General features: G+C 37.2%; 2 protein-coding genes across 11 annotated transcripts; both read left to right on the forward strand.

The window, feature by feature from the left end:
- The first annotated feature begins 25,363 nt into the window (after positions 1-25,363).
- LOC113335755 (protein PHYTOCHROME-DEPENDENT LATE-FLOWERING-like) lies at positions 25,364-31,436 on the forward strand. 10 transcript variants are annotated; one of them, XR_003353467.1, is made up of 14 exons: positions 25,364-25,716; positions 25,813-25,846; positions 25,965-26,029; positions 26,159-26,224; positions 26,328-26,408; positions 26,554-26,715; positions 26,802-26,900; positions 26,990-28,275; positions 28,367-28,593; positions 28,753-28,889; positions 29,033-29,071; positions 29,152-30,653; positions 30,750-30,848; positions 31,043-31,436. XR_003353467.1 is itself a non-coding variant. In XM_026581767.1 (13 exons), the coding sequence occupies exons 1-12, from the start codon at positions 25,573-25,575 to the stop codon at positions 30,616-30,618; spliced, it is 3,807 nt and encodes a 1,268-aa protein (XP_026437552.1). In that variant the 5' UTR covers positions 25,364-25,572; the 3' UTR covers positions 30,619-30,653; positions 30,750-31,436. The 10 variants fall into 10 exon arrangements, 6 of the variants coding, with proteins under 6 accessions (XP_026437552.1, XP_026437551.1, XP_026437553.1 ...); XR_003353465.1 differs by having other exon boundaries at positions 30,770-30,848; XR_003353464.1 differs by having other exon boundaries at positions 30,770-30,848; positions 31,083-31,436.
- A 9,452-nt stretch (positions 31,437-40,888) lies between these two features.
- On the forward strand, positions 40,889-43,327 carry LOC113335555 (exocyst complex component EXO70A1-like). Its single transcript, XM_026581590.1, has one exon. The coding sequence runs from the start codon at positions 41,167-41,169 to the stop codon at positions 43,015-43,017; it is 1,851 nt and encodes a 616-aa protein (XP_026437375.1). The 5' UTR covers positions 40,889-41,166; the 3' UTR covers positions 43,018-43,327.
- The last annotated feature ends 28,762 nt before the right edge of the window (positions 43,328-72,089 follow it).

Genomic DNA, 72,089 nt, shown 5'->3' on the forward strand with positions numbered 1-72,089 from the left:
CATCTCTCACAGAACAACAAAACTCTAGTTCGGTTATTGATCTTGGCCAACCTAGAGTTTCCTCTGCCAACTTATACAACTCATCCCAACTCATATTATAAAATGCTGCATCCACGCTTTCGCCGGTGACACTAAGGCCCGTAATCTTATTCGCGTCGTCAGGAGTGATTGTCATCTCGCCAAAGGGGAGATGAAATGTGTAAGTCTCAGGATCAAATATCTCGGCAAAGGCGGAGGATGTCACTCTATCACATTCCTGATGACCATATCTAACGGCAGGCCATAAACCAGAGGCTTGCACTATAGCAATCACCTCAGGAACCTCTTTAAACAAATCCCAATGTGCATCCCTTTGATGTCTCAAAACTCGGACCGCACGATAATGGTCAGGAGTCTCATATATCCTCTTAGCCCAAGACTCTCTGTAACCAATCAACACTTTTCCTCCGTCGACCGGAAGACCGTGTGGTAAACCATCCTCTCGTGCATCTATTACATCATCATCATCAGGAATGTGAAATCCAACAACACGAGGTGTATCATCTTGCTTCTCTGGTTGTTGTTGTTTTTCCACTTCAGGTTGATCTTCCACATCTGGTTGATCTTCCAAGTTTTTCCTTTTACCCTTTTGGTTCATATACATAGTACAAAAACATAAATAAGTATAATCCTACAGAGTACACATCATGTCATAAACAATGAAAGTTACAGAAGGAAGTTCGGCTCAAAATTATTACAAACAAAATAGTCGAACCTAACAAACTCAAAGATCGGCGATGACCAAATTACGCCGAACTGTTCTTCAATAAAAGTTCGTATTTTAATATATAACACAATATGAGCCGAACTGTTCTCTGTTTTTTCGAAAAATACCTAGGTTTTTCTAATTAAACCTAATCTAACAATACAAGAAAATGCATTTATCAACAAATTAAATGATTGGGTTTGAGAATACACCTTCTAATCCTCATTTTTGGGGTTTCTTCTTCACTTGATTGAACTTCTTTGTCAATTTCAGTTTGAACTCCTTCTAACGGTTGTTGGTCTTCAATTGACGGATTAGAAGAAGATTTTGACCCCCTACCAATTGCTTTTTGTTTTCCACGAGCCATTATATAGTTGTTTTTAATCGACGATCAAATTTTTATGAATCGAAGATTACTTTCGGCGACGAAATATGATTTTAACCGTTTTTCCCCTACTTGCTTCGGCTAGAGAAGAGGAGAGGAATCGAAGACGTCTTTTGGTGTTTCTTATGCTTTGACCCGAAATAGAATTTTTTGCTTTTATATAACCTTAAGGGAAGTTTAGTAATTTGCGCGTTTCTAGAATATTCTAATACTTTCCAAATAGTTCGGCTCTAAAAAAATTTGAAATTTAAGCCGAACATGTTTCCTTGAGAATTATCGAGTGCCAGGAGTTTGGTTCGGCTGTATACTAAATTGGAAATTTATGCCGAAATTATTACTAAGAGAATTATTGAATTTCACCAAATTAGTTCGGCTGATACGCATTAAACACTAATAAGCTGATCTTTTTACTGGGACTATTAAGGTATGTCAGCAATAAGTTCGGCTCATACGTATTACATATTCATAACCCGAACCTCTTACTGTAACTTAGATATCACATTGTACTCAAAGCATAACATTTCACTAAAACATAAAAACATAACATTGTACTTAAACATCGTAACATTGTACCGAAAACCAAACAAATAACATTGTTTTCTTCAAATAAATAACATTGTGATAAATTCAAACATTACTTGAAAACCAAACAATAAAAACCTAGTGTACTTCCATTTTAACATATTCATTCATTGAGCACGACCGCGTTTTCCACCACCACGACCTTTTTTACCTCCAATTCCACTCGCACCTTCACCTTTGTTGATTACTCCATCCCAACGGTTGTAAAAATATTCTTGATCTTCCACCGTCATATCTACTTTGCAATCAATTTTCTTCTTCATGGTATTCAACACGTCTTTACCCCCGGCCACCTAATAAAATTTAGTTACAACAAATAAGCAACAATATACAAAAATATTGAAAAAAACTATAAATGTATGCACTCAATATACCATAGTTCGGTAAGCCTTTGCAACATCTCCTACAATTCCCTTTGAGTTCTTTCTCGTCTTCGGCTCCATTTCCGTTTGTTTTTATTCTCCACTATTAGCATCTACCAAAGCTTGACTTTCCCAGTTAATGATTAAGGTATGTGAAATTTGGTTATACCAATCAAAATAAGTCGGGTCAACTTCACAAGGATCGTCACGCAACTCTTCTAAGTTAACCCAACTTAATTTGTTCTCTTCCAATTTATCCCAACAATCAATGGTAGGATCAGGATAATATTCGGCATTCCATGAACTTTTCGTACTCTTAGTTCCCTTAGAACCCTTGAACTTTGATTCCTCTAGCACCGTAATCGTTTGGATAAATCCATATTGACGGAGTACTCGACAGGGATAAAACATTGTAAATCCTTCAGGATAAAATAATGGCCCGTAGTACATCCCCAATGGCATATCTTCATCCTCAACAACTTCATCATCTTCTTCATCCTTTTTGTATGGTTGAAATACAACTTGTTCAACAGTCAAAGAGTCTAACTTTTCTCTCAATTCTATCAAGATTTCCTTTTTATTCCTCTTCTTATTTTCCTTGAAAATCCATTTGCCCGAGGTAGGGAATGTATATTCTCATATTCCTTGGAAAATTTCAATTCCGGGAAATGGTCATATATCCATACCTACATCAACAATACGTAGGAAAAAAAACCAAAACTCTTTTATTAGAATCAGTAGAAATGGATCATTGAGGATGCCAACTTTGGGAAACAGAAGCAAGTTCGGCTTATAAGGATAAAACAATAACAAGACGAGCCTAACAAGTTCGGCTCAAACAATTAAATTCGTAACAGCGAACCATATTAAAACGAAGTTCGGCGTAAAAATAAAAGCTAATTTTGAGCCGAGCTTAGTCATGAAAATAAAACTGAAGTGTGTAAACTTACCTGAAGCATGGTGAAATAACCTCCAATATTTGTACTTGTTAACCTAGAGGCAGTTCCAAGTTGCTCTAATAGGAAAGAAAGGGCCGCGGTTCCCCAAGAGTACTTATGGCAGCTTTTCAAATCCCTTAACAATTGAAGGTATTGAGCATTAACCTTGTTCCCACTGTTATCGGGAAATATAACACTTCCTAAAGTATACAACAAATACGCGATAACAGTGCGCCTAGCTGTGACCTCGTTCATAACCATCTCTCCCTTTGAAATTTTCTCTTTAGTGTCTCCAAAATACTTTTTCAAAGTGGTGAACTTGATTTTCTTCAACTTCTTTGTGCTAGAATCCAAAAATTTCACCTCTTTAGCAGCGCAGGCAAACTCCAATTCTGTATTGTCTTTTGGCCAACCTAGAGTTTCCTCAGCAAGTAAATACAACTCATCCCATGTCATTTCATAAACCGCTGAGTTCACATGTTTCCCCTTCATTCTAAGACTACTAATCTTCTGTGCATCATCGGGAGTAATTGACATCTCGCCAAAGGGGAGATGAAATGTGAAAGTATCCAGACAAAATCTCTCACAAAATGCTGAGTTTTTAACTGCATCAAATTCCTCTTGTGCATAGAAAATAGCAGGCCATAAACCAGAACCCTGTACTAAAGCCTAGAAAATATCCCAATATGCGATACCCTAGAAACACTATTTCTGTTAGAGCATTGCTCGGTCGAACTCGCATGCGTTGCTATCTCAAGCATGTTTGTCAATGTTAGTGATCAAAATTATATGTCTTGATTTCTAGTATACTTATGACTAAGTCTCGGTCTAGGATAGTTAGGAATAGTTGAGCTCCAGACTCCATGGCGATTATCTTACGAAGACGAAGAACTACTCAAGGAACCAGTGAAATTTCATCCGACCAAAAGGTATGTGGAGACTTGAACTCATCTGTCACTCAAAAGTCTATCTACTCTATCTCCTACTCTTGAGACAAAAGTCGTATAAGTATGATAGTTTTCATCCATACACATTTGCTCTTTCGAGCCGAGTTTACTCGCCTATATTTTTCTCGAAATATGTGTTGGTAAGCTTTTTATTTAACCATTTTCATCTTTACCCGTGACGAAAGTCATGATGACGTTTCAATCTTGAAAATAGCTTTGATGACGATAGTCGATTCTTTATGTTTAACGACTATTATAACATTATAGAAGAATGTTTCAATGATTGAAATGTAGAGTTGAGATTACGTAACCAACTATGGATATAAGCATATATAACGTGTTTTCACATTAGTATATAAATACATGTGCCGGAAACCAAGTGCGCGCATATGTGTGCATGCGGTATTGGTGAAGGAGACAGGTTAGGTACGCGTACTGGCGGAAGTTTTCATACCGAAAATTTATGCTGTAGTTTGTGAAGTTTGCAAACTGAAAACCAGTCACCTAGGTATGTGTACCCGTACGCGTACCCAGGGAAGTTTTCAAACCGAAAATTTCTGCTGAGTTTTCAAACTCAAGTATGGTTTCTATGGTATACGTACCCGTACCCGTACCTAAGCTGGTTATATATCTCAAATTGGTAGTTTCATGAACTTATACAATAAATCAATAAGGAATGCAACCTTTGCAAACCGTGGCTATATTGTTCATTAATTGATTCAAGTGAATCAAACCGATTTTGTTTCAATTGTTTCTATGTATAAAGATCTAAACAATTGAACAACTCTTGAACTAGTTCTTATGAGTCATTTGAACTAGTTATGAGAAAGATGTGAATACAGTTAATATGAAAGTCCTCATATGGCTAACCATTGGTTAACTATTTGTGAACCAACAAAGTGTACACGTTTAGGTACGGTTACTCAAACCTAAATGAATACATTTCATTTGTGTGTGTGACAAGCTAAGTTTCGATCTAACGGTTGAAAGATATTAGCTTGGATAAATCAGGTTTTTCATCTAACGGTGAATATTGAATACTTTGTTACCAAGGTAACTTGGATTGCAAACCATGATTTGAAAACTATATAAGGGAGGCGCCTAGCAACTGGAAAAACTAATCCCCACACCTCCTGTGTGATACTAGTTGGTTTTGCTAGAGTTGATTCTCCTTTAACCGTAGGTTTCTTCTCGAGACCCTGTCGATTAATGACTTAAAGACTTCATTGGGATTGTGAAGCCAGACGAAACTATTTCTCTTGTAGTTGAGCGATCTGATCTTGCCATTTTCTATCGTACGAGTTCAATTATAATATTGGCTTGAGATTATATCTCCGACAGAGCAAGATAAAAAGAAATCACAAACATCTTCGTCTAATCGTTTGTGATTCCGCAATATTTAGTTTCGCTACCATACGATTTAGATTATTGTGAGGTGATTGATAATTCTAGGTTGTTCTTCGGGAATATAAGTCTGGGTTATCGATTGGTTCCTGTTCACCTTGATTTTATCAAAAGACGGAACAAAACTTGTAGGTTTATCTGTGGGAGACAGATTTATCTATTATCGTAGACTTTTCTGTGTAATATAGATTTGTTTATTAAAGTCTTCGACTTTGGGTCGTAGCAACTCTTGGTTGTGGGTGAGATCAGCTAAGGGAATCAAGTGCGCAGTATCCTGCTGGGATCAGAGACGTAAGAAGCGCAATTGTACCTTGACTCAGTGTGATATTGATTAGGGTTCAACTACAGTCCAGACCGAAGTTAGTTTGTAGTAGGCTAGTGTTTGTAGCGTCTTAATACAGTATGGTGTTGAATCTGGACTAAGTCCCGAGATTTTTCTGCATTTGCGGTTTCCTCGTTAACAAAATTTCTGGTGTCTGTGTTATTTCTATTTCGCATTATATTTTGTTATATAATTGAAATATCACAGGTTGTACGTTGAGATCAATCAATTAGAATACCCAACCTTTGGTTATTGATTTACATTGATTTACACTTGGATATTAGTCTTTGGTACCATCCAAGTTTATCTCTCTAGTATTTGATAAAGACTCGCAGATTTCCATTTGCTTGAGTAAAGATCAAATCGAGAGATAGAGATATTAACTCCTTGATATACGTTTATTAAGGTTGAGTCTGTCTGTCTAGTTGATTGTCTTAAAAGTATATTAGAGTTAGTCCATACATATTGCTAATCGAAATATTGGGTATGGTTGTTAGACCCCCGCTTTTTCAATTGGTATCAGAGCAGGCAAACACGTTTAAAGACCTCAAAAGTTTGTGTTTGTAGTGATATGACTCTATGGACAAGAGAACTATCTCTGATAAACGCGTCACCAGAAATAAAAGTTATGTTTCTAATAAGTCTATCAAAGAGAAAGATCCCTCAATCTCTGTTATAGACGAACCCAGTGTTCAAACGAAATAGACTAACACTAACATATGTTTTTCTAATGAATCTGACTCTGTCATTCAAGAGGAAACACCTAGAGAGAGTAAATTAATTCTAAACCTTGTTAGAATTCAAGATGATAGATTCAAAAAGTTAAGAAAACATGTCAATGTTCTTCTTGGTGTAGTAAAAGAATGTTGCTCCAGTGAAAAAGGCTTCTTATAAAGAAAATCCTGAAGTTCGATTATCTCGTATATTACTTGAGGAAAAACTTAAAAAGGATGCTTTAGATGTTGAACATCTCTTGAGTAAACTCTCCATTTAAGAATGTTCAGAAAAGTCTACTATACCAACTACTTCTATTCAAACTGAAAGAGCACCAGTTTCAGAAGTATTTTCAGATTCTCTTCCCACTCAAACTAATGTGCAGGGGATTCACACATCAGTTGGAAGAAATAAATCTCCAAAAGATAATGTTAGGTCTACAATCTCTAATCACTCCCGTGATCAGAAAGTGTGCCTATTTTGTGATTCAAAAGGGCATATAGTGCAAAAGAGGAAACCCAATTTGAAAAACAAATCGTTGGATCAACTTCAACACACCTTAGATTTGATTCTTAAAGGTGTAGATGACATTCGTATGTCTAAACCAATTGGTTTTAGTACATGTCATGTGTTTCCTACCAGGAAAGTCAGTTCAAGGAGTTCCTCAAATGCACAAAAGCATAATAGATCTCTCGACAAATATCGTCCAAGAAGAACTCATATTCTGTCTCCTATCAGAAATGAAGATAATGATAATCCTGATGTGAATCATGTATCAAGTGAAGAATGCAGGCATGAGCAGATGGATGACAACCTAAGATTGATTGTTGAGGGATATAAGGAAATCATCAACAGATTGTGTACTCCATCTAGACAACACTCTTCAGGTAAAAATCCTTACTATGTGTCGTATTATGATGATAGTAAATTTTATGATAATTTCTCACATCATAACAGTTTTCTTCCAAAGTACAGAAGAAAGGGGTTTAACCAAAAACAGTATTCATTTGATGAGTTAAAAGCTCATACTTGTGCTACTTGATCACAAGGTTGAAATCTCTCACAAAAAAATCTTGGTTGAGAGATATGTTCAGGTATACTTGTGAGAAATAGTATTTTTAGACTCTCAAGCTATCTTTTTATCGTTTTTAGCATGAGTATCTTTGCAAAAATACTCGCACATGTATCTGTTTGAAATTTCTATTTCGGTTTTATTTTTGGTTAAATAATGTGCTACTCGTATACTCTAAAAGTTGTTTCTCTTATGAGACATAGATTTTTGGATTCATTATGATTTCCTCCTGTGCAAAGAGTTTTCTGCAAGATCGTGTGCAAACGACTCTTGCCTCTCGTTTGGGTCAAGTTTGATCTCGTACGGGCTACCCGTATGTCTAGCACGGATCAACTAAAGAAACCCTAAAAACTCCTTCCCTAAGAAACCTTTAAGTACCCAAACTATTGAGTTATGTAATTCACGTACGCATACTCTAGGTTTGGGTTATCAAGAATGTCGTCTTCTTCATCTCACTATGGTGATTTTGCAAAGGGATTTCTTGAGAAAGGTTTCAGTCTAGAATCAAAAGGGAGGAAGAAAAGAACTATTGTATAAGATGGAGCACCTGATGCCTTATGCTACTATGCCTACTCACACCAATATGTTGAGAATGAGGATATGATTTCTGCTGAAGTAGTTCATGACTTTCTTAAATACTTTGAGGAATCAAAACTGCAACTTGTTGATACAATGAAGGATCTTGATGTGGTTAAAACTGAGTTGAAAAAGGTTACTACTGACCTTGGTCTCATAAATTCACAAGCTAAAGAACTTCTCAACAAGGATATCTTCTCCGAAGACGCAGTTGATATTATGAATCACAAGCTCAAAGGCCTCGAAACCCGTGAAGCTGGCGAACGTGAACCTTGATTTAGCTTGTGATCGGTTTCTAGTAGATGCTTTTTTATCTTTGTCTAGTAAATCTTCTATTTTCGTGTTTGTCTAGAAGAATAACTAGAGTTTGGAATAGCCATTATTGTGAGTACACATGGCTATGTCCAACGTTTTCATCTTCATGTTTTTAGATTTATTTATTTAAATTCTAAAGTTGTTTTGGAAGATGATGATTGCAATTTTAATCTTTATGGTTTTATATATTGCAATATGTTACGGGATATGTGTTGTTGCGTCCGTGAACTATTATTGTCCCATACGATGTCAAAAGTTATCTCTCTTATATGTCAATATGCAAGTATTGATACAAGATCGATGAACTTTTGACAAACAAAAGTTAAGCCTATTATGTCAATTCTTTGATGGAAGATAGGTTAAAATCTTTTGTTTAGAAAGATTATGTCTATTGTATGTCGTTATGAAAATAGTGATGAAAATAGAATGAATCTTTGTATATGCCGCAGTATTGATCTTTCCCTGATCCAATATATTATGTGTATAATGCAATGCTCCATAAGGTTTTCTTTTGTTGAGCATAAAACGATTGAGTTAATCATTCTTTATGGTTAACATAGTCGTAGATCCGTAAGTTCTCTTATGTCAAGCATGTTCAATTAAATTGATCACTTTTGTGTTTAATTTGATTGAGTATTCCGATTAAATTAATCATGGGTTTACTTGTGGTTAGTTTAATTGAGAATTTTGGATATAGAAAATCATTTCATTATGGTTTTTGGTGTCCAATAAAATCCTTGTTTTCTTGTAAAAAGTAAGGTCGCTCTTGTTGTTCTCTCGGGAATGACATCAAATGAGGGAGAGTTCTTTTGAACTTGCGCTTAATTTCCATATCTTTGTGGGGAGTGTGGCTGTGGAATTATTTAGGGGTTATCTTGTATCTTTATAAACTCCTTGATGAATGCACTTAGCTTCGGCTTTATGATTGGATCCAAAATAAGTTGATATGTACTTTTCTTTGGTCTTGAAGCGTCATCGTGGAAATTTCATTAGGATCCCGTTTTCGTACCTTCGCCAATTTTATTGACAAAAAGGGGGAGAATTAATATGTAGTTCATACTACAAATACATATGATTTACGTGTTTTACGGGTCATTATGTAAGGGGGAGTGGTTTTCATGTTGAGACGAAAGTATTGACTAAGGGGGAGTGATACATATCACCATAGTATTGTTGTCGAAGTTGTGATATAAGAACTTTAATGATGTGTAATAATACTATAACAATGTATAACAATGATCGAGACCTTTTGTTTTCATTGTTATGGCTACGGAACTTCAACAACTATGATGCTGAATTGAACATCTATGGAATCATGGGAGTACTTGGAAAAGATGAATTTTTCGAGTAATGTTGAAGCACCAAGGAGATCAAGCATGTGGACGAGAAGATACAAAGTTTTATCTATTTTGTAATCCATATGTATTGATAGTTTTGTCACTAAAATTGGCAAAGGGGGAGATTGTTAGATCATTGATCGGTCGAACTCGCATGCGTTGCTATCTCAAGCATGTTTGTCAATGTTAGTGATCAAAACTATATGTCTTGATTTCTAGTATACTTATGACTAAGTCTCGGTCTAGGATAGTTAGGAATAATTGAGCTCCAGACTCCATGGCGGTTATCTTACGAAGACGAAGAACTACTCAAGGAACCAGTGGAACTTCATCCGACCGAAAGGTATGTGGAGACTTGACTCATCTGTCACTCAAAAGTCTATCTACTATATATCCTACTCTTGAGACAAAAATCGTATAAGTATGATGGTTTTCATACATACACATTTGCTATTTTGAGCCGAGTTTACTCGCCTATCTTTTTCTCGAAATATGTGTTGGTAAGCTTTTGCTTTAACCATATTCATCTTTACCCGTGATGAAAGTCATGATGACGTTTAAATCTTGAAAATAGCTTTGATGACGATAGTCGATTCTTTATGTACAACGACTATTATAACATTATGGAAGAATGTTTCAATGATTGAAATGTAGAGTTGAGATTACGTAACCAACTATGGATATAAGCATATACAGTGTGTTCGCACATTAGTGTATAAATCCATGTGCCGGAAACCAAGTACATGCATATGTGTGCATGCAGTATTGGTGAAGGAGACATGTTAGGTACGCGTACTGGCGGAAGTTTTCATACCAAAAATTTCTGATGTAGTTTGTGAAGTTTGCAAACTGAAAACCAGTCACCTAGGTAGGAGTAACCGTACACGTAGCCACGGAAGTTTTCAAACCGAAAATTTCTGCTGAGTTTTCAAACTCAAGTCTGGTTGCTATGGTACACGTACCTAAGCTGGTTATATTTCTCAAATCGATAGTTTCATGAATTTAAACAATAAATCAATAAGGAATGCAATCTTTGCAAACTGTGGCTATATTGTTCATGAATTGATTCAAGTGAATCAAACCGATTTTGTTTCATTTGTGTCTATGTATAAAGATCTAAGCAATTGAACAACTCTTGAACTAGTTCTTATGATTCATTTGAACTAGTTATGAGAAAGATGTGAACTATTTGTGAACCAACTAAGTGTACACGTTTAGGTACAGCTACTCAAATCTAAATGAATACATTTCATTTTGTGTGTGTGACAAGCTAAGTTTCGATCTAACGGTTGAAAGATATTAGCTTGGATAAATCAGGTTTTTCATATAACGGTGAATATTGAATGTGTTGTTACCAAGGCAACTTGGATTGCAAACCCTGATTTGAAAACTATATAAGGGAGACGTCTAGCAATTGGAAAAACTAATCCCCACTCCTCCTGTGTGATACTAGTTGGTTTTGCTAGAGTCGATTCTCCTTTAACCGTAGATTTCTTCTCGAGACCCTGTCGGTTAACGACTTAAAGACTTCATTGGGATTGTGAAGCCAGACAAAACTACTTCTCTTGTAGTTGAGCGATCTGATCTTGCCATTTTATATGTACGAGTTCAATTGTAAGATTGGCTTGAGATTATATTTCCGATAGGGCAAGATAAAAAGAAATCACAAACATCTTCGTCTCATCGTTTGTGATTCCATAATATCTAGTTTCGTCACCATACGATTTAGATTATTTTGAGGTGATTGATAATTCTAGGATGTTCTTCGGGAATATAAGTCCAGGTTATCGATTGGTTCCTGTTCACCTTGATTTTATCAAAAGACGGAACAAAACTTGTAGGTTTATCTGTGGGAGAAAAATTTATCTATTATCGTAGACTTTTTTGTGTGATACATATTTGTTTATTAAAGTCTTCGACTTTGGGTCGTAGCAACTCTTGGTTGTGGGTGAGATCAGCTAAGGGAATCAAGTGCATAGTATCCTGCTGGGATCAGAGACGTAAGGAGCGTAAATGTACCTTGAATCAGTGTGATATTGATTAGGGTTCAACTACAGTCCAGACCGAAGTTAGTTTGTAATAGGCTAGTGTCTGTAGCGGCTTAATACAGTGTGGTGTTCAATCTGGACTAGGTCCCAGGGTTTTTCTGCATTTGCGGTTTCCTCCTTTTTAAAAATTTTCTGGTGTCTGTGTTATTTCTATACCGCATTATATTTTGTTATATAATTGAAATATCAGAGGTTGTGCGTTTAGATCAATCAATTAGAATATCCAACCTTTGGTTGTTGATTTACATTGATTGACACTTGGATATTGGTCTTTGGTACCATCCAAGTTTATCTCTCTAGTATTTGATAAAGACTCGCAGATTTCCATTTGGTTGAGTAAAGATCAAATCGAGAGATAGAGATATTAACTCCTTGATATACTTTTTTATTAAAATTGAGTATGACTGTCTAGTTGATTCTCTTAAAAGTATATTAGAGTTAGTCCATACAGATTGCTAATCGAAATATTGGGTGTGGTTGTTAGACCCCCGCTTTTTCAATTTCCAACCCTGATTTTGTCTTATTCAATATGCCCCAAAATTTCTTGTATGTCCCAAATGATGGTTCAAACTTTATTGTAAAGAGAAAAATGCAGCTGAGCCTACCTCAGGCTCAGCCCAAATACAATTAACTTACGCCCAGAATTTGATCCCAAGACTACAATCAAAATTTAGCCCTTATGTAAGGAATTCTCGCAGTTCAATTCGGATCCCTTGGCTGGTTCCTCATGAGGCTCGCTGGAAGGCTAGCACGACAACTTGTTCAACTAATGTAGTAGTGCGTTGTTAGAGCTTAGCCTGTTAGGATTCCAACTAGTTTCTTGTAAGTTGTAATAATACCCTTTATCTAATAATAAAATTTATCAAAAAAAAAAAAAAAGTTAGTGAAGCCCATTGGTAAATTGGTCTCTTAATTTGTACGGAGTGAGGATCCATGGACAACACTATCCACACAAGATTGGACAAATTTTTCTTAGAGTCAAAATGACAATGATTTTGAACCCAATATTTTGATGATATGTTCCTCTAATTAAATTCTAGATTCTTACCAAAAATGAGCACAAATTGAGATGTATAACATCATCATCTACCACTTTGAAAATCAACCGTTGAGAATTAGTGGCCGAAATTAAAATCGGTAAATGGTGAGGTTTCGAATATCGAATTATGCTCATTTTTGGTAGGAATATAGATTCAATAAGAGAAACATATCATTAGAATATTGGGTTCAAATTCATTATCATTTGTACTTTAAAGAAAAATTGGTTCAATCTTGTATGGATGGTGTCCATATAAAATTGTGAATGGATCCTCCCTCATTTCTTGATATATGAGACTCTTCTATTTCTTTCTCCGCATAAGGCTCAATTGTTTGCAAAAGCAAGGATATACGAGATTTTTCTTAGTTAAACTTTCCAGGTATTGGTATGACAAAGTAGGAATTGATCTTTTATTTCAACCTTATGTACTCAAGCTGAGTCCACTGAGAGAATGAAATAATTCCTAATGTCTTTATAGAACTGACAGTGAAGTTGAGTGTGGCTGATATGTTATTGTACACCAATGCAGCAGGAGAAATTAGTTATTTGAATCTGAAAGCCTTTCTTATACAAGTTATCCATATTAGAGATGTATTTAAGAATAGCTAGACGCTCAAGTAGTTGTGCTTAAGTTGGAACTTTCTTCCTCTACCCTTATTTGAGATCATATCGAATATTTGACTGATGGTTTTGTATGACCCAGTTGTAATCATCTTTGGTATTGAAGTTGGAAGCGTGTTAGTAGCTGATATAAACCACATTTTCTACGAAAGAGTCTGGACTGTCCATGATGGAAGGTGGAGCACCAAGCAAATCTACGTAGTTGACAAATGCATTTCTACATCCTCGTCAAGATGTTGAAGTAGTTGAATAGTCAGGCTATTATTTTGAGAAGTCTGCTATTTGGACTCCTTCAGGGATGCAGTTTTGAATGCTTTCTTTTGCACAACGCAAAATAAAATTTGACTTTTCCAAGGATTCATCCAAAATGTTACTTCTGCCCTTCCCCAATATGGACAGATGAGTTCCAATGCAAAAATTCATTTTTATTTTCTATACCCTTCCAAAAGCCTCTATCATAGGCGGTTTTGTAGTATATGGGAGACATATTTTTTTCTAATAGATCGTGTCTGGTGTTGAATGATTTTTATCAATGTGCATCTTTCTCATAAGTATATCTCCAGCTCCATTTTTCAAATAGAGCTTTTTTGGCTTCTCTGAGATTTTTGATGCTTATACCACATATTTTTTTAGGCTTGCTTAGTCTATCCCATGCGAACCAATGGATCTTTCTCTTCCCTGTAGTATCCCCAAAAAATATTTCTCATTCACTTGCGTTGCACGGAGAGTTTCAGTTGCAAAGAGGGTTCGCAACAGTTCTCCTCTTTTATAAAAGTCGATGTTGCAATATTTCGCAACGGATAAACTATCGCTCTGAATTTTCGGTCGCAACAGTTACAAGCAGTTGGAACTTTAATAAATCGCAAACATTGGCAACAATTGCAAAATTAGATGGTTGCAACAGCTTTAATTAACAGTTAAAAACTGGAATTTTACAATATCTTATTGCAGTTGCAAAATTGTAACAACATCATAAAAATAATGGTTTTGACCGGTCAAGATCAGGTTAAAATTAAAGTTCCCCATAACAACATCAAGTTACCCCTGTTCATTCGGCCATAAAAAATATCTTTCTTATAGTTAATTCACTATGACATACCATGATGAACTCCATATACACAAAAATATTAAGCACACCAAAAAGATTGTATGAAGAATTGTCAACTGGATATAAAAGTGAAAACGCACGATATACCAAATACACCCAATTTTTTCGTTCGGAAACCTGTATAGACAAGACTTAATATAATTGCAAGTAGACCAACTTAATGATCCTTGACAATATGTGTATATATAGTTAATATCTTAAAATCTACCCAATCAGTACATATATAGACACAAGGTCCGAGAACCTGATTGTTAAGCAGAGTACTTGGACGATCTCAAAAATCAATATCCAAGATCAATCTAGTCGTACCCAAATAATTCAATCGGAATTCTGCCAAGTGATTATAATTGTTATCTATCTTTCAAGATACGAGTTCTACAAGAAACTAGTCTCATAATCGATTACAATTAAGCGGATTAACTACGTACAAACCTGTGTAAATCCAATTATAAAGATAAACAATATAATATGGAAAAGGAAAAACACAAGACACCAGAAATTTTGTTAACGAGGAAATAGCAACAGCATAAAAACCCAGGGACCTCGTCCAGGTGAAGACCATACTGTATTAAGCCGCTACAGACACTAGCCTATTATCAGACTTCGAACTGGAATGTAGTTGAGACCGAATCCACCCTCCAAGAGATTCAGTTACAGTCGGGCTTCATACGTCTCTTGAACCTCGCAAGGTTCTACGCACTTGATTCCCTTAGCTGACGTCCTTTACATTCTAAGAGTTGTTTCATTCGAAGTAAATACTTTTGATACCAATGTGTCTCTAATAGATAAGCATGCTTTATTTCCGTTTAAATCAAAGATCAAGGCGTGGAAATATGTTTGCAACAGACAAGCTAGCAAACCTCGCAAGAAAAATCGTCGAGAGATCAACTAAGATCAGTCTTTAGATATATATATATATCTTGAGAAATTACAAAGTCTGAGACGAAAATAAATTTGCTATTACTATATATTTTGCCTGAAAGATATTACGAAAACCTCGATAACAGAAACAACATCAGGATACACGAACTATCAGGGTAAAGATAACTGGACCTGGCTTCACGAATACCCAATCGAAGTCTTTTTAGTCGTAGACCTAAAAGGTCAATAGAGCCGACTCTAGATTCAACAAGGACACAAGGTGTCATGGATTGAATTTCCCAGTTGACAGAGATGATATATTTATAGTTTTCAAAGACCAGGGTTAGCTAATTAGAATTCAAGCGAAGATAACTTGAGAATCAAGCAAACAAATTAGATTTTCAAACTACAATACAATACTATACACACAAGTTCGGTTACTAAACCGTAACAATTACTGTTCGGTTTGCCAAGTTAGCCAAAGAACTAAAAGCTATTTGATGTTCATTTATACACCTAAGAAATTCATCATAGTTTACAAACATAAGTGTCTAAGTGATCAATTAAGTCTTAGAAGTATTTAAGAGAGTTCTAACAATGTTAAACATATAAACATAATTAATAAGTCTTTGAGCATCTTTTAAATATTATCGGGATAGTTGGTACAACGATTTTCCAACCATAGGGCTTGTTCACGAGTCAGGGTGCTACGGTTCGTGAACTAGGTTCGCCAACCCTACTAGACTACAGAACTCATTTGACCACGGTTGGTGAACCGGGTTCGCTAACTGATAATCAATTTATCGAACTTATGAAATCAGTTCACCACTGTTCGCCAACCGGGTTCGTGAACTGTTCCCAACTGAACTTGTGGTTTGCGAACTGGTTCACCAACCTTCATGTATTTCTGTATCTCAAATATCTATGGTTTGCAATCTGAGTTCGCCAACCTACCATGAGTAAAAATTCCAGTAAGTTCATATTTTTCTCTTATGATGTCTAAAATATTCCCAAGTGATATAATCATTTGCATAGGAAATTTTCAATTGATCTATAAATTAATTCATAGAGCTAATATTGTTAAGGACCTTTGAACATTTAATCGCTAATTAAATAATATTTCGAGATTTTTCACAAGACAAGCTTGACTCAAAACATCTTCTTCGTGAATCTATTATAAGTCATATGACATAGACTCAATAAATAAAATGATGGTATCGTGAGTAAAATAGAATGGTTCAGTGTTCACATACCTGATACAAAAGTTCTCCAAATGTTTTAGTCAATATTAAGTATTCAAATATGATCTCTGATACTCAACTACAGTTTTAACCTATCTGAAACTTGACTTAGTAGACTAGAATCAAGATATAGTTTTGATCACCTAACATTGACAATAAGCTTGAGATAACAAAACTTGTGGGTTCTACCAGGCAATGCTCTAACAAGCACCATCTAAACACTAAGCACCCTCATTTGGTTCCAACTTTAACACCTTTCTGAAACTCTCAACAACATCCACATCCTTTCATGATATGTATGCATGATAAGTCAACAAATAATTATTCTTAGGATTACAATTCAGTTAAAATATAAAGCAGGACTAAGGTGCACAGTAGCAAAAAACAAACACATCAAACAATTATAATTCTTTCATGTTTCGTATGCTCGATAGATATATGAAAAATGACGACACACTCAACGCCAGTCCACTACACCTTCAAGACATGCGAGGTATTTACAACCAAAAGATGACTACTTAAGTTAGGTGCATGATGCATACATACATAAATGAAGTTGGAGGTTACTTAACAATTAACACGTACATGCGGATTTGCAGCCGACTTCTCATGTGAGATTGACAGCAAGATAATTATATAGGTATCGAGTCACTATAAATGTAAGTTAGCAATTAGCAGCATCAAAATCAAGTTTAGACATGAGCTTATCTAGTCAAGGTATGCAAAGTAGTTAACTCATGTGCACTCATAGATAGCTTATACTCTTATGCAATTAGTAGCTTCTACCCTGTCATGTAATAAGAACTTAAGATACAAAATGCATACCTGTACACCTATGCCAACCAATAAAAATGTATCCAATTTGAATTAGATACTACATATATGAAGTAAAAGAGGACTCCATTCCTTTAACTACAATACTTACTTCTTTTTTTTGTCACAATTCTTCGATGTATCGTATAACATCTGACTGATTATTACCATATCCTTCAACTATGTACATAATGGGGTTATTCTTTGCTTTATCATCTAAACGACAACTAATCTGAGATAACAAAAAATATGCATCAGTTAAATACACTATAACTTATAACTTACGGATTTCTAGAGACCAAAACATCGAAACATACCCTGAATCTTTAAAAGCATGATAATATAAAGATCCAAAAAGATGGTCGCACTGTTAAATGAAATGAACCGTTGTTGGCTGCACTGTTAAAGCTCAGATTTGGCCTGAATCTTTAATTTAGGATGTTAATCTTGTATTGTTTCATTATCCTAGTTGTCCTAATTGTTGCAGCAATTCAACACACACGCACACGAGTCGCACGCGTACAACTCAATTCTGTTGAGAATCGTAACAAGAAATTGTGAATTTTGTAAAAAAAGGAGAATTGTCGCAAGAGTTTTGCAACTAAAATTCGCAACGGAAAAGCTTTTATGAAATCTGAAAAAGCGGGGGTCTAACAACCACGCCCAATATTTCGTTTTGCAATCTATATGGACTAAATCTCAATAATATTCCGAGAGTGAAAAATCAATCAAAGAATAATACTAAAGAGTTTATCTCTTTTTCTCAAATCAATCAGCAAATCAAACAGATAGAAATCTATGAGCCTGATTGATGTGAGAAATACTTGGACGGTACCAAAGACCAATATCCAAGATCAATCAAAATCATATCCAACAAACAAGGTCTTATCAATAATAATCGATTAACACACAACCTGTGATATTTCAATTATAAAGATAAACAATATAATGCGGAAAAGAAATAACATAGACACCATAAATTTTGTTAACGAGGAAACCGCAAATGCAGAATAAACACACACTGATTATAAGCTGTTACACCAATTCCCTACTACCTATTCAGACTATATGTAATACCTTCTTCAGTTGTATTCAAGCACTTATAGAACTCCTAACAGAACACCGATTCTCTTTAGGAATTCTTCTCATAAATCTTCTAGCAGAACGTTAGTTCTCTTTAGAAGATGCACCAACACGATTGATGCTTTTCGATATTTTGTTTTCACAAAACACTGATTTGATTTCCCTTCAGATGCGAATCAAGGTTTTGGAAATCTTGTGTTTGTTTTGAGAAAAACAATTACTAGGTAAAAGTAATATCAAAACAAACTTGTAGATTAGGGTTTATTATACTCTTCAAAGATGGAAGATAAACCTAATTATTCTACAACAAGAACAACTAGTATAAATCTTATCTTGTTTAAAACTTCTTAAGGATTTTTACGAGATACCTTAATCGAAGTTTTCTTTCTAGTTCTGATTTCGACTAACAATTGTTAGTATACGATCGAGAACTGAAATCTATAAAAACCTAGGGTTTATGATCAACAACTCTTGAATGGTCTTATATCAGAAGATAAGACCTTAGAATAGACAAGAGGTGAAAAACCTAGATTACAAGTTGTATAATCAATCACGAAGATTAAATCCAACTCGGCTTTGTGACCCCCAATACAAAGACTTTTATCTCACTCTTGTTCACGAAGAACAGAAGACATAGAAAACAACCTTATGAAGCTTACACCAATTTTCCAAAGGGAGTGAAAAACGTATAGCAGTCACGAACCCTTTATTTATAGTTAAATGTAACTTGAAATCTAAGCAAAGCTATTTTTCCTTTTCAAGACTCTCCTAATTTTGGGAGTCTTTCCTAAGTTACAACTCTCCTAATTTTTGGAGTCTCTCCTAATTTCTATCAAAAATGAACACAATTCGAGATAGCAAACCTCACCATATGCCGATCTTAATTTTAACCGTTAATTTTGAACGGTTGATATTCAAAGGGGTGGATGGTAGTTTTATACATGTCGAATTGTGCTCATTTTTTTTAGGAATGTAGAGTCTTATAAGAGGAACATATCATCAAAATTTTAGACTAAAATTCATTGTCGTTTGGATTTTGCGGAGAAAATGACGCAAATCATGTCTGACCTTGTCATCTAAGAGTGTCCATGGATCCTCCCTCTTTTTCTTTTGCCCATCTGGTTGCAAAGAATTAAATATTTTGGAGCTTTTTCTGTCAAAATGGTACTAGGTTACCCCGTATAAGTTATTGTACCCCACAAACCACTAGGTTTGTTCGAAAATATTATTGTGTCGCCAAAAGATTTCAATTTTGATGGGAGGACTTTGACTACTAATGTCACGTGTTGTGAGCAAAACTGGTGAGTGGTACCACGCATTTTTCTTGAGAGTGGAGTCTGAGGAACGGTCGGCATTTTGCTTCAAACACTGGTAAAATGAGCATCTTATATGGGCGATGCTAGACGTATCGGGATTAGATCCCGAATATTATCCCGACACAGACAAGTCCTGGTCTCAACTGGAGAAAATAGGGGGTGAATTTGGGCCCACCACAATTTGTTTCAGTCGGGATTTCAAACCGGTAAGTTTAACATTTCCGATCCTATTTAGCCTGCATAAGAGTTGATCCTTTTTTTTAAGTAGAAATTAACATTTACTCTAGGGTTGTCAATGGGTACTCATTACCCGGAACCGGAACCGGATCCGATAGACTCGGGTCCGGTTCCGGGTCCTAAAGTTGGACCCATTAGCAACTTAGGACCCGACGGATAATTACACGATTGAACCCGAATCTAAACGGGTCCAAATGGGTAATACCCGTTGGGTACCCGCGGGTATCGGGTACCCGTTTATTCATACTTTTATTCATGTTTTTGCTAGTTTTAGCTTTGATATTTTACTCATTTTAAATTTTTCTCTTACATTTAATCTTTATTTAGTACATTAATAAGAAATAATAATAAATTTTATAAAAGTTATTTAAATTCAAGCCAAAAAGAGACAAATATTAAGTTTTTGAGGTTTTTTTAATAGTTTTCTTAAGACCCAATGGGTACCCGGGTATTTAAACGGGTCCGGTTCTGGGTCCACAAGTGTAGGAACCGGACCCGGAACAGTTAGGACCCGGATCCGACCTTTATAAGTAGGGTCCGGGTCTAGTGATACCCGGGAGGACCCGGACCCGTTGACACCCCTAATTTACTCCCATTGTTACTGGGCTTTGGACGTTCTAGTCCTGTGGTCTCAAGCCTAATACTAGGAAGTCCAAATTCACCTAATTCTAAACGAGTTGATCCTTTCGCTAACGATTTAGTCCAAAACTGATTTTTTTGAAGACGAAAATTCCCATCATAGATATGACAAGTTATTCTGGAAACAGCTCTCAAATGAAGGATTTTTTTTTTCCTAAAACCTAATCTTCTCGACGTCTGAATGGAAATTTAATACCGAAATATAAATTTGAGAGTCAAATAAACAAATTATTGTTTCAATTCCACTTAAATAACTTGAATCGTCATCAACAGTAGCTTTCCTTGAAGATTAACTTGAGGGGAAAAGCTGATTTGATTCAAATTTGAACAAGTTGATTCGAATATTTTAACAATCAAAGTGATTTGAAAGATAAGTATAACCTATTCTCATTATTTAATTTAATTTAATGTAAATGTTAATTTATCGATTTCAGGAATTTTTTGTGATTTCAAAAACCTAATTACTTCGATTTTAGTTCGTATATCGTATTCAATTTATGAATCAGTATATGAATCCAAATTATTTACTTACAACATCTTATTATGAGTTTCTTTTTACTAGAAGAATAATTCATTACGTTGGTGTGGATGATACTCGTCTAATAAGATTTTATGTTCCTAGGATTAACTCCACTATTCAGATTGAGGAATACAAAGAAGCGTTTAGGACATCCAACGGTTTGGAAATTATGAGAAAGTATCCTCTGAACATTTTATGAGCAAGAATAAGAAATTTAGGTCCTACCTGCTCATTATGCTAGCTTAAGATATCAACAACTTGCTCATTTCAGCTGTTGCCTGGACATAGGATCTCATTTCACTTTTCTTGCCTCATAAATCTTCTTAACTTAAATTTTTATTTTGGAAGCCTCTTATTTCAGGTGCTGCTGTAGGATTGGAAGGACATGTAATTCTATATCAATTCTTCAAAGAGTGTACAGCAAAACGCTTGCATCTTGCGACAAAAACAAGTATTCTGGAGGAGTAAAACGCAGAAGAAGGAAGAAGTAGTTTAATCCTAATTCTAAAAGCAAAGAACCACAAAGAGGTACTATTTTTGTATTTTATGGCGATAGCGATTCAACATTTATAGGTGGTGGTGAAATCATAAGAACTAATTGCTCATATGTTCTCCGCACTTACATTGTGAAATTTGTGCATCCAAATTTTGTCTTAATTAAGCATTTTATAACCATTTTGTCATCAGAGTGTGCCAGGTAGGCCTCCACCACCAGCATCTATGGCAGTTGGTCAGTTCTTTAATCCCGAGGAAGGGAAGATGGAATTTTAAGTATGTATGGCTTATGTTTTGATCCTTTCAAACATGCTCATGTATATAAGTGTACATTGTTGTACACATGTGAGAAAAATTACATTTGGTTAACCATTAGTACACTTATAATATATAAGTGTACATTGAAGAGTTATATAAGTGTACACTTATAAAAATTATATTTGGTTAATCATTAGTACACTTATAGCCTTTTCTTCATTTGAAGAGTTTAACCATCTTTCCATACTTTTGGTTGTGACAGAAATTAGATGTCTACATATTGCTACACCTATGATATATGTGTACATTGTTGTACACATGTGATAGAAAGCAAGTTAAGAAAGCAATTCGTCATTTTATCGAAATACATGTTTTGATCTACTTAATCTATAAGTATTAGATATTTTTCAATCTGCAAGGACTTGTACTAGTTCACATCGATTTTGTCCAGTAATTGACATGAACTTCCTCAGGGTCTAGAACATTAACTTGCTTTGTAAAACTCTCCTTGGGAGCTGTAAATAAAGTCACACATGTTTCTTTACAATGTGCTTATTTATGTTCTTTCCACATATTTGGAATCTTGGATGTATTTTATAGAGTTTTTTGTTTAAATTTGAGCTAGGCTGCCCGGACTCTTTTTTTTAATCTTTTTGTATCTGCGGTGCTGAATGTATACAGAACAAGCTCTATGTCAATTGTCTCTGAAAAGTATGTAACTTTCATTGCTTTGAAGGATCGCTTCTCACTAACATAGGTGTGCACATGTTGATATTTAATGTGTACATAACAGTACACATGTTGATTCTTAGTGTTTACATAGTTGTACACATGTTTGCTCGTTAATATGCACATAGTTGTAAACTGAGTTGAAGTATAGTTCATAATTTCTAATTGAGAAGTCCGTAAATTAGTAGAAAAGCTTTTAAATGGACGACGTGCAAAATCTATTTTATGCTCGCTGCTATTTTTCTCTCGTTACCTTTGTATTTCTACTTTATTCATCTTATATTTTATTTTCATCCCATCTTGGCTTGTTGTGATTTCTTATATTTTCTTCTTGCGGGTAACAATATCGGCAGTAAGAAAATGAGTTGCATCTCAGAATAGTAAAGTTGTCAAGGTAAATCAGTTTTACTTTACTATATTAGGTGTATTTATTTGTACACCAGTTTTACGCAGTGTACTTTTCGGTGCACCAGTTTTATCATACTGGTTGTAAGTCGTGCATTTTGTTTCTACACTGATTATGTACCAGAAACTATGAATCTAGTATTTGCATTCAGACCTGTCTACTACAGTGACCTTATGACATTCAAGGGGTTTGTTATGGATTTTTTTGCTTTTGGATACTTTCTGTTGAACTGGTTTGGTATTTCTAAATTTTAACTTTTTAGTGGATTGTCTGATTTTAGCACAATTTTGTATAAATGTAGAATAGATAAGTGACTTTTGTGTTGTATTGGGCTTGCCATAATATTTTGTAAGATGGTATTGTTGTTGTGCTTTTGCACCACTCAGATGTGAGTGACAAAGGGATTGATTTTTTGTTTTGTTCGTTTGTAGGTCCTGATGATAATAAAGGGATTATTTAGGATATATGGGAGATGGAATCCAGTTCATCCAACTGCTCCATGGTTGCGGTGTTGGGATTAGTGTTGGTACAATTTCGCTGGTGTTGGCATTGGTCTTCCTGCTAATTTTCTTCTTGAATCTCCATAGCAAGGTACATTTCTCTTATTCGAGTTACAACACTTATCTTGTAATTAGTTTGCGAACTATAGCATCAAAATGTGTAGATAGTGTCGGTCTAAGCATGTCGAATCCAATGGACGAGTACAAAAATGCTTATGTTCATTGTTTCATGTAGTTAAAAGTGTAATTAAAGTATATACCGTTTGAATGAAAAGAAATAAGCCGTAAGGATGATAGCCCGTTTTTTAATTTACATTTTGTTTTCTTCCAATTTAGTCGTATTATGCATTACTATATGAGATAATTCAAATTCATATCACCTGTAGGTTCTTAATGTGTACAAGGTATTTGGTTTAGTTGTATACTCGAGTTCCCTACCTTAATGTTGGTCTCTGCTGATAACAAGATTTTGTGCATTAGGCTTGCCAGGTGAGTTTGCATGTGTCGAAATGCATTCTGTGTGTTTTCTCATGCGAGTTTGGTATCCTACGAAATACATTGTTCCCCAACTTTTAAAGCAGCATTTCTCATTCGTATTTCTTGTCGTGACCACATAAACCACTATTTAAAATTCGCTGCTCCAGTGTAATAAATATAGGAGAGACTTAAATAACTTAGGTTTGCGACGTTTTTTTTTACCATATTCATATTGATTAGTTAAACTATGCCTGCAACATTTATCATTCGACACTATGGATTTTCCTTTATCGTTTCTTTTCCATTTGTATCTCATTTGTTCGGAATCCCTCATTTTCTTTCCAATTTTTCCTTTGTCAGATCGGGTTGTGCAAAAGATGGATAGAGTCAACGACGTTTTGACACATTTTTTCGGAACCCCTCATGAATATATTGCATGTTATGTGGGGTCTGGACGTTGGATTTTCTAGATTTTTACTGCGGGACATAGTTGTACACAACAGTGTAAATTATAATTCTAAAAAAATTAAAATATATAGTCATATGGGTACTCTTTTTGTAGATCTCGGAAAGAGCTTTCCGAATATATAAAGTTTGTGAATTTTGCACGAGCGGTTCGAAAGATAAATTGTTTTTTAATTATTCATATATTATTAAAATTTTCTGACATCATCATGAGTCACTGTGGACTAAACTGCAAATATTTGGACTAAATTGTAAATAATAAGGATTATTAGTGTACTTTCCCATATTTTGGACTAATTTCTACCTAGTTGACTCGGCCTGAACTAAATCATACTTTTGGACTTATTTTTGGACTAAACCATATTTTTTCCTTTTTTTAATTTTAGAGTAGGAATAAAGTCCCCTAGGCCCTACCTACTACTGGTACATCATTAAGGTCCCATTAATCCATAAATTCATTAAGAAATAGGAAGTTACTGATTCCGTGTGAACACGAACCCGTGTATAAAATAACATAATCCTTATCACCAGATTACTTAATCGGTAAGTTTATATCACACACACAAGTCCATATATAACAACATAATCTATATCACCGGAGTACTAGATTGCTAACACCACTGAGAATTTATATCCCCTTGTACCAGCAATTCTAAAAACTAGTCTTTGTAGCCACTGAGGCAAGTCCGTTTCAAGTGATAGAACGATTCAAACTCACAAAAGAAACCCACACACAAAAAAATCCACCCCCGTTTCCATTCCAAACAAATCAACACCGTTAAAATGTTTTTAGAGATGAAAACCATCAATCACTAAAACCCCGTATTTATCTCTTTAATCTCCCTCTGATTATCATTTTCTCATAATTCCAGAATTTTCAAAATTCTAGGGTTTTCAATTTCCCTCCCTCCCTCTCATCCTCAGCAATCTACTAATCAAATCCATGGAAATCAAACCCACAAAAACCTCAACATAATCTTTTCATAATCGTGAGAAACAAAAAAAAAATAAAAAAAAATGGGCGTTTCTTTCAAGGTTTCAAAGAAAGGAACACGATTTCGCCCTCTTCTTCTTCCTCTGCAGCCTGATGATGATGATAATGAAAATGTTGATTCCAATACTAAGGCTTTCACTTCTATTCCTGCACCCAATCTTTCTAAGGTAATTTCTAGGGTTTTTTTTTTCTCTTTAGATTCAATTTAAGGAGCTATAATAATAAAACGGTTGATCTGATTTCATGAAATTTTATCAATTTAGGTTGATGTTGTTCAGACTGGTGGAGCTGTAGAAGGTATCTATTTGTCGTCATCGTCGATAAGATTACGTGTCTATAATTAGCTTAGTTGGCTTATTTTATTGATTTCAAAAGGTAATGCTATTATTAAATTAAAATGTGTGTGATTATGCAGTGAATCAAGTGTCATTTACATTGGATCTCTATGAAGATGGATTTTGTATTAGAAAGGCTTTAGAGGTGTGTCTGTTTCGTAAGACCCTCAGGCTGTAGCTCATGATCGTAGTTTGAATGCTTGTCTATAATGAAATGTTGCTCTTGTCGAATTTTGGTAATATCTGAATGTCGGAATGGACTGATTCTCTGCAGGATTCGGTTCAGGATACTCGGAAAGCCGTGTGTCCGTACGATAGGAGATCAGAGAGTTTCTTCTCTGTAAGCGTGTGGTTTCTTTGTTATCACTTTGAATAGCACAATAATGGCTTTGTTTGAGTTAACATTTTGAATTCATGTTTGTCGTGCTTATTGTTTGCTGGAGGCAATCGAGGCTGGTCGATTACCCGTTGATTTCTTGGGCGAGATGCTAGTCAAATATGTAGAGGGAACACTGCTATGCGAGGTGAGACCATAACACTTTCTCTTTGCTTTCTGAATCATTCTAAATTTTTGAACTCAATATAATTACTGTCCATGGTCCATGGATTAGATGTGCAGGGTATAATGATTTACTTTTCCTAATTCTGTGAACTTTTTACCTTATTCAGGTCCGAGATTACCGTAAGGGTGCGCTTGTACCAGGGAATGTTGTTTCCTCTATGAGTGGATTGCCAGTTATTACTGAAGTGTCTCTTAGGCTGTCGTTGGAGAATGTTGTGAAGGACATTCCATTGATCTCGGATGATTCTTGGACTTACGGTGATCTATTAGTAAGTGTAGTAAGTTTCTATATGGCTTTAAAACTAAATGCAACCTTTCTTTACTCTCATACTTGGATTCTTTGCGTGTATTCTAGGAAGTTGAGTCTCGAATATTGAAAGCCTTGCAGCCAAAACTTTGTTTAGATCCTTCACCGATGCTAGAAAGACTCTGTAGTGAACCTGCACACGAGAAGGTATTAAATTTTTTTCTTTGATTCTTCTTAACTTGTGCTTGTCAGAACTTTATTTGGATACAAATTGTTGAATGGTCCCTTCATTGCAGCTCAATTTGGGCCTGTCTGGCCGTCAGAAGAGAAGATCGAGGCATATGCCAGAAGTGACCGTCGCATCCAATATTCAAACACATGGGAAAAAAGTTCAATCTGATGCCTCAGGGGATTCTGGAACTATATCAGGTGATGCTACTCAAAGTGTTTCAAAAGGACATGTTTCCAGCAATAGTCAGTTCAGCCCTAAAAGCCTTGGTCCGGAAGCTTCGCTACCAGCATTGCCTTTGTCAGCCAACCAATGCAAGTATCAACAGGGAGTTGACCAAAGAGTTATGCAGGATCATGTATCTGGGCCTGCTGTACAAGCATCGAGAGCTTTACCCTCTAGCCGGGACTTGACGATGACCCATAATGATGGGAGTGGTGGGGTTCCTTCTCTGCATGAAAAGAGGCAACGTCAAGATGCTCAGTTGGAACCCTTGTCCAATGCAAGTAAGAGAGCTAGGCAAACATTGGTGAGTTTGGATGTTGTTCCACATAAGGGGGTTGGATCACAGTTGGAGACCATCACAGGTCCTGATTTATTCTTGAAAAATACAGTCTTTCATCAACCAGCAGAATCCAGGGATGCACAATATGTCAGTCCTGGGGCTCAAAAGTTTTCGCAGAAGGTGCTTGAAGGGGTACCTAATCGAGAGCCCTTTTGTGCAGATCAAAAGGGATTGGGAATTGGAGGGAAGGATGATCCGAGGCAAATAGATAAATTGGATAAGCCAGAGTTTGGCAGAAGTAAACGTGCATCTCATGCAATAGGGATGGAAAACAGCCAACTTGATCCACAGCAGGGGCGAATAAACCAGGGGATACCGCCGCATCCATTGATGACATCTCATTTCCCTTCTCCGATGCAGCGGAAAAATCTTGGTCAGCTTGTTGACAAAGATCTAAGAATAGAAGATCAATTGCATAAAACGAAACAAATGCAGAGCCCTAGGGCTTCTTCAGGAGCTATGGAATCTCCCAAGTCATTTAGGTCCGGAGAAATCTTAAGTGGTTGGTTAGGACCCCAACTTGGTATTGCAGCTTCTGCTTATGGAGTGACACAAAAACCAACTGGTCATTCTCTCCCAACAGTTGACGGGACCCCATCTCTGGCTTCTAATCCAGGTGATTCCATGCAAAGACCGCAACAGGCACCAACGGCCCCAAGACGGAGATCAAACTCCCTCTCTAACAATCAAGCATTTAGCGGGGTTGGTTCTGCTTCAGTCAGTACAACACCTTTGTCTGATCACAGTATTCTCGATAAGTTTTCGAAGATTGAAATGCTAACCCAGAGGTAATTTATATTTCTCTCTGATCACTCTGATTGTTTTTTTAGTGTCTCCTTTGATTTCTAATGGCAAGTCTTCAAATTGTTTCCTTTACAGACATCAACTGAATTGCAAAAAGAAAAAGGAAGATAGCATCTCTGTTACGAAGCCTGCATCATATTCTACTCATTTAATCTCAATGTGTCTCTCTGATGTCTCTAATATGGAGGAGCTCAGAGAGCCAAACTGCATTACACAACTGTCGAAATCTCTTGTAGGTGGGAGTATGAATATCTGCAAGGTTCGTGCACTAAACTTCTGCCAGAATGAGCATAAATTTCAAGGTTTGTACTTGCCGTTATTTTCTTCTTCTGAGTTTTCTATTATCTTGGAGGTTTATGCCATAAAAAAGATGAAACTATTGAAACTTGATTAACTGCTAGTTAGGTTATCTGCTCGACTGTTCAACTTTCTCATATGTTTCTTTCTCTTCGACCCTCCAGGTAATGTTGTTATCCCTAGACGTAATCGATTAATATTGGCAGAGGATGAAAGTGATGGCACTGTAGCAACCCAGTACGGCATATACAATAATGAAATTTTAGATTCCAAGGAATTATTGCCCGCCTTGCCTAACACGGTAAGTTTTCAGTCAAGTCAATGCTATGTAGAATCATTATATTTTGCTTTCGATCAAGAAGACGGAATATATTTGTCTTTCTCGGTGTGCAATACCTGTCTTTCTGTTATTAACAATCTCTATTGACCCAATTTTTGTAACAGTATCATGCGGATTTGCTTGCTGCGCAATTCTGTTCTCTGGTTTGTTTTCTAACTGTTGCCACTGAATCACAGATTTTTTGTTATTCAATTTTATTTATGCATTTTGTTCCCTTGTGTAGATGCAACGTGAAGGATTTCAACTTAAAGACGATCAAATCCAACCAATTCCAAATGTTTCTATGCATTGTGAGTCCAATGGTCCGGGAGTTGCCTCGAAGGGTGTGTCAGCTGAAATGATTACTTCTCAGCCATCCTTCGCATCTGGCGCATCAGTTGCCAATGAGAATTCATCTGTAAATTCGTTTCAGAATCTGCTTGCTGGTCCACAGATTTTGCCTCCTGGAGACAACCAGTCCTTATTTTCTAAAGGGTTGACGTCAAGTGTTGGAACACCACCATCATCACAAAATCTGAATCCGCAATCTTCAGCTCAGAGCCATCAACAAAATCCGAATCTCGTGATTCAACAGCAGCAACATCCTCAGATCCAGAGATCATCAATGATGATTCCCACAAGTCCTGTCTCTCATATGAATTCTATTGGGCAAAATTCTAATGTGCAGTTGGCTAACCAGATGATGAATAGACACTCAAAGCTCCAGCATCAGCAACGACAACAGCAGCACATGGTGCTGCAACAACAACAACAGCAACAGCAACAGCAGCAGAGGGTGTTGCAACAACAACAACAACTGCAAATGCAAAGGAATATGATGTCTGGCCTTGTGACAGGCATGGGTATGGGGAACATGAGAAATAATATGGTTGGTCTTGGTGGCCTCGGCAATGTTATGGGAACAGGTACTATTGTGAGAGGCGTTGGGGTTGCTGGGATTTCAGGACAAACAATCCCCATGCTTGGCTTAGGTGGCATGGATCAAAATCGAATGACTATATATCACGTTTTGAGCATGATAGATCAGGAAGTTCAGCTGGGAAAGATTTCTCAAGTTCAAGCTAATGCGGTGCTAGCAAGGTTCATGGCGAATCAGAACCATGGCAGCCTTTTTGGGGAGCGTCAATCTGGAATTGCGGGTATGTCAACAGGACAGATGCACGCTGGATCTAACATCAACTATATACAGAGAGCAACCATGAGCCCCCCACAAATGATCCCAGGGATTATGATTCAGCAAAAGCAAGCACAAGATCTGATGTTGCAGCAGCAGCAGCAACAACAACAACAACAACTAAGACAGCAGCAACCACAACAACAGCAGCAACAACAACAACCAAGACAGCAGCAACCACCACAACAGCAACAACAAATAGGGTCTCCATCAGAAACTGTGGTTTCATCACCTCTGGTCGGCTCCCCCCCATTAGCTATAACAATTCAACCACAACTGTCTCAGCAACTGTCTCCACAGTTGCAGCAATTAAGCCCCCATCAAATAAGCCAACAAACTGCAATGAGTCCTCAGTTAAGTTCGGGTACGATGCCACCACTCAATGCTACTGCTGCTGCCAGTACTGGGGTTGGTCCAGCCAGCCCACAGGTGATCGCATCACCGGTTGGTAGCATCACCAGTTCTCCTATGGAGGTACAAGATACGAGCAGAAGCAATTCTGCAAGCAATATTTAGCACATAGTGCTTGACTTTGCCACCTCTAATTGCAGGTATGTAAGCAACAGGGTTTAATTTTCTCATCGGAAACTTTACCTGTATACGGATTACATATATTCGGGAAATTCCTCATGTCTTATTCGTTCCAGTTTGTCATTTGCTCATACAGAAGATCACAGATTTAGATGTAAATATGCAGCTCAGTGCAGCAACTTGAAGCGGTTGCATCATACCTGTACAGACCGGAGGTACATCCTTATCCACTGATTATTGACGGACATTATATACCTTTTGATTGCATTTCATTTTATGCAAAATGTTTAAACCACTCGATGACTACCCTACCACCTTTTGCGAGCTTTAATTTGGTACATAAAACTATCTGCTGACGGTATAAGGAGCAGCGGCAAATAGGGTTAATTACTTTAAACTCTTATTTTAGGTATCAGATTTTAGTTGTATTGACATTGAACTCACTACAGCTACTGAGATTTAGCGGCTTACCCCATAGAGATTGCGGCCTTTTTGAAATCCAGGCTCATCCATCCAAGTGCAACATGTCTGTCATGAAGCGAACCATGCTACTTTTTTTGATGACTAGTGCCGTGCCCTCCAGTACATTTTGTTTGTTTCCCAAGATGGTACACTGATGAATTGAAGAAGATTACGTTTGAGCATGTGGTATTGGGAAACATTTTGTAAGTACTTTTTTCTTTTTACCAACACCTTGGTTTTTTTCCGCATTTAGCTGGTAGAACAGTATACATTCTGGTGGTAAAATCTGTTAGCCCTGTTGATATATTAGTTGCTTCTTGATATATTATTCACTTTGGCTATGTATAGTTTTATTGCAGTTGACCACTAGTCTCACACCATATTTCCGCCGTCCGTTAAAATGGTAACCACTACCATTAACCTAGGCTAGCTTGATATGCCGAATGGAAAAAGAACTTCCTTTTGGTATGGGACAACCTCGTGATAATTTGCGGTGGATTTTAACTCCACATCTGGTTTATTGATTAATTTCCCTTGCAGTCACCCAAGTTGGATTGTGAGCCAAAATTTGTGTTTCAACAGCCAAATTTTACCTTGTTTACTTTGGGACCTTATGCTTGCAGACTATCCCAACCTGCTCTCCAACATTTGCTTGATGAGCAAAATAATTGTGCTGTGGCCCAAAAACTGCCTTGTGGCCCATCTTGTCCCAAGGTTTGCATCGTGATAAGAGAAGTCACTCCTGTGGCTAAAAATTTGTCAAAGGATCCAAAATGTGTTCCAGTCATCGGAAATCTTTTTCATGACCCTTGATTTGTCTCCGGACATAAATTTTGCATCATGGCCTTAAATATGTCATCCAACCCAAAAGATTCTGGATCAAATCTGTTACTCTTAAATCTTAATTTATTTCTTACCATAAGGCTTAAAATTTTGAGCTACGTTGCGACCATAACGTTTCGTCGGTGGCCTAAACTGTGCTCCCTGATCAATGACCTAGAATGTGTTTCCCGATCTTAAATGTAATCTACTCATGACAACTTGCAAAATTGCACGTCTGCACTGCTGCATTTCGGCTCTGCAACACTGATAATAACTCAGACATGCAATCCAAGCAAATGAGGCTTTGTATCCATGGCTAAATGTGAAACCGAAATCAAGCTGTAAAACATCCTCAAAATGATTCTACATCTCTTCTCGATATCTGTTTCTCCGACCCCCACCAACCATGCACCACTCGTGCACATCTGCTGTTCTTTAAGAAATCAACTGCCATATTCTCATTTTTATTATTATTTTTAAAAAAATAAATTATTAATAACAATAAAGCTGGCCTATTTATTAGTAATGTACTTTTTGTTGGGGTTTTATACGTAAAAATTAGGTGTTTTTTCAACTCGAATCGACAATTTGGATCTCCTCAACAGATAATCTTAGATTCCCCATTGCATTAATGTTCAACATAATTCTACTTCCAGCTCTATAATGCGGTTAATGTTTTGCTGCATTTTTAACTAAAAATCAGTTTCACACCTAATATAGATATCATCTCTTTTTTTTTTGCTGCATTTTTTTTTTGGCAACGGAAATGTTCCAACCTCATCGCTGACACTTATCGGGAAAACTTGGGATTTTTTTCCTTTCGATGAACCCTTTTTGAGCCAGTGATATTAGTCTCACATGAAAACTATAGAGTATAGATCACAATTTTTAACTTTTAACTCTTGGATTTAGTTATGGGATTTTCCACGGTCAACCTGAAATTATTGTTCCAAATCATATGTCGCCACCGAAACAATGGAATCAGAACGCCTCACTTTTTCTGATAGATCTACGAGATGAAATGAGAGAATAAATCCCTCCCACTTTGGGAAATATGTAAATATGCTCCAAAAATATTATTATGCACTCAAGCGAACAATTATTTGGGAGCTCTCGTATTTGTTATTACAAAAATGTAAGCTAATGGTTATGTAAAACTTGACAGTTTGGTAGGTATTGAGGGACAAAACTACTCAAAACTCTCGAACTTGTTCTGGAATAAGAGAAGAAACAGAAAATGTTTAATATATAAATGGCACCACCAAAGATATCTCTAACAGACTTCACCCATAATATCTTTCGTAATTTGATTTGTTCAGAATATGTAGAGTTCATAATCATTTTTTCCGACAAATTAAAACTTATTAACTCCTAACTAATGTAATTTATGCTCATAATTCAAATTTAAATAAGAGATAAAAACAAATTTGTGATATACTAATGTGCAAGCGTGCGAGCACGTGAGCGTCAGCAGGTTTAGGCTGTAAAGATTAGTTGACTTGAATTATATTCCGTGATTAAAATTAATTAAATCAGCTTTGTATGTGATCGAGGAAACAGATTTAAACAAGAATTATACACGGTAATTTTCCTTAATCCAAACTTAAATTCATTTATTTTAATTTGTTAAATGATTTAAAGAATTGCCTTATGGATTTTTTTTATTTATTTTTTTTGCACTTCACATTATGGAATTTAATTGCTATGTAATGTAGTATATATGAGTCGTGTCTGTATGATATAACTTAAGTTAGGATTGAATTTTGCTCGTCCAGTGAATTCTATTTCTTTTGGAAACCTAAATTTCTTATATTGCATTAATGGTGTGGTGATCATATTTCATCAAGGATGCAAGTTTTTTATGTATTCCAGTGCGTATTAAGTTTAGTTTGTTTAGAATTATAATTTATCTAATTATAAATTTGGATTTTATGTGTGAACTGATGTGGTATGGACGATTTTTTTTTTCGGAATTAAATTTAGAAAAATTATGTATGTAAAATCAATTTTATTTATTTATAAAAAATCGTATTCATTCAAAAAACACTATGCGTGTATGTAGGCAGTGATGTCGATGTATTAGGTGTGAGAATTGAACCAGGAATTGAAACCAAAGGGGGCCAAATGATAAATTTTTTTTGTATTTCAATAATGCCCTTTTGGAATTACATTAAAATATCACAACATTAAATATACAGTGGGTATTTTTGTCTATCAAAATCCTAGAAAAGTCTCTATCTCATGTACGTAATATTGTGAGACATGTTAGATACTGACATGAACATTAGATGATCATATTGAAATTGACTTACTAAGATTATTACTCCCTCCGTTATTTTTTAATATGCCAGTTTTTATAAATAAATATTTTAAAAAATAGGTCAGTTTTCTAATTGGGAAAGTCAAATGTTACTTTAATTTTCTAAGACCACTTTTTTTTGAACTTCTTTTGATGACAAGTGTTATGTGGACCATTTCACTTATTTCTTTGGCTGACAAGTGTTATGTGGACCATTTCACTTTACTTCTTTTATTGACAAGTGTCTAGAGGACCACTTTCAACAATTAGTTCTCTTAATTTCCTTAATTTTCTCAAAAAAAAAACTTGCCTATTAAAAAGTAACAGAGGGAGTATGATTTTATCCAGATATCAATTTTCAAAATGAATAGGAAATTACAAGACTCAAAGGTACATGGATTTTTCAAATTTAGTTACAACATTTAGTACTCCTGCAATTATGCACTTGAGTAATATTAACAAACCTGATGTTTTAAAAATACATATTCATATTGCATTCGAGTGTGTAATAATTCCCGTCTTTGGTTTTTAAGCAAATGATACCTGAATCGTGCACACAGTCTATCGAGGCCGATTTTAAATGGGTGTTTAACTTTTGGTTTTTGTTTTCGAACCAAACAAGAGGATATTTGTTGGAATTTTATTGCTAATTGGGAGTCAAAGTAAAAAATGTTGGGTTTCCTGGTTTGGGTCAATTACCACGTATTGACGGGTTTCCCAAATTGATCATTGTAGACGGTTTTCTAAAGTAAGGATGCTGACAATTTGGACCCAAGTTTTGTGACTCCTATATAAGGAGATCTAGGCTATTAGTTTAGTTATGAAATCCTCAATGGAATTCTTTACAGAGATTTGAGGGTTTCATCCCACTTAGTGAGGTGGTATGTGAGAGACTTAATGGTGGAAGGAGTACATCATTGTGGTGCTTACGGAATACTTATCAATGTTGGAAAATATGTTGTTATGGAGTATTTATATGTAGATGTTCGGAAGACATCTTGTCTAAGGAGAAGATCACCTTGGTAGTGTTGGAGTAAATTATTGGTGTTAAGCAGAAAACGTCCACGATAATTTATGTCAGGGTGTGTAGAGAAGATCATCTCGTTGTGGTAGATAATGTGGTCGTATGGGAGAAGACAACACTTTGGGTTTATAGGGTGTTTGTGAGAGTTCTTGTGCTCGGTCACGTTGTGGTGAGTCGATGGATTGATTTAGTCAATCAGATGTGTAATTATCAGTTGATGATTTTATAATGAATAAAGAAGTTTGTTTGATGGATGTACACAATATACACATATTTTGTATATTGTTGAATCACGTTAAATCCGCGAGTAATTTACTTCTTGTTGCTTTTGTTTATGGCTTGCGTCTGTGTGGTTCTCTTTCACTTTTTCTTATCCTATATCATAGTGAGGTTCATGAAGCATTCCGAGAGATCAAGTGTTTTTTGTTAGCGAGTTTACTTCAGCAAGACTAATTAGCACGTAAATATCTCTAAACGTCGACAACTGGTAAGTTACTATTTAGTACCCAGAAGGGGCGATTGTCCCAACAGTGGCGACATGTCTAATTTTAATGTCTATCCGATAGTTTACCGGAAAATAAAGCATTGATGATAGAGATACAACAATAATAAGGAAATTTTTACTAGTGGAGAATCCGGATAGACTGCATAATAAATAAGATGGGTATTTTGATGAGTGATATGCAAGACGCTTGAGAAAAACTACTACCAATGCTTCTGTTGAATCTTACTTTCCTTGAAACCATTCTTACATTTCCCGTAATGATACTTTTACGCGTACTGCTACGCTTATTGTTGATGAAGTAAAGCATATGTTTTTTTGATGTGCAACCAAGTACGACACCTGAACTAGATGATTTTTCACCTAGTTTTTAAAAACAAGAAATGTGGAGCATTGTTGGTTCTGATGTCGCCTAAATAGTTCAATCCTTTTTCTATTCTAAGGTCTTGGTTAAACAACATCATAACTTTACCGCCTTCATCCCTGAAACTAATTGTCATAAAAGTGATGTATCATTTAGACCAATTAGTCTGTGTAATGTGGCCTATAATATCATCTACAAGTTGTTAGCAAGTAGACTTAAAACTGGTATAGATAAAATAATAGTCTCCTTTTAAACTAATTTCGTCCCTGGTATGTTAATCACTGATAATATACTAATTTTTAGTATGGCCATTATATTGGACATGCCCAAGGCCTTTAATAGGGCAGAGACCTTTTCCGTTAAACAATGTGTCACTACTCTCTAAATGACTCCCCAGATGATATTTACTACCTTCAAAGAGGTTTGATATAGGGATCCCCCTTGTCTCTATATATACCTTGCGGATGGAAGCTTTGTTTCGGTGTTTCTCAAAGATGAGTCAGAACGCCTTATTCATGAAGTTAAAGTAACTATCTGTGGTTCATCCATCTCTCATCTATTCTTTGCTAGCGGTTTTTTAAATTTTAAGAAAGCCATATTCAAAGATGCTAGGAATTTAGCTAACATTATCAAACAATTTAGTGTCTTTTCTGGTCAGGTTGTTAATCTTGCTACATCTGCAATCGCCTTTAGTTGTAAAGTGCGATGTGATATTAATAATAATATAGCTAACATTATTATGCATATTAGAAAAATGACTCTGCAAGAGAAATTCTTAGGAATCCCTTTTTTGCTCCAGAAAAGAAAAATAGAATCCTTGCTCTCTTGTTGGATAACTTTAGGAATCAATTAAGAACCTTGAAATCTAAGTTTCTGAATACACTAGGTTAAACAAATGCCCTAGCTTCTTTAACCACTGAACAAAAGTTTGTCTTTCATATACCTGAGAAATTGCATTCAAGATAGATGTGATCCAGATAAATTTCTGGTAGGGAAAATAGGAAAGTGATAAAGGTCTTTACTTCAAGAGATGGTGGGATATTACCTCCCTAAGAGCAACTGCAGTGGTACGATCAAAACCAAAGATCAAATACCAAAAAAAGGACCAAATTTTGGGTATAGTCCGTATTGGTAAGCTACGGTGTACGAGTAAAATTTAGTCGAGCGTACATTATACCCCCGCCTGATCCAGACACACATATAATATCCGCCCCACCATCAGGCTCACATATAATGTCCGCCCCATTTTATTCAGGATCACATATAATGTGATTCCCACCATCAGGATCACATATAATGTGATCCCCACCATCAGGCTCACATATAATGTCCGCCCCCATTTTGAAACCATCAGGCGCACTTTATACTTACACCCCACTCCAAACGGTTATTATATCAACGCCCCACGGATTTTTAATTTCCGCTCGACCAAATTTGGTTTTGGTCTTGGTCCCAGACCAAATATAGTCTGGAATTTGGGTTTAGTCTGGTTTTTGAACTTTACTCTCTTCCACTACGTCATGTATTTGGACCAAATATTTGGGTTTAGTCGTCCATTGTGGACGCTCTAAAGAACTAGGTGGCCTAAATAATATTTTCTTGATAAACTAACATGGAGAATGATTCACTAACCCTCTTCCTTGTGGGTTAAAATTCTCAAAGCAACATATTTTAAGTTTTAACCCTCTGCATGACTGTGTTAACAACAGTGGCTCCTGGATCTGGAATAGTAACTTCCTTGGGATAAATATTATCCAAAAGTTATGTTTGGGAACTTGGGGATGGCAAATCAATTTCCATCTGGAAAGATAAGTGGATTCAAAGAGAAATTCATCTCCTTATTTTGAGTATTTTTCAAGTAGCGTTCAAACTCTTGATCAACTTATTGGTTTCGACACTAAGACTTGGAAGCTAGAAACTCTCAAGTGCTTATTTGATGACGAAATTGTTAAGAACATCAGTGCTGAAGAAATTAGGTTTTCTCTCTACGGAGAAGATAAAATTAGATAGAAACCGAGCAGAAACGGTGTTTTTAGTGTTAATTTTGCTTATAAAGTTATTCTTGACTATAACCCTAGTTATTAACCCTCATAACAATAATATATACTTCAATTTTTTGGAAAGATTTTTTGTAATGCAGGCTCCCTCATTGAAATAAAATACTTCTTTATGGAAATGCTTACATAAGTGTCTGTCTACCATGGACGTAATATCTGGATTTTCTAATCATCAATATAATAACTTGTGTGTATTAGGTTCAATACATAATGGTTAACTATGAAGTAGGTAAAAGGGTTTGGCAAGCTTTTTATCCCTATTATCAACTCATGAATATGAATTTAACCTATTATGAATGGTTATCTAATTACTTTAACAAGAATAACTTGATTCATGATTTTGTTGTTTCTGAAACTATTGCATTTATGTCTTGGCATATGTGGAAAACGAGGTGTTCAAAAGTCTCTGAAAAAATTGCAGGTCAATGGAACTTCCATTGCAGGTAACATCGTTAGCTATCTGACTGATTGGCATTAACGCTTACATACTTCTCCTCCAAGCAGTCAATTGTTAATACCAATTTGATCATATTTAGAAACCTCCTCTTCCATTAGCAAAGAACAATAACTTTAAATGGTCAAACTATCATTTTTTTAGCTGATGCTATTTGAAAGTATGCTAAAAGTTTGAGTGTTGGTCAAGATTGGTAGTCTGTCTAAATGGTTAGAAATATCCATTCAGTATGATTTGAACAATTTGTATTTCTATTTATTTGTGAAGTTTTCCTAGTAGGAAGAAAAAAAATCATCTGCACTGAGAAAGTATCGAGATGCCACCATATCATAATCGTAAAGTCGTTGGCGTCAAAAGTTTTATCGATTAAAAAAATACTTCTAATAGTAAAATTTTGCTTTAACCAAATACGATGGGATGTACATTTTTGTAAAGTCAATATTTTATTTTTATAAAGTTAAAACGAGTAGCTAGCTAAGCTGGTCATTCCCGTTCCTCAAAGGTTTGATGCGCTGCAGGAGATTCTAGGTTCGAGTCCCCAATGACGCAGTATTGTGGAAATTATTATAGCGGATATGGGGATAATTATTTCGCACGGAGGCAAGCTAACTCTACCTTCCATGTCAAATTCTACAATATTACCCCATATAGATATGGGGGGTGATTATGTCGCACGGAGGCAAGCTAACTCTAGCTTCCATGTCAAATTCTATAATATTACACCATTTGGAACTCGAACCTAGGACCTCTTGGAGTGCATGAAACGTTTATGAAACGTGGATGACCAGCTAAGTTAGGTACCCGTCAATAAAATATTTAGAAAGAAAAAAGATACATGCACAAACCTCGAGGATGCTCGGATTTAGCAACACAAAGATTTATCAAACCCAATAAGAAAGAGTGACACAGTCTAGTCTAGTTTATGAAACCCAAAAATACAGCCATATTCAATACATGATCCCTTTAGCCGCACTCATTGGCTCAACCAAATCATGGATTGCATGAGATTTAGTAAAAATGTTGCACCCAAAATGATAGAAACTACAGTGCACAGGTGACCGCCACCGTTTATCCACCATCGATTTTAATTATTTAACCTAGCTCGATTCATATTCATGGAACAAGTTATCAACCTAAAAACGATCAAGTTCTTGTGCCTGTTGGACAATACATCCTAACATGACCCCTCGATTATCCAATTTACCTGCTCAGAATTGTTATACGGATATAAAAGTTACACCATAAATCTCATAAAAATAAACAAAAAGAAACATAAATATAAAAGAAATGAGCCATGCAGAATGATAATGACAGAAAATAATTTCTCTAAAGCATAAAATAGCGTTCCTTTTCCCCTCTGATTGGATTTGCACAGCAAGAACAAGCTGTCTAAAACCAATGTCCAAGAGGAGACAATTTTTTTAAGACACATTTCTCCAAGCTGTCTTCGCCCAAAAAAATAATCCAGAAACAAACTGATCACATGCAGCAACTCTTATACCATTTATTATTGTATTCTGTACTAAGCCCCATTCTCATCCCTTAGATCACTAAAACAAAAAACCAAAATACATCCGTATGATGATATCAAAACAAACAAAAACTAACCCCATAAGTTTGCAAACCATACCAAGGAAAAGTTTAAGTGATGAGACACCTAAATGCCATAAGAAATGGCAACATCATCAAAATTCTTACTTGTTGCTTAAAACATGGGAGAAATATTGAAATTTTGCTTTTCAAACCTAAAAAATTGATTCAATAAATATAGTCAAATTGCATCCTGGAATATAAAAAAAGGAGAAAAAAAAATCAACCTAAAACATTTCTGAATTATGAAGGTGTTTGTTTTTCCGTTAATCCACTGACTCATCTGAATAATTCAATCTTACTGCATTTAGTTATTTTACGGTATTCAAAGCTATCCGAATGACTCGATCGAATTCCAAGTTTATGTTATTCATATATATATATTTTTTTGATCGGTAAAGAATTTGATGTCGTCGAGTTTTAAACTCAGACCATCGATATCATCACTCTGTGACTTTATCACTATACTACGTTGACACCGGCTACAATCTTCAGAATTCAATAGATATGTAAAAAATCTTACTAGTTACCACCAAAGTAGCAGCATATACTAGAATGGTGCAAAGCCTAAAGTTAAGGGTTAATTACACCAATCAAATCTAAGGGTCCATTCCATGAGAGTACTTAATGATTGAAGGCAGGGCTCATGTGCAAGTAACATTAGCTTGGTATCAAGACATATGCACCAAGACAGTTGCAATCAATTGAATACAACTCTTAATCAACCAAAAACAAAAAACCAACATTTCAAACAAACAAAAGAATTCTCACAAAAATTTTCAGATTCAGACAAACAACAACAGCTGCCTTTACTTGCAGAAATCATAAGTTCTCTCCATTAAAATACCAGAAGAAATTATTTAGTATCTTACTCTGTCATCTGCCGCTCTCTGTTTCTTCATTGGTTTGTTAAAACTGCAAGCTATCTCTCTTTTCATTGGCTCTTCAATCTTCAATCCATGGATTCACCTGAGAAAACAGACGGCGGCACCGCGACCGGTATTCAGTTTGCAGCGGCAGAGAAACTTATCTTAAGATGGGATTCAACAGTATCAGAAGAAGCAAGAGAGCGTATGATATTCGACGGCGACCGGCAAGAAGCGGATCGGTATTTAAACGCGGTGGATGAGATCCAGAGATCAATGGAATCTACAGATGTTTCTGTTGATTCAAGTAAGATTAATGGTGCAATACAAATTGCTATGGCACGTTTGGAAGACGAGTTTCGTAACATTTTGATCACTCATACTAATCCACTTGAAATCGAATCACTTATCGATACAAATAACTCTGTTATGGTTGGTCATCATTGTAGAAGTATGAGTCAATTCAATGGCGATGTCGATTACTCTGAAGATCAAGAACATGAAAATGGTGAGCATCATAGAGGTCGAACGAGTACGAGTTATCGAACGACAAGCAGTATAAAAGAGATTGATCTAATCCCACAAGAACCCATCGCCGATCTTAGAAGTATTGCAGAAAGAATGATTACGGCGGGTTACTTGCGGGAATGCATTCAAGTTTACGGCAGTGTCAGGAAATCAGCTGTTGATGCAAGTTTCCGGAGACTCGGGGTTGAGAAACTGAGTATTGGTGATGTGCAGAGATTGGAATGGGATGAATTAGAAGCCAAAATCAAAAGATGGATTAAAGCCGCAAAAATTTGTGTAAGAATTCTTTTTGCCAGTGAGAAGAGATTATGTGAACAAATCTTTGAAGAGCTGGGTACAAATGCCGATGACGCTTGTTTCATGGAGACGGTGAAAGGTCCTGCCATTCAGTTATTCAATTTCGCAGAAGCCATTAGTATCAGCCGAAGGTCTCCGGAGAAACTTTTCAAGATTCTAGATCTTCATGATGCTTTGTCAGACCTTTTGCCGGATGTTGATGCAGTTTTCAGATCGAAATCGTCTGAATCTGTCCGAATCCAAGCGACTGAGATTCTTTCCCGGTTGGCCGAAGCTGCACGGGGAATACTATCGGAGTTTGAAAATGCAGTTCAGCGGGAAACTACCAAGATTCCGGTTCCGGGAGGTACAATTCATCCATTAACCAGATATGTTATGAATTATATAAATTTGATTTCTGATTATAAACAGACTTTGAGTGAGTTAATTGTTTCGAAACCATCGATGAATGCCCGGTTCCCAAATGGTGATTATATGGGTGATTTTGAAGACCCCGAACCCGAAAACGACACACCATTAGCTCTACATTTGATTTGGATCATTATGATATTGCAATTCAACTTAGAAGGGAAATCTAAGCTTTATAAAGATAATTCATTAGCTCATTTATTCATCATGAACAATGTTCATTACATTGTTCAAAAAATCCGAGGATCTTCGGAACTTCAAGAAATGATCGGAGACGATTTCTTGCGGAGGTTAACGCGTAAATTCCGTCAAGCTGCAACAAGTTATCAAAGGGCAACATGGGTTGGCGTTCTGCATTCATTAAGAGATGAAGGATTACATGTAAAAGGCGGGTTTTCGTCCGGGGTATCGAAATCTGCATTAAGAGATAGGTTTAAAACATTCAATGCAACATTTGAAGAGACTCATAGAGCTCAAGCAACATGGTTAGTACCGGACCCTCAATTACGCGAAGAGCTTCGTATTTCTATTGCAGAGAAGTTGTTACCGGCTTATCGGTCTTTTCTGGGACGGTATAGGAGTCATATAGAGAGTGGTAAACATCCAGAGATGTATATTAAGTTTTCAGTTGATGATCTTGAAGCTGCTGTTTTGGATTTCTTTGAAGGTTATCCTGTTTCATCACTACATATGAGGAGAAGGTCTCATTGAAAATGAAAATCAAAACATAAATTCAGATTATTAGACTGAATTTTTCTTCTTCTTCTTCTTTTATTCACAAGTTAGAATTTCTTTAGGTGATATATTCTTTAAATTTTTGAGTAAGAAGTGCATTTCTTGGATGGTTTTGGTTCTTCAAGAGGATTCGGGCGAAAAACGGTCTCTTTTGGATAGAAGATTATTGTTCGGTAATGTGCTTTGTACCCTGTAAGCAAAATTGTTTTTTGTTTTGGTTGCTGCTTTGAGCTCGCTTCGTTTTTTTCGATTAAATTTGTTCATATATCACAAGAATTCTTGTTTATTAGTATTTTCTTTTCATATATATCTAGGAGGTAGATTTCAATAACACACCATAATTCGATATCCATTGATGTTCAAATTTTTCGCCCAACAATTTCCTTTGACAGAAAGAATTCATGTTCTTATAACTTTTGTGTGAGTGGATTACAGACCCAACAATAAGACTTAGCATTTGATAAATTTGCAGCACACAGAACCAAACCATTACTTGAACCTAAACGGTATAAACAAGATTTTGGGAAATTTGGTTTTGGATTCAAGAACTCAAAAGAAAACCATTATGAATGGTGGAGAGTGCATATCAAGATATGCATTACTGAACGTAGATTTCATAGGGTTGTTTGGAAGATAATCTTCGGGTGGTATAAAACCATAGAATAAGGTCCAAGGAAGAGTATAATCATTGAGTGAAGTCCATTTTTTTTTTATAAACTAAGGATTACAAAGAAGTTGCTACCATACCTTTGAGACACATTTGAACTTGAACATAGGCTTTAAAGGAAAATGCAGAAAGATTGCAAGCCAGATATCGTCTGTTAAGCCTGCATCAATGGATGAACCCAGCATCTTTACCTCTCCTTGCAGCTAGGAACATCAATGAACTCACACATTGATATTCCAAAACCAAAACCTTACAAGTTACAACCTTTATGTTCCCTAGTTTAACACAAACACATTGATACTTGCAAATCAAGAAACTGTATCACCAAACTTTCCTATGCCATGCTGCGATCTAACCTGTCATAGGGCCGTATATAATACCCGAAAATATTAGGCCCAGACTGTTCCGCCCGCCTGTGCCTGTAAGAGCTCGAAGAGCTCGAAACCTATAACAGCCCTCCATGGGTCTTCATGGCTTGGATAGGTTAATTTATTGGGCGAGCTCCGGCTTTTTCTTTAATTTGTTATCGTCATATCTGCTTGAATGCTTGTTATTCATGCCCTGTGGCCCCTGTCCAATGTGCTCGTTTAAAATTTATTGTTTGTTATTGGGCCTTTCGCTCGTGCCGGACACGGGTGGGATTCTCAAATCCGCACTTTTAACGGTTTGGTTGCGGTTGGACTTTGAAATCCGCGATTTCACCCGCACCATTCCTCACTTAAATACCAATGTTAGAATACTAATGTTAGTATGCCTTCTTTAAATTTAATACAACAGATCACTGAATAATCTGAGATGACACTTGTCGTGAACAGATTCGACCCTAGCATCAACATCAGACAGATCTCGTAGCCAACATTAGTTATTACTAATTGCACTAGGTGGCACTAGTCACGAATAGCCTAACTGGTTCAAATTCTACCACTACTCAGTGAGTAATTTGGTATCAGTTTTATTATAAAAAATGAAAGAAAACTGGATTACTATATCGAGAAATAACTGAAAATTTAAAGAAGGGATAATAACATTAGTATTCGTGAGCACAAGATTGTAGAAATGAGGAGATGGAGATACGTACCATTGTTATTCCTCACTCAAATCAATCTTGAACGTAAAGCGAAACGATGATTGATTACTTGGTATTTTGTAGAATTATGTATTGTTTAATTTGTTTTTTATTTTATTTTGTTGACTAAATTCGTGATTAATCCGCATCCGGTCTGTATCATCCGTTGATCTGCGGATGTTAAATCCGCGGGTGATTAGGCGGTCACGGTTGGATTTTTCAAATCCGCAACTTTGATGGATTGGACGCGGGTGATCGCTAATCCGCATCCGTCCGTCCGTTGCACACCCCTAGTGGCATATCTATATGTGTCCAATAAATAGATGCTTATTCCTTTGCAATAATACATTTGATATCCAATGAACAAGGTCTCTCCCTTCTTTATATTTTCTCTTCAACACGTTGTCAGTATAATTTTATCAACTGTGCAATTTTTTTTTATTGTTAGAAATTGTTGATGGATTACCGTTGAATGTTAACGCAGTTTTAATCTTATTGTTTTCATATATAGATGCGTTACCAGATCCAACCAATAAAAGTACTCAAAAGTATGCAATCTTTCCGGTTGTGTCAACGGAAACGTAATCTGAAACAGTCTTATGACGTTGTACATTATTTTGTTTCTAGCCGTTGGATTATCTTGAAATTTTAGTATTTTTAGAATAACATTAAGATGAATTTATTCTACAAATTTCATCATAATCAGACTATGACACGACTATCTATCTATCTATCAATAAAAACTTTTGAAAGATGAAATTTTGAATTATTAGGGTTAACATTGTGTTACGGGCCTGTGTTAACAGTATCAAATTTATTATCAATGGGACTGAATACTTCATATATAACTAAACATATACGTGCATTTTTGTTGGCCATGACCTAGTCTACCCAATGGCCCTGGTCTTGACCAAAAATTTGACTGGACTTTGACTATACCAACTCGACTTAAATTTTACCTTTTTGGATCAAAAATACTTGGGCACCATTAAAGGGTCTCTGATGTGAAACTTATTTGTGTATATAATGACTATACATAGTTTTGTCATGAAACCTTATATCTATGACGATGTGAGGTTCAAAGGTGAATGCAATAAGTTGTACTTTTCTAAGGAGACGTATTGACTTCAGATTATGTAATGCTCTCAAGGAAGTTATTTGAAACATTCATAATATTATACCCCAAAATTGAATATCTAGTGGGATGGACGTCACTTATTAGACTACAAAAGAGTCAATAACTTCAACACACATATGTTTTAAATTAACACGTCTCAACTTTGTGGAAAGAAACTCACAAAAGTTGCTGGGAGTCACAAAAATCTTTCATGTTTATTTATTCTACTTCATTCGTTATACTATAAAACAAATATAGGTTGAAGTACCATGGAAAGTAATTGTAATGGCCCGTCGCTCCACCGATACTGTCCTCACTTAGTCACCGCGGTTATCCGACAGTATGGGATTTTCTGCGGATACCACTAAAATCCTGCAGCAGCTTCTCGGGAGGTCACCCATCCCTGGATTACCATCCCAAACACGCTTAACTGGAGAATTTTCTGCCAACTCTGGAGCCAACTGTGCTGAAAATACCTCGGTATGATGTAGACGTTCATCGCTTCCTGTATGACCAATATATGGTTTAACTCCCCAGCATACTCACCTACCAAAGCACAAGTGAACTGTTTCTAGTTGTATCCCAACTCACACCGATATTGTTCCCACTTACCCATGCGGTTATCCAGCAGTGTAGGATTTTTTGCGGCACTACTGCGGTCATCCAGCAACAGCTTTCCAAGAGGTTACCCATCTTGTGAGTACTCCAGACCGAGAACGCTTAACAGAAAAGTTTTTTGTCACAACTAATATACAGGCCTCGATATTAGGAAAGGGCAAACTATTACTCATATTCTATTCAGCAAACCATTGCCGAATACTGGGGTATTATAATACCACCACCTTAATTTGAGTCGTCCTTGGCTCCGGAATATACACACGCCCAGATCTCCGACGTTCCCTTCCCCTCATGATACCAGTACATAAATTATCGCGTCTATCTTATACTCTTTTATCCTCAGAAGGCGACCCGTCGTCGCCTCTGATACAATTTGTAGTGACACGACCCTCCATCGATATTGTCCACACTTAGCCACTATGGGGTTTTTGACGGGAATCGCTGCGGTAATCCAACAATAATTTTCTACCAACGCTGAGGTCACCCATCCCTGAATTACACGCTTATCTGTAGAGTTTTCTACCAACTCAGGGGACAATTCTGCTGAAAAGGCCTCGGTGTTAGGAAAGGAAAAACCATTACCTATATTCTATTCAGCGAACCTGTTTTGGGGTAAAAACTGTTTCTGCTGGTTTTGGTAAATTTGGGTGTGTTGATGAGAAACGAACTTAAAACTTAAAAAAATGCACTGCACGACAGTACTTTAGATTCAAGAGATCAATCTGTACAATCCTGGCCTAAACGAAGAAATGGTCGTTCCAGTCTTGCTTCGGTCACAAAGTGAAGGAGAAGGGTTGATCTTAGGGAGAGAAGCGAAGAAGGTGTTGAGACCAGAATGGTTAATTCTTAAGGTGTGGTTATTTTATGACTTGTATCAGAATTTGGAACCGGCTTGCGGAATGAAAGCTATCAGTTCTTCGGTATTTTTCTGGATACTGTGTTGTTGTTCTAACCAAAGCTTGTTGTTTGGTCGAAATAGGTAGAAAACTATTTATACAAGTCATAATTGAACGCACCCTGATCTCGTATCAAGTGGGAGTGATTGAGTGATGGAGATGTGGGGTAATGTGTAAATGCTAGAAACCACGTCCCCACTATGAAGGAAACGGGTTAGTTTACACCTACTACTTATTGCCGCCACTAACTGCCCGCTTTCTTGACACTTTCTTATAATGGGTGTGTTGCACGCCGCACGCTATAAACCGCCAGACCAAATACCCTGATGAGCATCCCCCAGTTTGTGACATATTTGATGTCTCGAGTATTTTTGTGACAAGTCAAGCCATGGAACTTGCCGCAGGAAAATGGCGTGTGAACCTGAGACTTGTCATGGGCCGGTTAACTCTGCGGTGAAGTTGGACGGCCGTGATTGAAGTTTATGAGAAAAGGTGGCCGTTGATTATGGCCACATCTCGTTGGCACCTTGTAATGGCATCGTGGCGCAATTGGGACATGCCAGTGGCATAATAGCATGATTAACGCATGCCAGTGACACAATGGCACGGACGGCGTATGCTAGCATCATAATGGCGCAAATAACGCTTGGCATAGCCATGGCTGCTATATCTTGGCATATTGGTGTTAGACCCATATATGGCTCGTCAACATTGGCTCCAGTTGTCGTATCAAACTTAATGTCCTAAGTAACATTATTTAGCATAGTTGGCGTAACAACTTTATCTAAATTAGGGTTTGGCGTACCAAAACCCTAATCAGCACGTGTGGCATGTGGCTGCGGCAGGTAAGATTTTTTGTGCAGATGGTGCCATGGACGCGCCAAAGGAATTGTGGCGGGACCATAATGTGGGAACGTCCATAGGCGCAAGGATGGCCGTGGGTGGTCATAACACGATGCCCTTTTTAGGGTTTTATGGGTCCCGCATGGCTCGTGGCACGTCATGGGACCAAAGTGGCGCAATTTTAGGCCACGACCAAGAATTAGGGTTTCGACTAATGCCACTAAAGCAAAAACGTGTTTTCTGATAAGAATGCCCTGGTTAGAGTCTGTTATGGCGTTGGGCACGAACAAAAAATGGGTTAGCACGTAGCTGCGCCGTTTGTGGTACGTTGGCATGTTACTGCGGCGGAGTGGCATGTTGGCATGCCGATTAGCACTTGGCGTGGCATGGCACGTTTGGCATGCCATTAGAAATTGGCGTGGCATGTCACGTTTGGCATGCCATTAGCAATTGGCGTGGCATGGCACGTTTGGCATGCCATTAGCAATTGGCGTGGCATGGCACGTTTGGCATGCCATTATCATGTTGGCGCGGAATGGCAATTTGGCATGACATTAGCATGTTGGGGCGGAATGGAAAGCTAATTGGCATTGTGGCCATTAGGTGTAATTTTCCTCTTTTAATACTGTGGCGGGTTTAGAGCTACCTGATTGTTCAAAGGAAATGGGGTCGGCCAAACATAGGGCATGGCCACATCTCTGGTGCGCGTGGCGGATTTAAAGCGACCTGATTGGTTGATGGAAAGAGGGTCGGAAAGGTATGGGCCCAGCCACACCTCATGTGCATGTGGCAGATTTAGAGCAACCTGATTGGTCAATAGGAAAGAGGGCCGTCAAGAGCAACATGGAACGTGGCCGACCACATTAAAATATGCTTGTGGCGCATTTAGAGCGACTTGATTGGTCGATATGAAAGAGGCCCGGAAAGAGCAACATGGAGCATGGCCGACCACATTAAAATATGTGTGTGGCGCATTTAGAGCGACCTAATTAGTCGATGGGAAAGGGAGCCGACAAGCAGCATGGGACGTGGCCGCCCGACCACATGCGACGTTCCTCCTTCTGCTGCTTTTGCTTGCTGCAGTTCCTATTTTACTTCTTGTTTTCTACTTTTTGGTAGGATTTTGCTCCTACTAATCCATGGAGGATTTTTTTCCTAGCTTACCTAGGTTTGGTATCGACCAATAGGGGAGATATTGCGCAGGGCGCAAAAATCCTAATTTTTGCAAATTAGGTTAAAATTTGAATTTTTCGAGCTGTCACAAAATTGGTCAAATTTGCTGAATTCTATGTCTTGACACAAAATTCTTAATTTTATGCTCAGAGAGCAGCGTGCTTTCCGACTAAGTAGTTTTACGCAGACCTTAATCTTGATATTTCGGGAAATTCATGCTACTCAGCTGCGAGTGAACATTCATTGTCATGTCATACCAATACTAAGGGTTCAGCCGGGGAACATAGCATAGGAAAATACTCGATAAGCCGTAAATTGATGGATAATGCAGGCGAGAGGTTAAAATTTACAGAATATCTGGGATTTTTGCTAGATGCACCATTATGGATAGATTTCATGTAAATATACTGAATTGCTCAATAAATGTGTAAGTAAAGAGGCTGGGCACTCATCACTTTTAAATGGCTCTGTCTCTTTGCAGAATGACGACCTATTAAATATAAGGTTTTACATTTTTAGCCCTGAACTAAATTCACCATCAATATTAAGTCCCCTGCTTAGTACGTAACAATGACATTGTTGCGGGGTAAGAATTAGATGGTGACAGACAAAGCTAAAAATCGAAAAGGAAAGACATGTAGAGGTTACCAGAAAAGTTCGACCGATCTTTTGCAGCAAGTACAAGCGGCTGGTGATCTTTGTACTGGCACGCTGCTAGCTTGGCCACGGAGCGTTGCAGGTTGGGCGGCTGGCTTGGCTGCGGAGCATTGCAGGTTGAGCGGCTGGCTTGGATACGAAGTATTACAGGTTGAGCGGCTGGTGTTCCTCGTGCTGGCGCGCTGCTGGTTTGTCATGGAGGTTGGTGCCATGGAGCGTTGGTTCCGCAGGACCAGATGCCTTCTTTTGTGCATGGTCCAAAAGGAAAACCCTTCTCTACTCGAATTCCAGAAGTGCTATGCATATAAAAGGGCGTGATAACTTCCTCCCCTTTTATTATTCGCTCGTCTGCTTCTTGTATTCGTCTGCAGCAGCTCGATCATAGGCGTGCCAATCGTCAGCGACAAGGTAAGTTCATATTGTCTTTGTATTTTAGCTGTGAGTGTAATATCCATGAGTAGTTGATCAAACTTGGACATTTATCTCGGTGTGAATGACTTTCTTTGTTAGCGGTGTCAACGGCAACAAAGCAATCTCCAATAGTTAAAATCAGCAGCAAGGCGAGCCAAGAGAACTCAAGATAGGTGCTCTTTTCTATTTTGCGCATGTATCCACCCAATAATACCTTCGATCTTCTCCAGAATGTGTAATAAGGTTCTGACTCCAGAAGAATGAGCATCTAACCTCTCCAGTGGATTTCAAAATTTACCAAACTCCATCACACTCCTGGGATGGATGGATGAAATATATGCTCGAGAATGATCATGTCAGGGCTTTAAGTTATTTGGTGTCTGGATTGCTGAGCCGGTGTCTGGAAGGCTTATTCTTGCCTTTATGATTGCGATGATGTTATGCTGTGGATGCTTGTATGGTCGAAATATTCCGGAGCCGTTGGGTGAAGTAGACGAGCTGAGAGGCGTTCCATCGCCAACGCTCTGCTATCAAGTCTTCAAGAACTTCATTCCAAGAGACATCCTTTGAACAATCTTCTGAATCTTGTACTACTGTATCGAATACGATGCAATGAGCAGTCCCCAGTTACACTTCTGTCTGGTCATAGATCCGATGGCGTGGCCGGATATGTGAATATCTCTGCGGCGTGTTTTTGGAGTCTTTGATGCACGTGTATGGCTTCATGTTGAGATATTCCTGCATCTCGTAAAGCTTCCACATTGATGATGTTGACATCATAAATAACCTGGTTGAGGGAAGTGAAGGCATCCCATGCTGGTAGTCCCAATGTGTAATTATCCTGAGCCTATTTTTCGTGGAAGACGTGCTTCTACTGCATTCGCTGGTAAGGTGGTAACTGCGTTTAAACTTCTAAACCCGAAGGAGGATTCAGTCCCTAAGTGTAGACTACTTTGATTGTATCACCTTGAATCCACGGCTCTGGGATTTGATACAAGCTTATTGTACTCTCCTGGATGCGATGCTGGGATGCTTGGAACATCACATGGATAAAATATTCTGGATAACGAAGAGGTAGAAGTGAGAGAGTTATGTTGTTAATCGTGGCTCCCCTGTTTCTTCAAGGCTCCCCTGGGGTAAAAAATGTTTCTGCTGGTTTTGGTAAATTTGGGTGTGTTGATGAGAAACGAACTTAAACCTTAAAAAATTGCACTACACGGCAGTACTTTAGATTCAAGAGATCAATCTGTACAATCCTAACCTAAATCAAGAAATGGATTTTCCAGTCTTGCTTCGGTCACAAAGTGAAGGAGAAGGGTTGATCTTAGGGAGGGAAGAGAAGAAGGTGTTGAGACCAGAATGGTTAATTCTTAAGGTGTGGCTATTTTATGACTTGTATCATAATTTGGAACCGGCTTGTGGAATGAAAGCTATCAGTTCTTTGGTATTTTTCTGGATACTGTGTTGTTGTTCTAACCAAAGCTTGTTGTTTGGTCGAAATAGGTAGAAACCTATTTATACAAGTCATAATTGAACGCACCCTGATCTCGTAGGAAGTGGGAGTGATTGAGTGATGGAGAAGTGGGGTAATGTGTAAATGCTAGAAACCACGACCCCACTATGAAGGAAACGGGTTAGTATACCCACTACTTCTTGCCGCCACTAACTGCCCGCTTTCCTGACACTTTCTTATAATGGGTGTGTTGCACGCCGCACGCTGTAAACCGCCAGACCAAATACCCTGATGAGCATCCCCCAGTTTGTGACATATTTGATATCTCGAGTATTTTTGTGGAAAATGTGCAGCAGATTGTTGAGTGGGTCTTGTGTGCAAGACCTAATTATTTTGATCAATCGTGCGCCAGCTAGGTGGCGGATGATCAGGTTGTGGCAAGTCAAGCCATGGAACTTGCTGCAGGAAAATGGCGTGTGAACCTGAGACTTATCAGGGCCGGTTAACTCTGTGGTGAAGTTGGACGGCCGTGATTGATGTTTATGAGAAAAGGTGGCCGTTGATTATGGCCACATCTTGTTGGCGCCTTGTAATGGCATCGTGGCACAATTGGCACATGCCAGTTGCATAGTAGCATGATTAACGCAGGCCAGTGACACAATGGCACGACCGGCGTATGCCAGCAGCATAATGGCGCAAATAGCGCTTGGCGTAGCCATGACCGCTATATCTTGGCATATTGGTGTTAGACCCAAATATGGATCGACAACATTGGCTCCAGTTTCCCTATCAAACTTAATGCCCTAGGTAACATTATTTAGTATGGTTAACGTAGCAACTTCATCTAAATTAGGGTTTGGCGTACCAAAACCATAATTAGCGCGTGTGGCATGTGGCTGTGGCACGGTGACATTTTTTATGCAGATGGTGCCATGGCCACGCCAAAATAATTGTGGAAGGACCATAATGTGGGAACGTCCACAGGCGCAAGGATGGTCGTGGATGGTCATAGCACGACGCCCTTTTCAGGGTTTTATGGGTCCCGCATGGCTCGTGGCACGTCGTGGGGCCAAAGTGGCGCAATTTTGGGACACGACCAAGAATTAGGGTTTCGACTAATGCCACTAAAGAAAAAACGTGTTTTCTGATAAGAATTCCCTGGTTAGAGTCTGTTATGCCGTTGGCCACAAACAAAAAATGGGTTAACATGTAGCTGCGCTGTTTGTGGCACGTTGGCATGTTACTACGGCGGAGTGGCATTTTGCAATGCCGATTATCACTTGGCGTGGCATGGAACGTTTGGCATGCCATTAGCAATTGACGTGGCATGGCACGTTTGGCATGCCATTAGCATGTTGGCGCGGAATGGAAGTTTGGCATTGCATTAGCATGTTAGGGAGAAATGGCAAGCTAATCGGCATTGTGGTCGTTCGGTGTAATTTGCCTCTTTTAATACTGTGCGGGTTTAGAGCGACCTGATTGGTCAATAGTGATAAAGCGGGGTTCTAAAAACCACACCCAATTATTCCTTTGGCAATCTGTATGGACTAACTCTAATATACTTTCAAGAGAATCAACTAGACAGTCAAACTCAATCTTAAGAAAATTATATCAAAGAATTATATCTCAATTTCTCAATTCAATCCGCAATCAAAAAAATAGGAATTTGCGAGCCCGATTGAATATAAGAAATAACTTGGACGGTATGAAAAACCAATATCCAAGTATCAATCAATTTAATCAACAACCCAAAGGTCGGATTCACAATTGATTGAACTTACGTACAACCTGTGATATTTCAATTATATAAACAAATATAATGCTAAAAAGAAATAACACAGACACCAGAGATTTTGTTAACGAGGAAACTGCAAAAGCAGAAAAACCCCGGGACCTAGTACATAATAAACACACACTGATTATAAGTTGTTACACCAATTTCCTACTACATATTCGGACTAGATGTAATACCTACTTCAGCAATAATAGAACTTCTAGCACAAAACCAATCATCTTTAGGAATTCTTCTCGTAAAAATTCTAGCAGAATCCAAGGCTCTCTTTAGAAGATACAACAACACGATTGATACGATTCAATATTTTGTTTGCACAAAACACCGATTTGATTTCCCTTTATATGTAAATCAAGGTTTTGGAAATCTTGTGTTTATTTTGATAAAAACAATTACTAGGTAAAAGTAATACCAAAACAAACTTGTAGATTAGGGTTTTAACTTACAATCAGTATACGTACACACAAGGAGACCGTGAACCTGATTTTCGTAAGTGAACTTGGTCGATTCCAAAGATCAATTTCCAAGTTAAGAAAACCCTAATAATCCTACAACAAGAACAACTATAATAAATCTAGAGATATCTTGCTTAAGGATTTTTACGAGATACCTTAATTGAAGTTCCCTTTCTAGCTTCCGATTTCGACTAACAAGTGTTGGTATACGATCGGAAACTGAAATCTATCAAAACCTAGGATTTATGATCAACAACTCTTGAATGGTTTTAAATCAGAAGAGAAAACCTTAGAATAGACAAGAGGTGAAAAACCTAGATTACAAGTTGTATAATCAATCACGAAGATTAATCCAACTCGGCTTTGTGATCCCCAATACAAAGAATTTTATCTCACTCTTGTTCACGAAGAACAGAAGACATGGAAAACAACCTTATGAGCTTTACACCAATTTTCCAAAGGGGATGAAAACGTGTAGCACTCACGAACCCTTTATTTATAGTGAAAGGTATATAGCTTGAAAGCTAAGTATAGCTATTTTCCTTTTCCAAGACTCTTTTAATTTTGGGAGTCTTTCCTAAGTTACAACTCTTGCCAAAATAATTAAATAAATAATTAATTTAGTAAAATTGTATTTATGTGAATAAATCACAAATTAAATTAGGCAGGAATCACAAACACTTTAATATGGTAATCAAAGATGTTTGGAGTAATAGCCATCTTGCCTAGATAAGGAAACATCACCAACTTGACCAAAAATGCCTTTTAGTCACGTAACTGGGCCCAAGTCCGTGAACCGTTACAAACAGTCCATGGATTGTTTCCTACTAACGAACTGTAACAATTACATCGACACTTATAATTGTTACTTTAATAAATCGCTCATAACTTCATCGTTATAACTCGGAATTGAGTGATTCTTGGGTCGTTGAATTCGTAAGCTCATTCACTATAACATGAGATCCTCTATAGGTATAAAGGTTATTTTCACATGAATCAAATAACCTCAAGTATATATAAATAAATGTAAATTTACCGACATAGGAATTGTTCCATAGACTCAGCATTTATCTAGATAGATTAGAAAGTTATAATTGAACATGAATCCAAATGAAATCAATCACATAACTTTGTTGATGTCTTCTTGTAGTCTTCAATCTTCATCCTTTAAGGATAGCTTCGATTCAACTTCTTAGACCTAATCTAGTCCGAAACTATCTTTAGTATGCTAAATCAAGAATGCATGGCAACTAAAATTGACAACTAACTTGACATACCAACTCTAGTGGGTTCAACCGAGCAATGCTCTAACAATATCCCCCTTTGTCAATTTTAGTGAAAAAAACATTTTACATATGGATTGTACTTGTTAAAAGCATTACAACACCAAAATCCGACATGCTTGATTTCCTTGGTTCTTCAACTATGCAAATGTGTTCATCCTGTACTTGTTGAAGATCCATCATAGTATTATTACTCAGCATCAAAGTTTCATTGTATCACAACTTTGACAATAATACTACGGTGATATGTATCACTCCCCCTTAGTCGATACTCCATCTCATAATCAAAACTACTACCCCTTCCATAATGATCCGTAAACCATATGTAAATGTAGTATGAACTACAAAATAATTCTCCCCCTTTTTGTCAATATAAATTGGCAAAGGTACGAAAACTAGCGGGATCCTAATGAAATTTTAATAGAGGAATTTCTTGACCAAAGAAAAAATATATCAACTTTACTTTAGATGATATCACATAGTCGAAACTTAGTGACTTCATCAAGGAGTTTATTAAGATACAAGTTAACCCCTACATGTTCCACAACCGCTTCTTGGTGGGCCCGGGAAAGCGTATAAAATTGAAGCGAAATGAAACGGGCCTACAGTAATACCGCAAGTGCACGGTCGTCAGTTGTAGCTCGTGAAAGTACGGGTCGATCCACAGAGACTGGGGGTGTTTTGTAGTGTTTAGCTATTTTGGGTTCTAGTTGGCTATTGGGCTTTAGGTATCAAAGGGTTGTGGTACCAATGGGTTATGAATACCCTTTGGAACTGCTGGGCTTTGAATACCCTTTGAGTAAATTGGGCTTAATGGGTTTGTTGTAATGATGAAGTGCTTTAGGCCTTGGGCCTTTGAATGATTTTGGAATGAACTGTGAACTAGGCTTTGACCTTAAACTTAGGCTTGGGCTCAGTGTAGTGAACTGAGCTTGGGATTAAACCTGGGCTTTTGGTATGATTTGGGCCTTAGCTGGAGCTAGGCTTTTTAGCTATGAACCTGGGCTTTTAGCCTTTGGTTTCAATGAACTGAACTTGGGCTCAGTGTTGAAGTGAGCTTTGGGCTCAGTTGGCTTGTATGAGGATCTGGGCTTGACAGTGACAGGCCTTAGCTTGGAAAGTGAACTGTGAGCTGGGCTTGATAGAGCTATCAGTTTGGTTTTTGAATGAGTCCACAGTGAACTGGACTGGGCTCTTAATGATCAATGCACTTAGGCCACAGTGAGCTTCAATGGACTAATGGGGAGCAAAACAGAGAAACTAGAAGAGCAAAAGATAGCAAAAGAAAGAGAATAAAAGAGAACACAGACATAGATGAGGAACAGGGAAGAATAGGGAACAATAACTAAAGGATTAGCAATGGCAGTGAAACAAACTAACAATGATCATGGGAAAGAAGCAAAAATCAGTGGCAATGAGGCACAAAGGCAGTTAGCCTAAGGCAAGGGAGCAGCAATGAAACAAATGGTAACAGTGGAGGTAAAAGCTAAGGCTTTGAATCCACCCTTGTGACCTAGCCAGATAGTGTAGTTCTAGGTTGAATTGAACATCCTATGCATACATCTAGAATGGGAGGAAAATCAGCTTACTCACTGATATGCCCCTAGTATTGACTGTCTTTTGACAGCACAGTCAATCACAGGCATACCAGAGCACTAATTTCTTCCCTTTGCACAAGCAAAACAGGCACTAAGGCATCTAACCTAACATTCCACTACCTAACAGTCCACTAAAGCTTCATCTGAGCCTCAGCTAGTGAGACTTAGCTCATGACTAACATGCTAACACTAACATACATCATACAAGATAATTGAAACATGAATTCAAAAATTAAACCTAAACAGAACATGAACATTACACAGTGAATACCAAGAATAGAACATATACAGAACAGCAAAGTTCTGGACACTGGCTAGTCCAGCATAAGCCTTTACATCACACCAGTCCCTTCTATTTATACCCACAGACCCAATTTGGGTTTTCCCCCAAATTACAAAATTAGGGTTCTTCCCCAAAAATATCCCTAATTTAAACAGTGGACCTAGGGTTTCGACAAATTAGGGGAATGGTTTAATTACTTACCCTATTTCACTTACTCTCCTCCTCCCAATTCTCTCTCAACATAATTAGGGTTCATATACAAAAAAAAAACCCAAATTGACAGTAGACTAGGGTTTTGATTTTCGAACTTACCAAACGTGATAAGACGAGTCCGTCTTCAACCCATGCTTCTTCTCCCTTCTCTGCTCCTTCCCATGCCTTCAATTTCTCTTTCTAGCTCGAGCTATTGTACCAATTTCTTTCCTAGGGTTTTCTGAGAAAGAAAAGAAAAGAAATTGGTAGGATATATGGCTAGAAGATGGGGGGAATGATTATAGTGGAGTTGGTGGTGGTGTACGGTGTGAAGGAGTGGCGTTTGGTGGTACGGCAGTGGTGGTGGCGGACATGGTGGAGTTGGCAGGAGCAGAGCTCGACTGCTCGAAGGAGGAAGATGAGAATTTGGGTAAGGTGCGTTTGGATGAAGGGTATAGGTGTTCGATACTTGGGTGTTAGGCGGGATATCAAAGTTCGATGTTGGCGAATCTGAGTCACTTGATGCGAAGCTGGTAGGTGAATCGGATGGCTACCCCTGAAGAGTCTGGTAGCGACCGTCGGATGTCTTGATACAACGAAGTTAACGGCGAAGATCGAGGTTAGGTGCTGTAGTGTTTAGCGGAAGTATCGCTATTTGATGCACTCTACTGAAGCGACCATTGGATTTCGATGTAATCCCATCTAACGGATGAGAATGGAAGCGGGTATGGATATAGAAAATGGGTTTGGGTAAGGGTTTTGGGCTTTGGGTATGCCAAGCCCATATATTCTTTAAGAACAATTCTTCCTTCTTGAGCCCATTCCTAACTTTTTTTGGTCTTGTGCGCACCATTCTTTGCGGCTTCCTTGCGTAATTTCTTCCGTCTTTTCACAACTCTTCAGCTCTTTTCCGCTCCGCAAGTCATCAAGACTTTATTTATTACCTAAAAATGCAAAATTAAGTAAGAAAAATATTTATTCTTGAAAACAATGAAAATACAGAATATGGGATAAAATGTAGAATTACTGCACAAAAGATGAGTTAAATGCCAACAAAAAGGGATAAATATATACATTATTTGGCACTCATCAAATACCCCCAAACCTGAATTTTACTTGTCCTCAAGTAAAACAAAACTAAGGAAATCCTACCTATACCACTGTCACTGGTCTCTCGAATGCATTTAGCGTATGCACTAAGCCTTTTAAACCACTAAGTGTCCCTAGTGGACGAGTTGAAGTCTCGTGAAGGTTTGCTTAGAACGTACCTACAAAGTTCTAGGTCAAAATATAAGCTCAGATTCCATCAAATGTGACATGTGCAAGTCAGTTTAAGCTCACAGCAAAATGGAGATGTCAATCTAGCTATGAAAGACACAATCCTAGCACTGATAACAAATAAAGACATGTGATAAGAGTGTAAAGTGTATCTACACATGTGTAAAGAAAGATCTGAAGTTATGACTACTAATCACCAAGAGATAGTTTCTCAGGCTAAGAACCAAGGTCGAAATCTAGCTAGCTGTCCGGACTTTACGAGAATTGTGAATGAGTTGGAGGTATTTCACAATTACTCGCGTTGTACATCAACGTCATACACCCTCCTTGCTTATTACAATGAAACAACAAAATGACTATTTACATGACTCTTATTTACATTGACTACTCTCTTTTATTTTTGGAACAAGAGAGAATGGAATTGATAAATACTTGATTTTTTTTTTTTTTTTTTTGAATAAGGAAACACTTTTGATACAAATACAAAAGGAAACAAAAGATTACATGACACTTTGCAAGAGGTAGCCCTTTTTGATGCACCCAGTTAAATTCGATGGTTGTCTTTCTTAATGTAACCTCCACCTTCTATCCCAACCAACCAAAGAACAAGATAGTCAAGTTTCGTTCAGTATTCTAAAGTGATTGGCAATCGTAACTTCCTATCAAACACCTTGAAGATCGAGGCTATACATGTATTGGTAGATCGTGCGCGTGCAAATTTCTTATCACTATGTGAATTGTGCTAGAATCAGGGTGCCTAAATATCTAGACTAAGACTCCTAATAATTACATATTTGCACAAGAGTCAAAATTTCAAGGTAAATGAGCTCCATTTTTATGTTTTTTCTCAATTTTTTATTTTTTAATTTTTTTTGAATTTTTTCGATTTTTTCAAAAGAAGAAGGAGTTCGTTTTCAATTATAGCATATTATCAAAGTATCTACTTTTCACCCCCAAACCTAAACTAAACATTGTCCTCAATGTTTCAAAATATGAACAAAATTATAATACAACATATGAAGAGAATCATGTTGAGTAGAGAAAAAGGAAAGAGAATACCCGATTTCGGCGAAAGCAATATTAGAACTCCGTTATTCAAGGCAAGAATCCAACATATTTCAGCCGAGATCATATTGTATTAGCAAAATATATACAAAAGGGACAAAAGGGTTTTAAGAAATTTTATCTACTGTATTATATACAAAAATTCACCATACACTAACAATCTAAAGAGTTGAGGATCAACCCAAAAGACAAAGTGTAGAGGTTTCAACAGCTTCACACAATAATAATATGATAGGCATGCAAGTGAAGCTGTGAAACAAAATGAGCTACCCCCAAACCTGGATTTTTCAACGGATAAAATTTTGGAAACAAAATCTCGCAGTTTTGGGGGTTCATCATGCACAAGGTCTAGCTCGAAATGAACTGTGCTAGGGACGGGCAAACATGCTAATTCCAACTGTGGTTCCTCAAATGTATTATACTTAGAAGCAAAATAGTCCAAGAGGACTTGGGAAGCACACAGTTCCAAACCTATATTAGGGACTCTCAGAAAAGTCGGTTTGACAATATGGGTACAAACCAAATCTAGGTTGGGTGGAAGGCCATCAGATTGTGACTTATGTAGGACGATAGGAACATCTTTATTAATCACATCAACATCTCCTAAGTCTTCTACACGTGTCACAACATGCTCACAATCATCAAACAAATTGGCAAGATCACAATCAGAGTCATCAACATCATCAACAAATTTATTCTCATGCATCGGCAAATCAGGAGAAATATCACAATGTGACCTAGGTAGAGAATCAGACACATCAAATATATTTTCATGCATATTAGCATTAGTGTCTACAGAAGATTCAACTATTCCTATGTCATGCTCATCTTCACAGAATAATTGTACGAATCCCATGTCAATATCAAAATCATATGAATTACAATGAGTATTAGAAAAAACAACATTCATGAAGGTCGAGGGCGAGAAGCCATATGTTATTGAACCAACAGGTTCCACAATATTTTCATGTTCTTCTAACATATCATCATAATCATCATAATCATCATCATGGTAGCATGCATATTGGTCCTCATTAACAGTGGTGGTGTCATTAGTCGATTCATGTTCCTCTAAATTAGGTTCATATTCAACATCATTTACATGAATGGGACTAGACACTTCATTAGGGACAACATACATTTCCTCATGAATTTCCTTCCTTTGTAGGTGAAGCAAAATCTGATCTAAATATGCATGAATTCGTGATGTAGATCTATCATAGTCTTGCTTGCAGAGTCTTAAAGCTTCTGTGGTGGAGTCTAAATTCATGGGAGTACCAAATTCTTCATGTTCAAATTGTGGTGAATGGTACATGTGTGCATGGTCATTAGGGTTTACAAAATATTGATCGCAACCCTCAAAGGATTGATTATGGTCCCAATGACTACCATTCTCACAATTTATGGGCATTTCATACCTTGGACTTTCTCTAGATTGCCTAAAATTATGCAAAATATGACAATTCTCAACAGGGTGGTCTAGACTACCACATGCGGGACATGCATAGATTTCAGGTTGCCTAAGAAAATTAGATGTGACAGATTCCTCATGTGATTGCATTTCTAAAGCTGTGATTCGAGCTTCTATTTGATCCATAAGTGATGATTGTGTGAGTGAGGCTCTAGCAGAATGTTCATTTTCACGTTGCGATGAATGATGCATGTATGAATAGTCATTAGGGTTCATGTATTGTGGCTCGGGACATTGAAAATGTCCATAATAATTCCTATGACTATTGACATCATGGTCCGTGGAAGGTTCATAACGTGAAGTTTGTCCATATGCAAGTTCTCTAAGGGATTTGTTGTACTCCCCAACTGTAGAAAAAGATCTATTCATGATTGGCTCAAAAGCTAAGTAAATAATGTACAAAGCTCAGAATTTGGTTTTTTTAAAGGGTTTGGATTTTTGGGAAAAATTTGGTTTTGGTGGGAGACATTTTTTTTTGGTTTTTTTTAGAATTTGGGAGCAAGTTTGGTTTTAATGGGTTAAAGAAGAAAAAATTTGGTTGTTAAAATGGGAGCAAGAAAATTTTGGTTTTTGAATGGGAGAAAAGTAAAAATTTTTGTTTTTGTTTTGTTTTTTTTTTTTTTTTTTTTTTTTTTTAAAAAAGAAAATAAAATTTGGTTTTTGAATGGGAGCAAGCCCACTGTTGGTTTTGTGTTTGCTTTGGCTCAGCTGGTTTGAAAACGTTTGGTGAAACTGAGTCCAAAATCTAGGCCTAGAATTTGGGTACTCGGCCCACTAACGAGTTAACCTAGCGTGATCGGTTACAAGCTCAGCTGGGTTTAAAAACCCATAATACAAAATACCAGTCCAAATTAAACAAGCTCACAAAAATTAAATACAAGCCCACAAATTAAACAAACAAGCCCACAAAAATTAATTACAAACCCAACAGAAAATAAAAATCCCAAAAATTGGCTTTAATATTACAAGCCCACAATTAAAAATTGGAAGCCCACAATTCGGGTTCTCTTAAATGGGTTACCTTTTAAGCACAGCCCAACTGCTCTGATATTGTTGCAAAAACCCAGTTGGGCTTTAGTTCTTTTCCTTGGTGGCGTCCCAGCAGAGGAAAACATGTTCAGAACAGCAGGTCCAACAGCAAATGAAGTGAAGCAGATGCAGATGCAAGTGTGATGAAGTGAAATGCAAAATAGCTAATAAAACTACTAGAGAAAACAACCCGAATCCCCGGCAGCGGCGCCAAAAACTTGGTGGGCCCGGGAAAGCGTATAAAATTGAAGCGTAATGAAACGGGCCTACAGTAATACCGCAAGTGCACGGTCATCAGTTGTAGCTCGTGCAAGTACGGGTCGATCCACAGAGACTGGGGGTGTTTTGTAGTGTTTAGCTATTTTGGGTTCTAGTTGGCTATTGGGCTTTAGGTATCAAAGGGTTGTGGTACCAATGGGTTATGAATACCCTTTGGAACTGCTGGGCTTTGAATACCCTTTGAGTAAATTGGGCTTAATGGGTTTGTTGTAATGATGAAGTGCTTTAGGCCTTGGGACTTTGAATGATTTTGGAATGAACTGTGAACTAGGCTTTGACCTTAAACTTAGGCTTGGGCTCAGTGTAGTGAACTGAGCTTGGGATTAAACCTGGGCTTTTGGTATGATTTGGGCCTTAGATGGAGCTAGGCTTTTTAGCTATGAACCTGGGCTTTTAGCCTTTGGTTTCAATGAACTGAACTTGGGCTCAGTGTTGAAGTGAGATTTGGGCTCAGTTGGCTTGTATGAGGATCTGGGCTTGATAGTGACAGGCCTTAGCTTGGAAAGTGAACTGTGAGCTGGGCTTGATAGAGCTATCAGTTTGGTTTTTGAATGAGTCCACAGTGAACTGGACTGGGCTCTTAATGATCAATGCACTTAGGCCACAGTGAGCTTCAATGGACTAATGGGGAGCAAAACAGAGAAACTAGAAGAGCAAAAGATAGCAAAAGAAAGAGAATAAAAGAGAACACAGACAGAGATGAGGAACAAGGAAGAATAGGGAACAATAACTAAAGGATTAACAATGGCAGTGAAACAAACTAACAATGATCATGGGAAAGAAGCAAAAATCAGTGGCAATGAGGCACAAAGGCAGTTAGCCTAAGGCAAGGGAGCAGCAATGAAACAAATGGTAACAGTGGAGGTAAAAGCTAAGGCTTTGAATCCACCCTTGTGACCTAGCCAGATAGTGTAGTTCTAGGTTGAATTGAACATCCTATGCATACATCTAGAATGGGAGGAAAATCAGCTTGCTCACTGATATGCCCCTAGTATTGACTGTCTTTTGACAGCACAATCAATCACAGGCATACCAGAGCACTAATTTCTTCCCATTGCACAAGCAAAACAGGCACTAAGGCTTCTAACCTAACATTCCACTACCTAACAGTCCACTAAAGCTTCATCTGAGCCTCAGCTAGTGAGACTTAGCTCATGACTAACATGCTAACACTAACATACATCATACAAGATAATTGAAACATGAATTCAAAAATTAAACATAAACAGAACATGAACATTACACAGTGAATACCAAGAATAGAACATATACAGAACAGCAAAGTTCTGGACACTGGCTAGTCCAGCATAAGCCTTTACATCACACCAGTTCCTTCTATTTATACCCACAGACCCAATTTGGGTTTTCCCCCAAATTACAAAATTAGTGTTCTTCCCCAAAAATATCCCTAATTTAAACAGTGGACCTAGGGTTTCGACAAATTAGGGGAATGGTTTAATTACTTACCCTATTTCACTTACTCTCCTCCTCCCAATTCTCTCTCAACAGAATTAGGGTTCATATACAAAAAAAAAAACCCAAATTGACAGTAGACTAGGGTTTTGATTTTTCGAACTTACCAAACGTGATAAGACGAGTCCGTCTTCAACCCATGCTTCTTCTCCCTTCTCTGCTCCTTCCCATGCCTTCAATTTCTCTTTCTAGCTCGAGCTATTGTACCAATTTCTTTCCTAGGGTTTTCTGAGAAAGAAAAGAAAAGAAATTGGTAGGATAGATGGCTAGAAGATGGGGGGAATGGTTATAGTGGAGTTGGTGGTGGTGTACGGTGTGAAGGAGTGGCGTTTGGTGGTATGACAGTGGTGGTGGCGGACATGGTGGAGTTGGCAGGAGCAGAGTTCGACTGCTCGAAGGAGGAAGATGAGAATTTGGGTAAGGTGCGTTTGGCTGAAGGGTATAGGTGTTCGATACTTGGGTGTTAGGCGGGATATCAAAGTTCGATGTTGACGAATCTGAGTCACTGGATGCGAAGCTGGTAGGTGAATCGGATGGCTACCCCTGAAGATTCTGGTAGCGACCGTCGGATGTCTTGATACAACGAAGTTAACGGCGAAGATCGAGGTTAGGTGCTGTAGTGTTTAGCGGAAGTATCGCTATTTGATGCACTCTACTGAAGCGACCATTGGATTTCGATGTAATCCCATCTAACGGATGAGAATGGAAGCGGGTATGGATATAGAAAATGGGTTTGGGTAAGGGTTTTGGGCTTTGGGTATGCCAAGCCCATATCTTCTTTAAGAACAATTCTTCCTTCTTGAGCCCATTCCTAACTTTTTTTGGTCTTGTGCGCACCATTCTTTGCGGCTTCCTTGCGTAATTTCTTCCGGCTTTTCACCACTCTTCAGCTCTTTTCCGCTCCGCAAGTCATCCAGACTTTATTTATTACCTAAAAATGCAAAATTAAGTAAGAAAAATATTTATTCTTGAAAACAATGAAAATACAGAATATGGGATAAAATGTAGAATTACTGCACAAAAGATGAGTTAAATGCCAACAAAAAGGGATAAATATATACATTATTTGGCGCTCATCACTTCTCCCTCAAAGATATAGCAATTAAGCACAAATTCACTTAATAACTCTCCCCCATAAGATGTCATTCCCGAAAGAACAACAAGAGTGACCTTATTCCAGAGATAAGGATTTTTATATTGGATTTTAGAAACCCTACAAGGAGATACGAGTTAAGAACCAATCATTGAAAGTCTATCATGAGATCATGTTAATAAATCTATCTCATGGTAATAATACACAATATGTAATCATGAAGATCAAGTATTGTGATCATCTTTTCTAAGATACAAACATATATATACAAGAATTGATATGCTTAGAAGGAAGAATAACCCTTTCCATAAGGATTTACACCAAGAATGGTTACTATAAAAGTATGAAAAAGATTCCTTGACAATAAAAACCAACATCCAATGGTTTTGATTATTGCTTCAAACCTGTTATACTTAAGAATTTTAATCACAAATCAAGTTAGGTAATTAAGAATCATACGCGTGGTATTTAACCATATTCATCTTAACCATAACTTGTTCAAATGACTCAAGTGAACTAGTTAGAGAGTTGTTCAATTGCAAGGAAATCTTATATAACTACACAAGACACAATTGAAGCAAAAACATTTTGATTCACTCGAATCGATTCATGAAGTTTATATCCACGGTTTGTAATTTGTATTCCTTAGTTTAAAAAAATATAAGTTCACAAAAGATCATCTTTAGATATAACCAACTCAAGTTCGCAGACTAGGTTCACAGACTTAAGTTCCCGGAAGGAGTTCACAACCTCCAGCAGAAATTCTCGGGTCGAGAACTTCCGCCAGTTCGCAGACTGGGTTCGCGGACTGAGTTCCCGGACTGAGTTCACGGCTCTTGTTCCGGTTCTCTTGATCAACAAAGTTTTCAAACTTCGGTTCAAGGAATAAGGACTTATAGATATATGTGTTTCCACACAATGCTTATATCCAACAATGGTTATATAATATAAAATCTCATTTCAATCATTGAAACATTCTTAGAGGACGTTATATAGTTGTTATTCACAAACTATTTTTCGTCAAAGCCATTTTCAAAGTGATTGAAACATAACATGACTTTCGTCACTAGGTAAAGATGAACGTGGCCAAAGAGAAAGCTTACCAACACATATTTCGAGAAATAGATAAGCGATATAGACTCAGCTCGAAACAATAAATTGTTCCACATCCTCAAAAATTACCTAACATAATATGTGTGCCCCAATTATTTTGCAATCCTCACCGCAATTACTAGGGCTTCTTGGTGAGGATGCACTTTCAACACAATTAGGTTGTGTTGAGGTGAAAAAAATCTTTCTCACCACAGGTATTCGAAACAAAATCATGCATGGACTCTAGGAATTTAACAACTTCTTTCAATAATTGTTCCATACCTTTTTAAGATGTTATCCCTTGTCGAACTCTTGTCTGGGAGATCCTTCTTAATAGTACTCGTTGCTTTATCGATCTTCTTTGGTACCCATTTCTGAGTAGCTTTTGGAGCAACGTATTTCTTTTTCTCCCCAATATAATTATGAAATTTCTTGGAGGAAATACTAGAAGAACTGAAATTATGAGACTCAGTTTTTCTCCAGTTTGGAACATCAGATCTTGTCATCTTAACAAATCGTGGAGTAACATCCTTAATATCTGGCGAACCGGATTTATCCTTAGAGGATTCAAAATTGTTTGCAGCTTTAAGAGACATCACCTCTTTTTTAGATGCGTGTTCATTGTCAAAGATCTTTAACTTTCCAACGAGAGTATTTCTGGAGAGTGTAGAAAGATTGTTTGCTTCTTCAATGGCATGTTTCTTAGACTTGTATATTGATGGTAGAGACCTGAGAATTTTCATCACAATGTCCTTTTCATGAATAGTCTTACCCAATGCAAAAGATGCATTAAAAATTTCAGACACTTTGTGATTAAACTCATCAAAGGTTTCGTCATCAGGCATGCGAAGGTTTTCCCAGTCAGAAGCTAGATTTTGAAGCCTTGCTTCTTTCTCTGCGGCATTCCCCTCGAATACGGGTTCTAATATATCCTAAGCATATTTAGACTTATTACACGTAGTCACGTGGTGCTGAAGATCTGGGGTAATGGCATGTAGATAGCATTTAATCCATCAGAATTTTGCTTTGCAGCAAGAATCTCAAGATCATCGTAATCACCAATATCTTTTGCAGCAGTTACACCGTCTACTATAACTAATGGAGGATTATAGCCATTAACAATACGAACCCATGATTGAAAATCCGCGCTTGAATAAAAGAGCGCATAGTAATTTTCCACCATAAATAGTTTGTGCCATCGAAGACTGGCGGTACATGTATAGAGATAACACTTCTTTCCATAGAATCAGATGGCTACAAACACAGACTTATGAGGTCTTAGCGTGTTTTCCTGCTCTGATACCAATTGAAAAAGCGGGGTTCTAACAACCACACCCAATAATTCGTTTGGCAATCTGTATGGACTAACTCCTATATAATTTCAAGAGAATCAACTAGACAGTTAGACTCAATCTTAAGAAAAGTATATGTAGGATCAGAATCTCGCAACAATTATGTCTCAGCGAAGTTATCAATGGTATTGCACAATAGCGTCGCAGAACAATTTCAGAAACGACGTCAGCAAGGATCGTGAGAAAGACGCGATAGTCTTGCGAAAATTAGAGAGCTCGCGAAGTTAATATTTGTAAAGTTGCGAGAATGTCGCAAACCATATCCGAAAATAAATGACAAATTAGTTGTCATCCACTATGTATTTCCTTATAAATAGTCATTCGAGTTGTAAAGGAAAGAGAGATCTTTTTTGAGTAAGAGACAAGTAAATAGGAGATAGAAAGTTCAGAAGAGATATCATTCCTGATTTTTTTATTTTCCTTTTAAGAACATTCAGAATTTAATCAATAAAATTAAGAGTGTAAACCTAAGAATGAGCTGATCAACAATGAAATTATATGAGGGGTGTATTGTAGGATTTCCTGCAACTACATAATGGCACTAGAAACAGGGAGATTGAAGATCGAAATTTGAAGATTGTTGATTGAGAAGATTCAAATCAAGAAAGTGATTAAACAAATCCGTGAATCAGTTAGAGGAAAGATGAATAGAATTAATGAAAATGGCAAAAAATTGGAGTGTAATATGATAACGAAAAGCTTGGTTAATGAATTCCATGAGAACATCAAAGGAAGAATACATAAACGAAATTTTAAAGGAAAGAAAATTATGGCGGTAGAAAAAACTTCACCCTTGAAAGATTGGGAAAAGCAAAGAATTGCGTTCATGGCGGAAGAAATACCAAAAGAAAATTTGAACCATACATCTCTGTTGGTCATCACAGTGCCTATTACACGAAAAGAGAAGGAGACAGCAATAAAATCCACAAGAGAATGGATGTTGAACAGAACTTTAATTGATACATGAAGTTCAGTTGATATAATATTTTATCATGCATTTCGGGGAATGGGATTTAAAGACGAAGAAATGTCCAGTTCAACATATTTTGTTCATGGCTTTGGAAAATCCACAACAAAACCTAAAGGAGAAATAGTGGTACGAATTCCACTTGGAGAAATCGAAACACATGTGACATTGTGCGTGGTGGATATGGAATCGCCATATAATATGTTATTAGGAAGATCATGGATACATGCGATAAAAGCTGTGGTATCAACGTTGCATCAATGTATTAAATTCCCCACTCCAAGTGGAATAGGTGAAATCAGAGGAGATGTTGACAATGCGAAATTATGTCATCAAGTTGAAGTAAGGCGTTATGAAGGACAAGCAAAAAAGAAACAATTTCGCAAAAAATTGGTAAAGGAAGCAAATAAGGAAGAGGAATTTAGAGTATATATGATAAGGGAAAAAGAAGGCAAATAAATACCCAGCGGAATTTCGGAAAAAGGGGGAGGACCCATAAAAGCAATTAAAGAACCCACACCAATGGGAGAAACTAAACCCAGTTACACTGCCGCAGAACCAACAAAAGAAATAAATGTTGGGACTGTAGAGGAGCCTCTAATGTTGAGAATTGGAACCAAAATGGATATAGAAGAAGAAGAAAGAACTATCAATTTACTGCGAGAATATAAAGATATTTTCGCAGGAAACATGGATGAGATACCAGGAACAGATCCAACAATTGCTTCCCACAGATTGGAGATTAACAAAAATGTGAGACCATTTAAACAGAGAATAAGAAAAATCGCAACAACTTACCATTCCCAAATAGAAGAAGAATTACAAAAAATGCTGGAGGCAGGAATTATAAGAGAAGCTAAATACCCAGAATGGATAGCGAATATGGTCATTGTCCCAAAGAAAAACAAAGGAATCAGGATTTTCATAGATTTCACTGATTTAAACAAAGCTTGCCCCAAAGATAGTTTTCCATTACCAGATATTCCTCAAATGGTGGAATCCGCAGCGGGAAATGATAGGGTATCATCTTTAGATGGGTACAAAGGTTATAACCAAATCCCTCTCGCTGAAGAAGATCAAGAACATACTGCTTTCTTTGCCCCTAGAGGTTAATATTGTTACACGAAAATGCCATTTGGTTTGCGAAATGCGGGAGCAACATATCAAAGAATGGTAGAGAAGGTGTTCGCAAAATGGATACACAAAACATTAGAAGTATACGTGGACGACATGTTAGTAAAGAGTAAAGAGGCTAAAGACCATGTACAAGACTTGAGGGAGATTTTTGAACAAATGCGACAGTATAAAATTAAATTGAATCCAGAGAAGTGTACTATTGGAGTTGCATTGGGAAAAATTTTAGGCTACATTGTATCAAAGGAAGAAATACAGGTTGATCCAGAAAAAGTGCAAGCAGTTCATGACATGCCAACACCAGCAACAATAAAAGATGTATAGAAGTTGAATGGGCTTCTAGCTTTGCTGGGGAGATTCATTTCGCGATCATCAGACAAATGCAAATATTTTTTCGATATACTCAAGAAGGGTGCAAAATTTAAATGTAGTGATGAATGTGAAAATACTTTTCAAGGAATCAAAGAACATCTTATGAATACAACTATTTTGCAAAAGGCAGAACCATGAGAAGAATTATTGATTTACCTTGCGACAACGTCACATGCATTAAGTGTTGTGTTATTGCGAGTAGACGCAGGAGTGGAGAAACCCATTTATTACATTAGCAAAACTTTTAATACCGCAGAGAAGAATTACTCAAAGATTGAAAAGTTAATCTTAACATTAGTTTATGCATCATTTAAGCTCCGGATATACTTTCAAGCACACAAGATAAAGGTATTAACAAAAGTACCAATTGAATCAGTGATGAAGAATTCTAAAAGATCAGGAAGGGTGGAGAGATGGTATGCACAAGTAGGCCATTTTGATATTAAATATGAAGTTTTGTCTTCACCAAAATCACAAGTTGTTGCAGATTTCTTGGCAGAATTTCCTTTAGAAGAAGATGAAGCAGTAGAAGAAATAATGGATGTAGAAGAAGAACATGGAGATCCAAAAGATTTATTAACAGAACCAAATAGATGGAAAATACTGGTAGATGGATCATCAAATGGAGAAGGAAATGGAGTTGGAATTGTTTTAATTTCGCCAGAAGGAATAAAGATGGTTTTTTCATTCAGATTGGAATTTGCATCCACTAATAATGAAACAGAATATAAAGCTGTGATACATGCATTAAAATTCTCAATAGAAATGAAACTAGAAAACGCCAGGATCACTAGTGATTCGCAACTAGTTATTCGCCAAGTAAAAGGAGAGTATACTACAAATGAACCATCCCTGAAGAAATACAAGAAGCTGGTTGAAGAATTGTCAGCGAAAATCCCAAAAATAAAATGGAGGAACATTTCAAGAAAGGATAATAGACTCACAGACGCTTTTGCTTTCATCTCAAGTATGATGACAGATCCAACTGCGAGATGCATAAAAATACAAACACTTCTGTCACCATCAATCAATAAAGAAGAGGAAGATATGGATGTGATGGTCATAAATAATGAAAAAGAAGAACAAATAAATAATGTCGCAGACTGGATAATGGAACTTCATGCATATTTGGCGAAAGGAGAAACACCAAGAAATAGATTGTAAACACACAAGTTAAAAAGCCGAGCAACAAATTATGAATTAAGAGATGGGTTGCTATACAGAAAATCCTTTAGTGGACCATCACTCAGATGTTTGACACGAGAGGAAGGAGAAAAGGTGCTGAAAATGTTACATAGTGGAGATGCTGGCAATCATAGTGGAGGAAGATCTTTGGCACATAGGGCAAAAATGCAAGGTATTACTGGCCATACATGCATGAAGATGCAAAACAAATATCAAGACTTTGCGAAGACTGTCAGCGGCATGGAAAGAAGATACATGCACCATGAGCACCATTGTCATCTTCAACCAGTGTGTGGCCCTTTCGAAAATGAGGCTTAGACATTGTGGGGCCATTTTTACTAGGAACTGGACAAAAAAGGTACTTAATAGTCGCAACAGATTATTTCACAAAATGGACAGAAGTGAAGGCAATACAACATATATGCGACAAAGATATCTTTACATTCATATTAGAAAATATCATTTGCATATTCGGAATTCCTGCACAGTTGGCATCTGATAATGGGAAACAGTTTGAGGGGAAGAACATAGAAATGTTACTTAATGCAATCAAGATAAAGTGTGGAAAGTCAACTCCTTTATATCCACAAGCTAATGGGCAAGTAGAAGCAACAAATAAAACAATTGTAGATATATTAAAGAAAAAATTGGAAGGACATCACAAATCATGGTGCGAACAAGTACATAATACAGTATGTGCTTATAATACAACTAGAAAAGAAGCTACTGGAATGTCACCTTTTTGTTTAACATA

This window comes from Papaver somniferum, unplaced genomic scaffold, assembly GCF_003573695.1.
Source record: "Papaver somniferum cultivar HN1 unplaced genomic scaffold, ASM357369v1 unplaced-scaffold_15, whole genome shotgun sequence".
Lineage (NCBI taxonomy): Eukaryota > Viridiplantae > Streptophyta > Magnoliopsida > Ranunculales > Papaveraceae > Papaver > Papaver somniferum.

Coding starts and splice junctions, on each gene's coding strand:
- LOC113335755 (XM_026581767.1), top strand. CDS start 25,573: ATGGGCGTTTCTTTCAAGGTTTCAAAGAAAGGAACACGATTTCGCCCT. Junction 26,901..26,989: donor GTGAACCTGCACACGAGAAG/GTATTAAATTTT, acceptor CCTTCATTGCAG/CTCAATTTGGGCCTGTCTGG. Junction 28,276..28,366: donor ATTGAAATGCTAACCCAGAG/GTAATTTATATT, acceptor TTTCCTTTACAG/ACATCAACTGAATTGCAAAA.
- LOC113335555 (XM_026581590.1), top strand. CDS start 41,167: ATGGATTCACCTGAGAAAACAGACGGCGGCACCGCGACCGGTATTCAG.